Raw genomic sequence first — 60948 nt, forward strand, 5'->3', positions numbered from 1 at the left:
TTGAAGGGACGTGGGTGGCGCTGTGGGTTAAACCACAAAGCCTAGGACATGCCGATCAGAAGGTTGGCGGTTTGAATCCCCATGATGGGGTGAGCTCCCATTGCTCAGTCCCTGCTCCTGCCAACCTAGCAGTTTGAAAGCACGTCAAAGTGCAAGTAGATAAATAGGTACCGCTCCAGTGGGAAGGTAAACGGCATTTCCGTGCGCTGCTCTGGTTTGCCAGAAGCGGCTTAGTCATGCTGGCCACATGACCCGGAAGATGCTCACTCGGCCAATAAAGCGAGATGAGCGTGCAACCCCAGTCGTTCACGACTGGACCTAATGGTCAGGGGTCCCTTTACCTTTTTTATGTAGACTTAAGCAACTTACATCCATTGCTTTCAGTGAGTTTGTTCAGAGTATGTCTTAGTTGGACATCACCCACTGATTTCTCAAAACGTGCCAAGAAAATAACTACTTGAACAGGGAAATGAAGAGAATAACTACTCTTCTTTTCCCTGGGAAAAATTTTTGGTCACTCCATTAACTCGACTTCTTCTCTCTAACGAGGTGGTCCTCTCTTGGACCATCCTGGGTTCCCAAGGAGATGTTGTCATCTCCTGCTGCATGACAAATTCCATCTGCAAAGCTACTGATTCTTAGGAGAATAGCTTAGCACCTCCCTCCTCCCCCCCCCCAAAAAAACCCCGACACATTTTGTATGGAAGTCTCTCAAGCAGAATGTAAAAGGTGTTTCTCAGCCTGGTCTCCATACAGTCAGTACTTGGCTTAGAAGTGCACTTGGAACTGATGGGCTTGTTTAACAATGGTTCTGATCATCTAAAGTGCTGTCTTATATTGGAGGTTATTCATGCTGATGTTGATTTCTTTCCTTTTTAACCATTCCTCTGATGCACGAGGCACAGATGGCTGCAGAGAACAGTCTGCCAGGAAGAATGCATTTGGGTAATGGTTATCAAAATATGAGGCAGCGGTGATGATGTTGGGGAGGTCTTTCAGAGCTGCGGACAGTTGCTAAGGGCAGTGCAAGCCTCTCTCTCGCTGTTCTCCATTGTATGCTTGGGTGGTAACAGGCATGGTGTTCTGATCACAGAGTCGCTGCTGAAAATGGAAATCCAGGGTCAAGTTCACCCATCTTTCCATGTCAGGCAGAATTAATGGACTACAACTCCCATCATCCCTGATTAATTGCCAGGCAGGCTGCTTGGAGCCCAAAAATATCTGGAGGTTCCTCAACCTGATGCAAGGCTGAGTTAAGGAGGTGTGTGATGTGACATATCAGAGATTAGGGCTGCACTTTATATCTAAGGCAACGTTTGCTGCAAGCATACTGCAAAACAACAGAAGAAATGGGCACAAGACCTCACATCAATAGCATCATATTTGTGTTACATCAAATAAGTTCACAATCCAAAACAAAGAACATTAAACATTTAAACAGCAGCAGTTAAAACAATACAGAGCACAAGCAAGCCGATAGGTTAGATAATAGATAATAGACAGATAGCTCTTCAAGGTATGCTTGAAAGCCAGCAAAGTAGAAGCCATACCTACTTCCTTAGAGACAACCACAGAAAGATCCGATCTATAGGCATCTATGTAACTCTGCAGGGAAACCATTCTTATAAGGAAGATGCAGTCCTATACATGTGTACCCAACTGAGTAAGTGTATCTAGGATTGTATTTCCATGCCGGCACAGGTGAGGGGCAAGACCAGTTTAGGATCCATCAGGTTCATGGTCAGCACAGCTCTAATTCTCCGTGGCCACTATGCTTTCTGCAGTAGGGGGGAGGACACTCTGCAGTACAGAATGTCGGCTGGATCCTAACACCACCCCCCTGGGTGCATATATCAAAGATTAGGGTTGTACTTTATATCTAAGGCAACTTTTGCTGCAAGCATACTGTAAAGCAACACCAGAAGTGTTCGTAAAATCCTTCTCCTGTTGTTGCTTCTCATAGCAAGGGGGGAAGGGGGAAGTACAGAGGAAGCCAAGAGTATTCTTGGTATTCTTAGCCCCAGGGAGGGACTAGCAGAGAATAGGACAAGGCTGATGATACACCTTCAGTTTTGGTTCCTCAACCATGGGATTCCACCCTTATTGGAATTATTTTTTTTTATTTTTTTAAAAAAAGGTTATCTGAATTCAGCAAGAAAATGGCACCATCAAGAATATCTGGGGAGACCCGACTTTATTTTAAGTTCTCAAAAGGGGGTAAAACAGCTAGTCTGTGGAACTGTGCATCCAACAATTCATTTGTAATCCCTGCTCCTTGCAGAAACAGCACAGGTGGCATGACCTAAAGCACATTCTCCCTACAAGAATCCCAAGAAATGTCCCTCACAGAGCTGAAATTCCCAGCGACTCTTAACAAACTACATTTCAAGATATGCTTGAAATGTGCTTTAAACTTAGGGTATCTATGCAGCCCTAGCTCCGAAAGCAGAACCACTTGAACTTGCCCTACTTGTATCTGATCTTGCCCTATTTGTATCCTTACACTATTAGCATCCTTACAATGATCTCGTATAGTTCTCATTGATTCCATCAACAGGTCACCGCCCAGCCACTAGCACCCACAAAGAGTCAAGGGAGCTCAGCAGGAGGAAAGAGTTTGCTCTGACTTTCCTTGAGAGTTTGCATGAAATAACTTAGAAGCAGCAGGAGGAAAAGAGACAGAAATCAAAGGATCGGCGCCTCTTGCACACTCCTACCTTGGACAGCTCCTGAAGCAGCACTTGCCCTGTATTGCAAAGTGCAAAACAGTGTTAAGATAGTCAGTGACATCCCTGACATGGTGAATATTTAAAGGGTAAGATGAGAGCAGCAAGAGTCTCAGGTGGTGATGTGGAGCGGGGGTGTTGGGAGGGGGGAGATGGCAACATGACATTATTCCTCCTCGTTTCCAAACTGGGTCACCTGGTTTCTCCTTACCATTTCCAATTAGCAAATGGTTTTAAACAAGAGCATCTGTCAGCAGCAGGCAGTGAACACGCAAGGAGGGAGGTGGCGGCGTGGGGGGAGGTGAAGCCGAGATGGAACAGAGATGGGAAAATAGGGGACAAAAGTCCATGTGGAAGGAAGGAAAAGGGAATATCAAGAAGAGGATAGAGGTCAATGAACTACTGGTGCAGAAGAGGCTGGGACTGGGGCGGGGATGTGGGCCAAAGCAGAGAGTAAGAAGATTCCTCCCCTTGTTCCTAATGTAGATCTTCACTCACCCCTTCTTCCCTGTGGTGGTGTTCAGGGGAACATTATGTTGTTAGCCTCAAGTACCAAAACATATTGGGCTGTACCTGTGCAGATGCAAAGCACCTGTACCTCATCCTTTGCAAATGTAACCCATTGTGACTCGATATCTTGGAGGAAAGTGGAGTCTGCTGATTAAGATAGAAAGATGACGTCATCTTGGCTTTTGTGTTCGCCTTCCCAAATCTCCGTATGCAAATTCGAAATGGTCTTTCAGTTGCTCAGTCAAGGGTTTGACATGCAAGATTTCCCAAGATAGAAATGCTGCGATGATTCACTGTAAAATAAAAATTGCTGCTGAACAGAAAACTTGTTAGCCCGGGATGAGTATTTCATTGGCAATGGAATGCTATGTGACACTGAAAATGGCAGTCACGTCGATGAGCCTCCACAGGGCAGCAAGCACATATAAATCCCTTTCTAAGGTGGATCTGCTAGTCATTATGGTTATTTATTAAATCTGTATACTGTAGATCCGTAGATCTCAGGGCAGTTCACAACATGGAAAGCACCAAGCTGGTGCTGATGCATTACAGAGAAATGCATGGAAGTCCATCTGCACTTGAATACATCCCATGCAACCCTGCCAACAAGGTCCAGTTCAATACATTCTGCCACTTGAGGAGAACCACAAAATGGTGCCCTCACCAGGGAAGAAGGTGAGTGAAGATCTAGATCAGGAACAGGTGGAGAGTGAAGATCTTCATCAGGAACAAGCTGAGGGGAATCAAATCAACCTTACCCGATGGTTGAAGTGGGAATCATGGCAGGGAAATGGCCTGCTGTGAATCAGACTGGGTGTGCTCCAGCAGCAGGCAATGTATCCTTGGAGGCTGGGTCTGCTGCCCCTCTGGATCCTGCTGCCTGAGGCAGTCATCTCACCTCGCCTCATGGGTGGGTCATCCATGCACTCATAGCCACGAGAGGAATTGGAGTGATGGTGTAAAGCAGCCTTCCCCAGCCTGGTGCCCTCCTGTTGTTCTGGGCTATAGCTCTCATCCCCACCCCCGAGCTGGCATGGTCAATGGTCAGGGATGATGGGAGTTGTAGTCCAAAAAATCTTGAAGGCACCAGGTTGGGGAAGGCCGAGGTGAGCCATACTTGTGGAATGCTCAGTTGATGTTTAAACAATTCAAAACTAGAAGGAAACCCAAGCATTGATAACTGTGTATAGACAAAGCTCCATTCTCACCTGTGGGAATATGAAAACTTTATTTCTTACAACACATAGAAGGCTGAAATATTGCAGTCCAAGGAACTCTGATCCAGAGTGGCCTTCATTCTTTTTTTTCCTGTTTATGTCTGACAGTGCATGGCTATTACTTATTACACCATAAAGTCCAGCTTGCTTCCTATGGTTTAGGTTGTACTTTAGAACAACTCTATTCTCGTTTTACAGCGATCTGGTGCTACACAGGCCATGCAGTAAATCCCAGGAGGTTGTTGACACTTTCCATTTGGAATCCATCGCTTTTCAGCATCGGCTCAAGGGGGCGGGTGGGTAAGCAAAATTCTGAAGCTCTGATGACAGCAAATCAGAATCAAGAGCGAGAGTTTAATTTGGTGTTTATGAATCAGGGAATGTTCACCACTGGTCAGTAGGATGCTATCTTTGGATCTCAGCACTAAACCTTATTTAAAATTCTAATCAAGTGGATAGGGGGCTGTAGTGCTGAAATTTTCATGAGTGCCCAAAATTTGACTCCTCTGTATTTTGCATTCATAAAGTGTTGCGATATTTTGCAAGCTCGGCCACATCTGCATTCCTGGCATTTCTCTGCTGTATCAGTGTGAATATCAATTGCCATCTCCTGTTTTTCACACCCCATCTTTTCACTTTTCAGAGTTAGGTTCTAATTTAAAACTGACAGAAATTATAAGCGACTGATCAGGCTTTTGTTTTGTTTTGTTTTGTTTTATAAAAAGAAAAAAAAAGAAAAACCCAAAATGAATTGTGGATGCATAGACTTGTTCCTGAATAGATGATCAGTAGGAAGAAAAGGAATGGGTTTAAATCTGTTTTTAGTCTATTGTTATTTTAATTTCTGTAAACTCTTACATTATTGTCATCACCTTTTCTTACTGATAATTTTATTGTTTCATCTTTTTCATAAAGTGCTTAGAGGGTTTTTTCGATCAAGTGGGGTATAAATTTTTTTAAATGAATAAATGGGTATACATCCTCAAATTTAGGGGAATTTGAAACTGGATGATGGCAAGGAGAAGAGACTGTCTTGCATTTTCCCACTTCCTTTTTAAAGGACTACAGGGGTGCCCCAAATCATTTTGTGCTATGATTTAGGACAAGCATCTTAAAAGGATGATACATGCAAAGGAGTGCTTGCTTACTCAAAAGTAAGCCTCATGGAGTCCAATAGGACTGACTTCCATGTAAGTATAAATCAGATTCCCAATATTCTGCCTTTAGGGAGAGAGCTTGCATGCTGGCATACAATTCCCAGCCTGGCTTGAGCCCAGACACTTGACCTTATAATTTATAAATTAACGAAGAGATTGCTAGTATGAATCACATATTAGGAAACATTAGGAAAGCTAATATTAACAGGCATGGGATGGTATAATCTAAAGCCGCAGTTCTGAAAGCACAGGTGTAATGGAATTCCAATGTAATGGAATTCAGTCACCCAGTCTTCATGTGTCATGTAGATAAATGATGAGAACCCCGTAACTTCAGTATGGCCAGTGGCAACGGGTGAAGGCAGATGTAGACCAACAACGACTGGAGCATCACAACTTTGCCACATTCGAAGCTGAATGTTGACTTTCCTATGATATTCATATAGGATCTGTTCCACAACTGCATCATCTCTGGAAAAGTGCCTATGATTATGTCATGACTAAGGTCTTTGAGGGCAGAAACTGGAAAGTGCTAGAAGATTCTGGAAGCCTATAGCAGGTTGACTTCTGATGCAAATATTGTTCTGACTACCCAAGGACAGATTTAGGTTTGATGAGGCCCTAAGCTACTGAAGCTGTCCTTTGTCAACAACAAATTGTCGCTGTTTTTTGTGTTGAATATATGCTATATGGCAATTTATGGACCTAATAGGTCCATGCACAACACAAAACACTGTTGCTGTATGTAGATTTGATTTTATTTGTTTTTTATCTTATATTTTGGAAATGTAAATCCAGTTTTTTTGTTTTTTCATTTAAATTTTTGGGGTGCCCCCAAGAGAGTGGGGCCCTAAGCTATAGCTTGTTTAGCTTATATGTAAATCTGGCACTGGGAGGGACGCGGGTGGCGCTGTGGGTTAAACCACAGAGCCTAGGACTTGCCGATCAGAAAGTCGGCGGTTCGAATCCCCATGACAGGATGAGCTCCCGTTGCTCAGTCCCTGCTCCTGCCAACCTAGCAGTTCGAAAGCACGTCAAAGTGCAAGTAGATAATTAGGCACCACTCCGGCGGGAAGGTAAATGGCATTTCCGTGCACTGCTCTGGTTCGCCAGAAGCAGCTTAGTCATGCTGGCCACATGACCCAGAAGCTGTACGCCGGCTCCCTCGGCCAATAAAGCGAGATGAGCGCCGCAGCCCCAGAGTTGGCCACAACTGGACCTAATGGTCAGGGGGCCCCTTTACCTGCAAGACACTGTCAGTCAGATTATTCTATCACAGCTGTTCTCTGGGTGTTTCTCTTGTGCCCAGCCATTGGCTGTTAAACTCCGATGTCTACCAGCTTTTTGGTTGAATTATAGCTGAAGAGGTTTGAGTCGCCATCTTTCTCAATCAGTGTGACCAGTGGATGAGAGAGATTTTCAGCATGGGGAAGGCAGAGTGCATGCATTCCCCCACTTACCCCACATTCCTCAAACTGGTGGAGGCTTGGTTTCACCAGGTCAGAGAGTTTCTCTTTGGGAGCAAACACCACATGCAATAGTTGCTTTAAGACATTGACCTACATACTGAAGGGTCTACAAGGAGAGGACATGAGAGGACACCACTTGGTATACGAAATGAGAAATTAATGAATAGAATAGAGACAATTGCTTTGAGCTGTTGCAACTTGAAGGCACTTTTCAACTTTATTGTACTCTCCGGAGACGTCTGTTGTATATGTGTGCGCGCACACACACACATACACACACTGAACCTGCCCCACTGTGAAACTCCTTCTATTTTGTACAATTTTATCCTGTTCTCTTGGGGTCTACAGTGTGGACCAAAGCAGAGAATGTTTCTCCGATAGAAAGAAAACTTTAGAAAGTGGGGGGAAGTGAAGCTGCTAAAAGCTAATGTAAATGTTAATAATTAACAACTGTCTTCCCTCAATTCTATTCAAAAATTCCATTTTCACATATCGTTCACAGTTGTTTTCCCTTGCTCCCCACCCTTGCTAATATTTCCCAGATTTGCATTTTATTTTTTTGAACAAGCTGTTTGTGGGAACAACCAAAAGTACTTCCACACACACAATTTGAAATCAAAACAGTATCAAGTTTGAACTGAAAACTTTTTCAAAAGCTATTTTTTAAAATATATATATATATCCCTAAGTTTATATATTATGGATGTAAGCTGTTCCTGCATGGATAAGCACTTTGGTGCAGATATGCGATAGAAGTGATTGTCCTGTGTCCAGCTGGGATCCAATTCACTTTGCAAGAGTAATATGTGCATTCTGGAGACGAGCTAAAACCACCAAATTCAGCCCAAAGGCTGTTCTTACACAGCAGACGTTGACTCCCATAATGCAGCTGTCTCCTGGGAGGATTATCATATTAAAGTGATAAACTCAGATCGTGCAGCGGCTGTCAATATTCCTAAGAACATACTTTGTCGAAAAATGGAACTATTTGTTTTACTTAAAAACATGTCTGCATTCAAAAGAATATATTTTTTTCAGCAGAAAATTCCAAAGCGGTGTGCAAGATCGATACAAAGCAATTCAGTAAAGCTACAATGAAACAGAACACAGTAGGCAAATACAGCAGGCAGAGAAGTTGCTATCGCTGAGCATCAGCTATCAGAAAATTCCTCGATGAATACATACTTTTTTAGCAGATGGGGAAAGCTCAAAGTAGGTGCCACCATGGAAAAGGCCCTGCTACAGGTTTCCACAAGCTGGAATCTGGCAAGTTGTGGCATATGCAAGCAGGCCTCCTCCCAAAATCTTAGTGAATAGGCAGGTTCATATAGAAAGGAGTTGCTTCAGGGGACTAAGTCCCCCCCCCCTTTTTCCTGCTTTATACACTGTGGTGTTTGCCCTCCTAGGTGCGTGACATCATACTGGGTTCATAAGGAAAGGGTTAACTAAGTGTAAAATGATTAACCAATAGGAACCCAAGGGGAGGAGTTAGAGTTACAGTTGTTAAGAAGTCAGTCAGGAGTTAGAGAAGAAAGAGAGAGGATAAGTCTGTGGGTTGGGCTAGTCTGATGTGAGAGAGTGAGAGAATCTCTTAAGAGGAGTCAGTTAAACAGTTGAGATAATCAGTCAGAACGTATTAGGAAGGTATAGGCTGGTAAAGAAACTAAAGTTAAGAAACTGACAAGACTATTATCTGAGAAACCATAAACTTGTTAACGCATATAAAATAAACTTGCTAATTTGGTTCAATTTTTAAAACTGTCTGGACTCAGTGTGTACCCGAGAGTAACGGGTTGGTGGCAGCGGGGAAGTGAGCACAGTGGTGGCACAGGGATCAGTAGACCGTCAAACGTCCGGGGACCCCGTGTGATCGCCACATACACTGACAGAAGAACCTTAAACTTGGCTAAGTAGCAAATTGACAACCAGCACATTTCCAATTGTTTCTACTTCTTTCATTTCAAAGACCATTTTGGACATCCTTTCTGCCCTCATTATTTCTGTTGCTGTCTAAGAGCTTCGTAAGCCACAGGGAATTTTATTGGCAAGCCGGCAGGATCTTTCTAGCTGCATGGGTAGGCTGAAAGTTAATCTAAATGTTGCCAATACCCCAGTGGCTATGCTGTGTTTTCTATAAACAGCACCCATTGCCCTCAATACCCTGACATCATCTCCGCAGCGGTCTTGGCTTACTCAGCCCACCTGAGATTTCAATTACTCCAATTAAGCAGGAGTGGTCCAAGTATAATGAGACAACCTTCTTCTCTTGGATGCTGTGTTTTTCAATGTAAACCAATGTTCTAAGTACGTAAATAAATAAATGACAACTGTCTCTGGTGCATGAAACCCTTAAAGAGAATATAGTGTTATAAGGATTCCAAGAAGGAGAAAAATGGGGCAAAGAGCAGGGATGTGGACTGTGTGAACCTCCAACCTCTGTGGGCCTGAAAAGGGGCAGATTGGGGCACACTAGGAGAAGGCTAGGACACAGGTGGCACTGTGGGTTAAACCACAGAGCCTAGGACTTGCTGATCAGAAAGTTGGCGGTTCAAATCCCCGCAACGGGATGAGCTCCTGTTGCTCGGTCCCTGCTCCTGCCAACCTAGCACTTCAAAAGCACGTCAAAGTGCAAGTAGATAAATAGGTATCACTCCGGCGGGAAGGTAAACGGCGTTTCCGTGCACTGCTCTGGTTCTCCAGAAGCGGCTTAGTCATGCTGGCCACATGACCCAGAAGCTGTACGCCGGCTCCCTTGGCCAATAAAGCGAGATGAGCATCGCAACCCCAGAGTCGGTCACAACTGGACCTAATGGTCAGGGGTCCCTTTACCTTTACCTTAGGAGAAGGCTTGGATCTGAAGGAGCCAACACTCTTCCAGTTCTCAAACTAGGAAGGTGACTATGCCAGTCTTTGAGCTCCATAGTTTATGTCTCACCCATAGCTTCCACACACCAAAATATCACCAGAGCTCAACAGGGCAGTTTCTCCACCTTTAGTTTTCTCCCTTCTTCGTGGAATTTAGGACTGCAGCCTAAGGAAATGTATGTGAAACACCTTTTATGTAGACTATAAAAATGCTAAGGAATATTATCCTATGAAAATGGCACTGTTCTTTCTTTGCAGGCTGCTTCTGTGAATGGCCAAAAAAAGAGAGGTTAGTATCTCATGACAGCTACAAATGCAAATATATACATAACAGATAAGCACACACAGATGCACTGCATTTACGGCAACATTTTCATTAACTTCAATGGCAGCTTAAAAGAGGCTTCCGGTTTCGGCCTATTATATTATTCTCCCCCAAAATAACACAGCTCACCATGGAAACAATTGCTCATGGTGAAGTCAGCATCCTTCAGGATCCTGCCAGGAATAATACAGGATGCCTTTGTGAGTGCACAACTCAATGTGTGAGTCATTTTCTCAACTGAAATAATGCTTAGGCTGCAACCTAGAGATCTTACAATGGGCAAGCCAAGCTAGCAGACGCCTCTCGCTGGTTCTGGGCAACACATTAAAAGTCAAAGACTGGCAGGTCCAATGCAAAGGTACCTGCCAAGATGCAACTTGGGCTGCCAAGTTTTAATCTACAGATTCACACCGATTCAAAATATTTCATTCATCATTTTCCCTTCCATCCATTCATCTGTTTCTTTCATGCATCGTCACCCTGCTTTTCGTGGTTCTCCAAGCATCATGAATATACAGAGAAAATTCATCAGATACATTTAGGCTGAAATCCTATACACACCTGCTTATGGGTGAACACCACTGTACAGAATTTAGTTCTGGATAGACATGTGTAGGACTGTGTTGTTAAGGTGAAACTAAAATCAACCATAAACTATCAAGAAAGAAATGTTACTTTTGGTAAAGCCTCCCAAGTCATTAAAAAACTAAAAACACCCCCCCAAAAAAGTCTTTACCTCTATCTAAAAAGATAAAAATGAGCTGGGCAGGTGAAAACTCATCGGCAGTGAGTTTTTCAGCAGAGATGCAACAGCTTTTGCATCCATTTTAACCCAACAGGGAATTCTAAGAATGCAGAAGTTCTGAAGGAAGCGAAAGTTATTTTGATAAGACTGGGGAAACTTATGAAGAGGGTCAATTGTCACTAACTTTTTGCCTAATGCAATTCAGAGGTTCCTATTTTGATAAGTTGATGATATGTGGGGAGAGAAAATTGATCTTTTCTGGAGGTTTTGCCTGTTTGTTCATTTTGTTGGTAAAATGTTTGGTCAGCGTGATCAGAGGTAAATCGGGGAATCAACACTATTATAGTCCAGTCCCATGCATTAACCATAAGCCCTATTGAATTAAATGAGTCTTACTCTTATATGCACCCTTAGGCCACAATCCAAATTCTCCCCCCTCCTCCTGCAGGGCTGTGAAGCAGTGGGGCCACAACCACACAAGCAGCCCTGATGCTCATAGCAGCCACCATGGAAGGTGGGGAGGCAGGCTGGTGTAGCAGTTGGCTCCCAATCAGTCTCAATGCATTGGATCTTGGGCTGGCCCAGCCCAACCTCCTTCTCACTCTTGGGACACCATCAGGGCTTCCCATTGGCCCAGGAGTCTGGCTTCCTGACTATTCACACATTCAGCTGCCAGCAGCTGACTCCTTGAGACAGTCAGCTGAGGGGAGGGACATATTTGCCTAATCCAAACTCCCCCCAGCTCCAAATAAGGGGAGGGCATTGGATTGCTATGCCCATATGATGTAAGCTTTTGTGAGATCCACCTCATCAGATGAATCTCTCTCTTCTCTCTCTCTCTCTCTCTCACACACAAACACACATACATGTTGTGTGTTGGGGGTGGTGGAATGGAGGCAAAGGAGTTTTAAACGCATAAAGAACAATGACAAAAGCAAAATAATTCAGTGACAATATATGGGACCATTAAGATACATGTATATATGTTTGTAAGCTGAACATAACATCCAGTTATTTATTTGGACATATAGAGATTGCTGGAAAAACTAATGGTATGCAAACAAAAAGGACACAGGTGGCGCTGTGGTCTAAACCACAGAGCCTAGGGCTTGCCGATCAGAAGGTCAGTGGTTTGAATCCCCACGACGGGGTGAGCTCCTGTTTTTCAGTCCCAGCTCCTGCCAACCTAGCAGTTCGAAAGCACGTCAAGTGCAAGTAGATAAATAGGTACCGCTCCCACGGAAAGGTAAACGGTGTTTCCGTGCACTGCTCTTGTTCACCAGAAGCGAATGACCAGGCCGCATGACCAGGAAAAACTGTCTGTGGACAAACGTCGGCTCCCTCGGCCAGTAAAGCGAGATGAGTGCACAATCCCAGAGTTGTCCACTACTGTACCTAATAGTCAGGGGTACCTTTACCTTTATGCAAACAAAATTCATCACATTATCCTTGCTGTCATCTCTGGAGGTGTATTTGCAACTGTTAGCAGAAATTATCTGTGGTTCTGTGCGTTCTCATTCTCTCTTCTTTCAACTGAGTTTTGCAAAAATATTTCCTTATATGGCCTGCCTTCCCACTCACTTTCTTCCTTCGCTACAGCTGCATCTATGGGCTGCTTCTTGCATGACGTTGCTACTTGGGTGTCAGTTGCCTAGTACAAGCAGGGGGAGGGGACCTCAGCCCTCTAAGGCAAATGTGGCCCTTGAGGCCTCTGCAGATGGCCCTCAAGACTCTGCCTGGGCCGCATCCCCGCACTGGCCCTGCTTTGCATCCTCCTCTAGTGAGTTTACCTGGCTGGAATGTGTCCTTGGATGGTGACCACACGTCTTGCTTGCCTAGATGGAGGATGACATTTTTCTGGCCACACCCACTTTTGCTACACCCACCAATGATATGAAGCCCCTGGAAGGTTGCAATAGATCCCTCTTGGGCCTGAAAAAGGTTTCCCACCTCTGCCTGAGTAGGGTAAATATGCATGCTGGTTTCATCAGATATGAAGGGCACATGTGTAAACAGTACAGGAAACATAAAAATTGTTTTAAAGAGAATTTTTTTAAAAAATGTTTAAATCAGTTGTTTTTTAACTGGAGTGCAAATGTTTTACATTTTTCAATTATAGTTTTAAAGAGGGGGGGGGAACCTGGCTTAAAGGAAATCTGAATTTAATACAAACTTGTTTAATCCCACACACAATTACAAAGACTGAGTTGAAGGTTGCTTCATGAGAAAGTATCTCATGCCCCTGTGGAAAGTATCTGATATTTGAGCTTAAGCATTTAAAATTTCACAGTAAATTCTGCAATATGCTAATAGTTGTAGGCTTCATACAGGACCAAGAGATCATTACAGATGTAGGAATCCCAGAAATGCTTTTTTTTTCTCACCGTGGTCATCCACCGAGTCACTGTGGTTGTTCTTTGAGGTCCTTCAGTTACCCAAGTTCTATAATGTTTTCAGTTCTCAAATTATGAATGTTTATGACTCTACAAATCAAACACCATGCACATTCACTTTCCATCTCCTTGTTGGAAACTTGATAGCCTTCAAGGAAATGATCTTGCTTAGTATCCTTGCATGTGTACCAAGTGCCAAACAAAAATCTGCCTCTTATCTCTAAGCAGGTATCATTATCCAGAGGAAAGGGCACATAAAGATGGCATAGCTAAAAGTTTTGGATTATGCTTCTAAATTGCATATTTTAGGCTCTGTTTAGATGCAAACAAATATGATAATTCTTACAGCAACCATTTAAGTATGCTGATTCAAGAAATATGTGAATTTCAAAGTAGTAAACTTGATATGTTAGTGATTTAAATATTCATTCACCCCCCCATGGGTTTTTTAGATGGTTTGGTTCTTAAGACTGAACGTCGGTGGTTATCTTTCTTCCTTCTCTTCGCCCTTCTCCTCTTCTCAGTTTAATCTTGAATTATATCCAAGAAAAAGCCTTTATATCCCCGTCTTCCCAGTGATACCTCTTTGCCCCATCCCTACTGAAATCTAAGCTGGCACCTTGATTTTCAACCAGTACAATAATCAGTCATCAATACATGCCATTCTTGTTTTACACAACTGCTTTCTTGAGGACTGCTCAATTTAAACGCTGCTTCTGAGCATGCACAGAATCCCATTTCTTCAGTAACCTTAGAAGATTTCACTCATCTGGGATTAGAGTGTTGCATGTCTCCTGAGCTCAGCCTCTCCCTTCTAACCATTATTCTAGGAATAGTAAAACATAGTCATAGAATCGTAGAGTTGTCCAACTCGTCTAGTCCAACCCCCTACAATGCAGGAACATGTAGCTGTTGGGCTATTTCATGTATCGCACAGAAGCCAAGCAAGTTTCACCACCAAGTGCATACTCAAAAGGAAGCCCAGGTTCATACATTCATGGACCCCCTTTGCTGTGTTGGCTTCTGATATGTTATCGGGCCCAAATTGAGGTGTTGACTTCTAACATATGAAGCCCTGAATGACATTGGACCCAGATACATTTTAAAAAAGGGCTTTCTATAAAAACCTTCAGGAGATGCCCTTCTGGGTTTATACCCATATGTGACCTGGGAAAGAGCCTTTTCTGTAGTGGTGCCCTGGCTATGGAGCTCCCTCCTGTAAATCTGATAGATGCCATCACCGGCTATGTTTTGACTTTATTTATTTATTGAATTTATATACCGCCCTATGTCCAGAAGTCCCAGGGCGGTTCACAGAATAATTTAACCTATTTCTGTCCTCCAGGCTTTTATCGGGAGTCAGTTTTGTAAGAGGTGAAGACAGTTGCTCTACCACTGCCAGGGGTGGATGCCATGCTGAGTCATACGTTGTCTGCTATGAAACTGCTGTTTCACTAATTGCGATACTTCAAATATGACAGGCCTATAAAAGCTGCTGCTGCGGCTACCACCCAGGAGGACTCCCCTGCTCAGTGCCTAAGGGCCCCAGTCCTGCCACTCAACACCTGGCCCAGGGCGGGGCCTGATGGGCTCTATAAAGGACTGCTGCTGCTGCCGCTGCTGCTGGGCAGAGAGGGCTCAGTTTTGATTTGTTTTCCATTTGGTTGTGTATCTTTTTGATGTGGTTTATTTATGACTTTTGTAATTATGTAAATCGTGTCATGCTGTAAGCCGCCTTGATCATCGTTTTTTAACTGTGGAAAGGCGGCATACAAATAAAAAATGATGATGATGATCAGTGGCGTAGCGTGGGGGGTGCAGGGGGGGCCGGCCGCACCGGGCGCAACATCTGGGGTTAGGGCAAATCCACGGGTTAGGGGGCGCAAATCCACGGGTTAGGGGGCGCAAATTACTTGCCTTGCCCCGGGTGCTGACAACCCACGCTACGCCACTGATGATGATGATATATTTATGTATATAGAAGTGCCGTGTATGGGATTAGGGGAGGGATTGTACCTCTGGTGATGGACAAGTCATGCTCCTTCTGGGGTGGTTTGTCCACCTTTGGTCCCCACTCTGCACTCAGCTTTCATCTGCGGCTCCTAGAAGCTGTCAGCATGAGACAGCAGACACACCCTGAGAATGGCTTCGACTGGTCGGCTAAACCAGGTGAGGGTAGCCGATGGGTCTCAAGTCCTCTTCGAGTTAGGGACTTCCCCTGCATGCAAAGACAGGCTCTGGCAGATTGAGCGGATGAGACCAATAGTAGGTCCAACAGTTAAGAAAGCAGTTGTAGAGGGAAGTGAGGGGCAGATGGGGCTCATCAACCTGGTAAGGTAGCCCATCTAGAAGAAGGAAACCTCTGATCCTAAACCTCGGCTGTCTTGTGGGACATCTTTGCGAGAAGAGAAGGCTAAGGAGGAAACCCTACACAAATCTGGAGTGGAGTCCCTAAGATGGTTGGACGGCGCCTTGCATGTCTCCTTTTGTCAACTCTTGCAGCCAAGCTGGTGCCAAACATATTGCTCTGATTTCCTTTGGACAACATCATTGAGGCTGAGAAGGGAGTCTTGTTGTCTGGGCAGCCCAGGACCACCATACGCACTGCCCAGGCTTGCATCCCAATCCTAAGGACATTACCAGGATTTCAAAGGTGGAATTGACGTCCGGGGGGAATTTCCAAAAGGTGACCTGATCTTCGGCAAGTCAATCAATAAATTGCCTTTTTTGGCGTTTTTGTAAAAGAAGCTCAACAGTATTGGGGTCTTTCTAAAATCAGCTCAACAACTTTCAGGGTGTCCTTTTTGAAATATGGTAACCCTACAATCCTGATAGTTTCCCCCTACCCCTGAGCATGGAACTTACTCTTTAAGAGGATTATACAAATTCAGGAAGGATAAGGCCAGCAGTGGCTAGCAGCCTCATTGGTTATGTTCTCCTTCTACTACAGGAGGCAATATTTTTTCTGAATAAGAATTGTTGGGGAATCACAAATAGGGAAAGCGCTGCTACTGCCCTTGGCTCCTGCTTGCAACCATCTGGTCTGTCACTGTGAGAACAGTGCTGGAGCACAAGCTTGGTAGGTTACAGTTTCAGCCTCATATTATGATAGAATTGTAGAGTCAGAAGAGACCACGAGAATCATCTAGTCCAAACCCCTGCAATGCCTTTTGCCCAATGTGGGTCTCACACCCACAACCCCGATACTAAGAGTCTCAGGCTCTTCTGACTAAGCTGTTAGGAGGGGCCTCAATGCACAAAAAGCAAAACTCTCACATTATACAGCAAATATATTAAAAATACAGAAATACAGGCATCATTGCTCTGATACAGCAAAAAGATGCTTAAGGCTACTCCATTATTCTTGGCCCCATTTCTAAATCTGTGCAGAAACAGCTATATTTATTGTTGTTGTTGTTGTTCGTATTATTACATGGGTGTAGTCAAGGGGGGAAGGGGCAGCTGCGCCCCAATCAATAAAGATCAATACAAATCTGAAGTTCTGCCCCAACAAAAGCCTGCCACCTTTTAACAAAAATCCTGGTTACGCCCATGTATTAACGCCCCGCCCATCCGGCAATCCAAATTCCCTTAGGCCAGGTGTGCAGCAGCACCTGAGCCTGGTGAGCTCCCTTCTGGCCTCTCCAACTGGACATCCTCGTGTAATCCTGGACCCCGACCTAGCAGGGCCCTTCCCCGCATCCTCCCGGATGGCGCGTTCCGCGTCTCCCGGACGCGTGTGGGCGCCTGTGCGCGCGCGCCGGAGCGGCCACGTGTTCCGTCCGAGGCGTCCCATAGGAGGCGCCCGCCCGCCCACGCCGCGAACGTGTGAAGGGGGCCTTCCTTCGCTCGCTCGCTCGCTCGCGCGTCCCCCCACCCCGGGCGACCTACATTCTCGCGCAGCTGCCTTCAACCCCCGACGCCACCCCACCCTGCCGTCGCCGAGGAGGAGGAGGATGATGATGCTGCGTCGGGGCTTGGCGGCGAAGAGGTTAAGGCGGCCGCCTCCCTGTGCCCGCGCCCCTCCTTCCTCCTCCTCTTCCCGCTCCACCACCATGTAGGCAAGCGGGCCCCCTTCCCCTTTTCGCATGGAGCAGCTTCCTTGACGTCAGACCTATGAATATTGCACGAAGAAGCCGGCTGGCGAGAGCGACGGCTGGCGGCAGCGCTCGATGTAGGCAAGGCGGGCCCTTCGCCGGAGGGGAGTGCGCCGGGCACGAGGAGGCGCTGATCGCCGCCGCCGCTTTGGAGAAGGAGGCCGCCCGGCGCCTGCTGGCCGACAGGGGAGCCAGAGGAGTAGCGGCAGGCCGGCCGGCCAGCGCCGGTGGTGGCTTTGCCGGTGGCGGTGGCGCCGACGGCCAAGCGGGCTTCTTGCTGCTGCTGCCGCCCCGAGAGGAGGAGGTTGTGGGCTGCGCGCTGCTCCCGCACCGGGAGGTGGCCCCGGGGGGATGTGACATCAGCGCCGCCGCCGCCAGGCAGTGGGGCAGGAGAGGGGGACGGTTGCCCGGCAGCGCCGCCGCCGCGGTCGCGCACTCGCTGCCGCCCGCTCCGGCTGCGCGTCTCCTGCCCGCGCCGTCCAGCATGTCTTCGAAAGAGAGGCAGAAAAGCAAAGTGGTCAAGGAGAGCGTCACGCTGTTGCCTTGTTTTTATTTCGTCGAGGTGAGTGGGGCAGACGATGGGGGGGCGCCATCCTCTCTTTTTTTGGTGGGGGTGATGGTGATGGGGAGAGATGATGTAAGGGGGCAGGATCTGTCGCGTGCCCCACCTGGCACGCGCCAGGGTCAGCTTCCCAAAAGCAAAGAGCAGTTGTGCATTAGTGGCATGTGTGTGTGTGTGTGTGTGTGTGTGCAAGGTTGAGGTGGGTTGCCTGTCAACATTTAACATGTATGCTTTACATGGGTGGGGAGAGCCCGCTTGGCATTCCTGCCCAGAAACTGGGTCTCCTCCTGATCTCATCTTTAATCAAGAACTGGTGGGAGGGAAGAGAGGCAATGTATTTCCTTTCCCTTTGGATCACCTTAAAGAACTGTTTCCTGAAAAGCAAAAAAAAGATCAGGATGATGCATCAGGAAACATCGGTCTGTAGGAGTGTAAACCTGGCTTGAAATTGGGGGAGGGGGCGAAACACATACACACAGAGACTTCTTCCGCTGTTTGGGAGAAATCATTCCTTTAAGGATTGAAGGAGGGTTGCAAATGAAGGGGAGATCACTTCACGTGCTCAGGATCATTCCAATAGGAGAGCAAGGTTGGGGGGAGGAAGAGGGTTGTTCTACGTGTACATGTAGCGGGCATGCATTATTTGAGAAAATTAAAATTAAGGTTGGGAACAAACGTTTTTAGATTGCTAAACAATTGGTGTTGCATTATTGTTGGCATGCACTTACATGGTGAATGTTCAGGTACATGGGAGGTGCTTGGATGCTTCCTGTTTCCATACGTGGTCCGAGGTGTGGTGTGTGTGTTCACAGAAGCAAAGCGGTTGTGTGAATGCATTTGCCTGCCCCCCTCCCCCACTGATGGCTTCAGAACTGTTATGGCTGTTCTGTGTTGTACCTTGTTAGTGTTCCACAAGCAGTGGCGTAGCGTGGGTTGTCAGCACCTGGGGCAAGGCAAGTAATTTGCGCCCCCTAATCCGTGGATTTGCGCCCCCTAACCCGTGGATTTGCACCCCCTAACCCCCAGATGTTGCGCCCGGTGCGGCCGGCCCCCCCTGCACCCCCCACGCTACGCCACTGTCCACAAGCACTCATTTTGGTTCTTTTCTGACAGCGTGTTGTATAGGCACTTGTGAACTGCTTCATTTGCAACTGGGGCACAAAAAGGGATTTCATATTTGTACGTTTCGTTGATAGCTCAGGAAATGAGCAAGCATATCCTTGGAAGACCTGAAGATATGCTGAGGAAAGAAGTGTTGGACTGAGTCAGTCTGTGTTTGCTTTAGAAATGATACACAAGACGACTCAGAAAAAGTTGTAGAAGTCAGCCACTTCCCACCAACACCTGGAGAAAAGAAGCTCATCCCATCCCATCTACACTCCCAATGATGGGCTCTGTGTTGACATAATAGGAAGTCTCTGGTCCAGGATAGCCAATAGCTGCTTCACAAAGCCTAGCTGTTGTCTCATTTGCGATAATCAGATGGCATGTAGCAAGGATAGGAAACCTTTGGGCTCGCCAAATATATTATTGGACTCCAAATCCCATTGGCCCCAGCCAATATGGCCAATGGTCAGGAATGTTGAGACTTGTAGTGCTGAGCTAGCTGGACCAATCTAGATGGACCAATAGTCCGACTTGGTATGAGTCTACTTCCTATAGTTCTTTGAAAATACTCCATTGTTGATAGGCGCTCAAAGGATGAGATGCTTAATTTTTGAATTACTACATCACTGCTTCCACTTGGGCCTTCTTTCATCATCCATGGTCTTGGTTCAATCCAAAATGACAAAGTCAAGGGAGTCCAAGACTGGTTGGCTGCTTTGCCAAAGGAAAGTATTCAGAGGTTTCATATTAGTTTTGCTTAGGTAAGTGTAGCTGTTTGCGGATTTCAGAACACAACACCCTCCGAAACAGGCTGCAGAGAGCTGAGCAACATTGATTAGAAGAATCTAATGAACATGTGGGGAAGGTAATGTTATTTATTTCATTGGAGCCACTTCGAGCCTGGCCTTTTCAAAATCAATCGCAAAGCAGGTTACAACAGGGAAAATTCATATTACATGCTCAACAATTAAAAAAGTCTTAAAACACATCAAAAGCCATTACAACAAATCAGAATCAACTCTACTGACCAATTTAGCCAAATGCTTGTGTGAATAAATGTCTCTTTAAAGCAGATTTGGTGGACCTTTGACCCTCCAGGTGTTGCTTGAACTAAAACTTCCATCATCATTGGCTGTTGGTCCTGCTTGTTGGGGCTGATGGGAATTGTAGTTCAGCAACATCTGGAAGGTCAAAGGTCCCCCACCGCTGCTTTCGAAGGTGCCCACAGGCTGTCAGCAACCACAGGTTGTCCAGTCTGTGAATAGAGGGCATTCCATAATCAAGGTGGCACAACTGAGACCATCCTCTCACAGATTTCTACATACCATTCATTGGCACATGTCACATTGTTAAGGGGGTGTCTCCACAATGTCTTAAAGTCTGGGCTGGTGTATAGGGGAGTAACCGGTCCAATGAGTATGTGGGCCCTAAGCCATGGAGGGCTTTAAATGTCAACCCAAGCACCTTTGAACTTGGCTCAGCAGCCGACTGGTAGCAAATGATGTCATTGCACTTCAAGCCCCCCACACATGGCAGCAGGGGAATGGGAAGCACGATGATGTCACGTTAATGCATTTTGTTTCTCTGTCCAGAAGAGGGAGGAGGATATGTGGGCTGGCTCTCTCCCTCTTAAATCAGTGAGTATGTGGAAGCCATCGCTCCAGAAGAACCCACACAGAAACAGTCTAAAAATGGCTTTTAAAAGTCATCACTTCATTTTGTCGCCCAGGGAATAGCTCTCAGAATTGTATACAGTACAGGGAAACCAACCATTAAGACTTCACTGCACTGAACAATGAAAGAAATAAAACACACTGCTGGCTGTTATTTCGCCAAAGCCAGCAGGAGAGGGCAAGGCAGCCCGCGGGTGTGGAGAGTGGGAGGTAAAGAATAAAATGTAAACTTGCGTGGTTTTAGGTAGCCACAGAGCATGAGGGCAACAGTGAAGAGCATGTAATAGAAATATACTTGCATGCAGAGGAGAGAACACTTTCTCAGGTGGGGCATTTGAGAAGGGGAATGTTACTCATTTTGGAATGTGGTGTGTTCAATGAGGATTCTCATGTTTGGATTTCCATGGTCTGGATGGCTCCAGACACGTATCGCCCTCAGAACTGCACTGAGGTGATTTACAGTTCATGAAGTGTACAGTCTATCAGGGTTCTCGCTCATGTGGGTGATCTTTGAGTGCATAGGCCTCCCTCACAATAGCACCAAATGTGAGGTAAGCAGAGGGTGACTATATAGCCTACTTTACAAAGGACTGTTTGATAGTGTCCTCTATTTGAGGGTCATCCAGTCCAGGGTTGCATTCACATTCAGGGTTGCATACATTTAAAGCACTATGATATCACTTCAAACAATCATGGCTTCCACCCAAAGAATTCTTGGGCCTCCATAAATATGGCCTAAGACTGGTTTTAAAATGACCATAGAAAAAGAGAGCAAAAGCTTAGAAGATGCCCATCAACAAGTTTTCATCACTTGATCTGCAAACTAAGCAGGCAGACAAATCACCTCTGGTGTCTTCTCCACTACGGTTAGATGTGTCGCATTTCTGTTTCAGTTATAGTAAGTAGTACCGCATGAGAATCTTATGAAAATTGGTGTCCTCTTTTTGGATCAGGCACACTCTTGAGCCTAAGTCTGTTGCTACCACCCATCTTCACATTCTGTTTCTGAACATACTGATGGATGGGGTTTCCTGAGGACCTGCAGACAGAAAGGATTTAGCAAACCTGAGTTATATGTGGAGCACTTTTTTTTCTAAAGGCAACTTTCAAAACTCATACATGAATATTACATCAAACATAACACATTTAAACATCAGGCAAGGCTTTGTGGATTTGTCAGGGCAAACAAAGAACTGTTAGATGGAGGTAAGATTAATTTAGCAAAGCATAGCATCGTTTCAAGTATGGGAGAAGGAGAGTGACATTTTCTGCTTATCTGCTGGGAATCTTTTTGTACAAAGAAGACATACATACAGTGATATGAGCCCCTCAGGTGGCTACCAGCTCGAGGAGAGCAAGGCCGAAGTTCTGTATGGTAAGCAGGGAAATTAGACTTCTTTTCTTAAAGGTCATTGATTATTCCTAGAAAGCAAAAGCAAGCCAATCGTTCAGCCTGCCAGAGGTTGTTAACAGCCAGCGTCACAGCCAAGCAAGCACTAGAGGTGTTCACATGTGACATTCAACGATCATATTATCTGTGACCCTGTGTACACTATACCTGAGCTGTGCAAAGCAACAGGTGTACACTCTTTCACGCAAACACAGTGTAGAACTGGTGCTGTTCTGGGTGCCAAATAATACCACGTTTGTAAGAAATCCATCTTTTAGTGTGGCAGCACCTATACATTGGAACTTTCTTCCTGTTGACAACCTCAGTGTTTAAACCTTAAATGGAGTTAGGCTTGTGTCCCCAAATCAGATTCAGAGAATCCTTAACCTCCAACAGAAGAGCCGGGCCTTCTGGCCCCAGGGTCAGAAAATTAGGTGCTCTGGCAGAGATGTGAGTTGCTTGGTGAAAGATCCAAATAGGATCTGAGGTTCTTATTCAGAGCAGAGCTGGGGAAACCCAAAGATCTACCTGGACTGATACTTTAAGATACTTACCCTCTGCTAATGTTACAGTAGTACCTCAGGTTAAGAAGTTAATTCATTCTGGAGGTCCATTCTTAACCTGAAACTGTTCTTAACCTGGGGTACCACTTTAGCTAATGGGGCCTCCCACTGCTGCCACGTGATTTCTGTTCTCATCCTGAAGCAAAGTTCTTAACCTGAGGTACTATTTCTGGGTTAGCCAAGTCTGTAACCTGAAGCGTCTGTAACCTGAAGTATCTGTAACCCGAGGTACCACTGTATTTGTAAATCCTACAAGGTATACAACACTTAAGTTGAATCCTGACTCCGTTTAAGGCTTAAACACTGAGGTTGTCCTGGGAAAAGGGAAATAGAACATTAGGAGACTTGCCAGTGCAATTATCCAGTGTCACCACCCACATGGTCTTGACAACAAGGCTCAGAGTAAATTCAAAGGGAAGGCAAAGATAAGGGGGGAGAAGTGTTCGGTTTATAATCATGGACAAAGGATAGCATAAATTGTCTGGAAGACGCAACCCTTTACCTCTGTGTGGCTCTTACAGTTGAGATGGTTTCAGAATTAATACAAAGGCAGACATGTTCGTGACATGAATTTAACTATGGATGGATTCAGCCCACCAGCTTTCACTCATGTTATAATATTCTGAAGCTGCTACATTTGGAAGCTGTTGGGAGCTCACTTTTATAAGTCTGTCAAAAATGCAACCAACCCAAGGACTACCTCATTTTATTTTATTTTAAAGCCCAAGAACATGTGACTGGCTGAAAATGTGGTGCTGGAATCAGTTTGCCAGTACTGGGGAAACTGGTGCCTAGATATACGAATATACCTTCTATTGCTTTAGTATACCCATGAGTCAGTGACTTTTTTCATGGTGTTCCCACGAACCTTGGGGGGGGGAATATATACACCCACAACCACTTGCCAGGTTGCTTGGGAGAAAAGCCCCTGGCCTTCTGCAGAGAGTTTCATAGCTCTAGTGCATCCTTGTTCCCAGAAGCAGCTAGCATATTGGCAGCCACTAGAGACAGGGACTCAAATATGTGGAACATATACATTTGGCCCCAATTCACTTTGAAACAAGATTTGAAAACCCATTTCTTTCAAGCAGCCTTGAGCCAAGGTGTTGCGCTGACTATTTCAAACCATTTACATTGTTGCTGGTTTTAAAGAAATGGTTTTTCATTATTGCTTACGTTGATTTTATATGAGAGTTCTCCTGGTGCATTGTGATGTCCACCACCGAGAAGAGATGATGGCCCATATATCTAAGGATGGATGGATGGCCCTGCACTCTGAAATGGGCTAGAAACAAAAGCAATTTCAGGACCATGTACAAGGACTATAGCATTGGTGCAGGATCATAGCTGGAAGCCGAGCAGCTGAAGTAGATAGAGAAAATTGTCCTGGATCTACTCGCAGAACTTTGTAATCTGGGCTAGGTGGTCAAGATCAAAGATATGAAATGCTGCATCTGGTCAGTCAAAGGCTCAGTGCAATTTTCTGCAGCCATTGACTTCTAGGGAACAGGATTTCAAGTTGCTAAGAGTTCTTTTCAGATCCCCCTGGTAGACTGGGGGTGGATCTCTCTTTTCAGGGCAATGAGAAGATTTCATTTGCAGATCCTTCATTCATGGCCCTGACAAGTATAAATGGCTCATGTGAGACATAATTTGCTGCTGGATTCACTCTGATGTTAGTCATTTTATTATATTGATTTTTGTTCTATTTATATTGTTTGTGTTACGAGGTTTGTAATGATGTATTTTTATGAATTGCCATATACCAACCACCCTGGGAGCCTTCAGGTTTAAGAGTGGGATATTAAGTAATAAATAGACAAATGTTCTAAGTATGAAATAAGAGCATAAGAATAGCCTGCTGGATCAGACCACTGGCTCTTATTTCATACTAAGCACAACATTTGATAGCCCTCTCCTCCATGAATTGGTCTAATCCTTTTTTAAAAAAATGCTGCTGTTTTAATTGTTTAGTTTTACTGAAATGAGATGCTTTAGCTTTTATGTTTTGTTTGCAGAGTTGCCTTGGGAGGGCTTTGCCCTGCATACAAACATACTGGTGACCTATATTACAGAAAGCCGGCCTTTATTTGACATGTCCAAGTCTAATCTAAGGACAGATAATCCTAAAAAGGGCTAGCAGGGACCTTAAATTTGTCCATCAGCGTTTATGAACTGAGGTCACCTGGTCTCAATCTTCCCCCATTATGGTAGTTTGTACTGTGTTTTGTTTTGTTTTGTTTTTCAAATCATAGTAATTATTTCTAAATTTTGGATTTATACTATCAAGCTCTCTCCCACTTGATCCATCCCTATGTTGAGATCATTTGCTCTTTCTGCCTCCGCAGCTGCACTTCTGCCTATGGTGCTGAACCAGCACTATGGTTCTTGTCCATGGTGCTGAACTTGCTTTTGATTGCAGCCTAGGTTCATCTAGACTTCTTCTTGTCCTGCCTCTTTCCACTGGGATAACCCAATATTTACAGCTGAATTGGAGCAAACGTCTATCAGGTTTTCTGTGGATTGATGTTTGCTCCAATTCAACACTAAAGAGCGGATTTTCCCGGGGAAAGCAATGGGGAAAGCGGAAAACCACTCAGACCCGTGCTTTCTAGGCAAGTGAAAGCTGCCTGTTTCAGAGCACTGGGCCTGTTATAATTAGTCATTAAATTTGTATGTCCAGAGATTAACAGAAGTTAGACTATTCCTTTCCCAAATTAGGGGCACAGCTGGGCCACCAGCCAAAAGTGATGGAAGGCAACTCTGCACCACCTGAGCCTCAAGCAACCACAAAGGATCCAGGAGTACCCCCAAGCTACATAACCACCACTTCAGAGGGAGGGTAACCGCCTCAAGAGCAGGCAGCCTCCCATCTGTCCAGTCTAGGGAACCACCCACTAACAATGCCTCAATCTTATCTGGATTTAGCTTCAGTTTATTGGCTCCCATCGAGTCTGTTACCGAGGCAAAACAATGGTCTAACACATCCACTGCCACACCCACAGATGTAAAGTGAACTGTGGGAGGGAAATGATTTTCTGTATCCATTTCATTGGGGGTTTAGGCCCGGTTTTGGCACAGAAACTGCTTGGGTCACCCTATATAAGAGAGAGACATGGGAAACATAACCTTGTTAATTCTCCTCAACCTCTTAGTGGCTTTTGATGCCATTGACCATGGTATCCTTCTGGAGAGGTGTCTGAGTTGGGGGTAGGTTTGTGGTGGCTCCTGTCCTCCTTGGATGGTCTCTCCCAGAGGGTGATGCTTGGGGAGTGCTTTTCGGCCCCATGGAGCCTTCAATGTGGAGTTCTTCAGAGTTCAATTTTATCCCCTATGCTATTTCACATCTACATGAAACCGCTGAGCAGCGTTTGAAACTCCCATTGTTCTAGGTGCGTTTTGCGATGGGGAGTTTCATTAATGCGAGCAGTTTCTGAGCTGTGGGCACAGTACTGAGCCCAAGATTTCAGTTTAAAACTGCCACTGCTGGAAGAAAAGGAAGACCTTTTTCTGCCTCCTCACTTCCATCCACTCTCTGAAGACTGGAGAAGGGACCCTCATAAGAATATTAGGGGGGCAGGCAGGAGAAGTATGGCTTTGTTTTTTGCAGTCTTCAGATGAGGACTAAGTGAAAAACGAACATAAGATTTTTGCTGCAGCTCATTCATTTTCAGCTTTGCATTCTTGTTATAAAAAAGTGCACCTAAACACTCCATAGTGGCGCCCATAACCTCAGTTTAATGTGCCACTCAGCTCCTAGATTTCATATCACAGTTTCTAACACTGCCGCTGAGTGGGGTCATCCGGAGTTTTGAGTATGTTGTCAGCAGTATGCTGATGACACGCAGTTCTGCTTCTCCTGCACACCAGTGTGGACCAATGAAATGTGCTCCCTGAAGGACATGAAGTAACTTTGTTGTGTACATTTTGCAGAAGGAAGGATAGCTTTGTGTGTGTAGCAATGGATTACAGTGGGCCTGCCACTTAAATGAGGGTTCAGGTCCATGTATCCACATGCAAAGGTAAAATTGCATTAAATCAGGAACCCCCAGAGCTGCACACCCGCTTCATAACCGTCCCTACCTGTCTGGAGCTGGGCTTGCTCTCTGCGTTGCTTAGAGTTGGGAAGGAGGAATGATGTAACTGAGCAGAGTGGACATCATCAGGATTCATAGTGAGAAACAGTTGGGCTAAGTGGGTTTAAGGTAATCTCCCATGTTGTGATCATAAAGTGGAAAAACATGTCGCTCATCATAGAACAAGCTAAGCCAAATTGTGGTTGTCAGTACAATAGTATTTTAAACAAACTGGCCTGTCCAACCGTGTATTGTTTAAGAAGCTGCACTAGCACGTTCTGCAATATATTCCTGGAGAATAAAAGCTGCAACGTCTGGAAAAAGTAGTAGCAGGATTTGGGAAACCCTCAACCTCGTGAAACTAGATTAACGTCTCACTTCATGAATTCCAAGGCTGAGTCATGGCAGCGAAAATAAATGTGTCTGGACTTATGCCCAACTCAGGCCATGCCCTGCCGCATCACTCTCTGTCTTGCAAATTGAGCATCCAAGCCAGCTTCATTAAATTTACTGAGAAGATTCCAATGAAATCATTGGGGAGTGAAGTACACCTAGCCTTGTGCAGGATTGTGGCCATTGATTTTATATCCTTGGCCCGGAAACTCTCACTAGAGGGTCATGCAGTGCCTCTTGCCACTCTGATACAGTCTTAGGACATCCCCACACTATAGATCTATATTGGCCAGTTTAATGGACAAGAATTTTGGGGATCCTGGGTTACTCACGAGGCAAAGGATTCTGTACCAGACCCCTGGGACCTTTCAGAGAATGATGGTTCGAAGGGTTCCTTGAGAAAAGGGAAATGCTATTCAACCATAAAGACATAAGAAGATGCCTACTGGATCAGACCAAAGGCTAATCTAGCACAACGTCTTGATGCCCACAATGGGATGTCTCTTGGGAAGACCACAAGCAGGGCATGATGGCAACTGTCCTCTCCTGCTGTGGTTCCACGGGAATTGGGATTCAGAGTCATTCTATCCCTGATAGGATAGCTTAGTTGGCTAGAGCATTGTGCTGATAATGCCAAGGTTGCAGGTTCGATCCCCATATGGGACAGCTGCATATTCCTGCATTGCAGTGGTTTGGACTAGATGATCCTCAGGGTCCCTTCCAACGCTACCATTCTATGATTCTTTGAACCTGGACTAGTACTAGCCCATGGTAGCCTTACACACCTTGCATTTGTCAACCCCCCATTGAAAGCCATCTGACTGAGAGGCTCTCTTCATTAGTCTCTGACATAGTTATGCCCCTGAGAGTACCACCATAACACTTTATACTGACAGGTCTAGAGAAAAATGGCAAATATTGAAACCTATCCAATCATATAAACAAGGCAAACACTTGTATATATGTCGTTGATAAGTACAAGTTTCTTTTTTTCTTGCTTTCACCTCCTGTGCACAGGATCAGAAGTGAAAACCCACTGAATGTCAGGAAACCCATTGAAGTTATAGGAAAGTGCCCCAAGCCTATTAATTATCAGAGTCCCATGGACACCATTTGTAAACTCTTCTATATGCAGTGCCATTTGTCTGCTCCATTGCTTCCTGCAAATAGCAAGTTGTTCCTTTGTTATTGCATTATGTCATATTAGAAAAAGGGGGGGGGAATTATGCAGAAGTCTGGTTTTTTTATCCTCCAGATGGAGTGGGATTTAGTGCTCACATGTTGCAGGGAAAGTTACAAGGACACAGATTATTTGATGAGATACAAAGGGGGAGGTGGAAAGCAAGGAGATAAATTATATAATTAACTCTTGCAGTGCCACTATCACATGTGAGCAGTGTTGCGTTCCTCTACGCTTAACACCATGGGACACAGGGGAATTTCAGAAGCAAATCTGAAGGTTGTGGTTGCTACCATATCTGCATCAACTCTACTTGTGATTTTTAAATTGCTGTGTTTCAAAGCTTCTAAAGCAGTGGACATTTAAAAGCCTATCTAAGCAACATCTTCCTCTTTTAAAAGCTGTATGCTGCAGTCCCCCAAATGCTTGACCAGTGAGTAAGACTGACTGACAGACATGCTGTTTCAGGTGTCTCTGAGCATGCAAAGAGTGCCTTATTCCTGAAACTGGCTTTTCCATAGCATTATATTCATAATAATTTCACTGTGTGCAATTGGTGTGATGGTGGAATTGTGCCTTATTTTTTATTCATTCCTACCTCCACTTTCCTCTCCCTATCTTCCTCTCTTTCTCCTGTGTCAGATGGTAAACTTTAGGGGCTGGCGTCTGCTCTCTTGTACTGTGTAAAGCACTGTGTCACTATATAAGTAATAAATAAGGATGTAGCATAGAAGCCCAAAGATGAGTTCTTACCCATCTATGGAACGCACTTGCTCAGAGACACTTTGCATCTGGAGTTGCTGGTGGAAGAGGCAGGGAACAGACAGGGAACAGGCGACAAGGGAAGGAGGCATCTCTGTAACTGCAGCTTACGGACCTGCCACTGACTGAATTGGATGGGAGCTTCCTGTCAACTGTTAGGTTACATGCTGATTTGACTCATTTCATTTCGTTTAGAGAAGATATGTGTTCAGGAGTGTCACTTAGTGAAGGAAAGGCACTAGCCCTGCCCTTTGCTATTTTCAGAAAAATTCCCTTTATCAGAACAGCACCTGATGGCTGCTGTACAAGATCTGGGCCTAAATTAGCTACATGTTTGGCAGTTATACTCTATTCTTCTAAGTATGTCCAATGTGAGAGAAGCAGCCACCAGGAATTTTAGTTCGTTGAGGCTTCAGTTAGATCCAGAACACACGCAGCACCTACACTCTTTGCTGTTAGACCTTCAATTTTCTCCCCTCCCTCCCTGGGCAGGTTCCCATCCCCCTCTGTTGTTTAGGACAACCCAGCAGCCTTGGATCAGATTAGCAGACCCTCCCTATTTTCCAGGGACAGTTCCGGATTTACACAAGCCGCCCCAGTTTCTGATTTGATCTTGGAATGTCCTGCTTTCCCTTAAAGGTAAAGGTAAAGGGACCCCTGACCATTAGGTTCAGTCGTGACTGACTCTGGGGTTGCGGTGCTCATCTCGCTTTATTGGCCAAGGGAGCTGGCGTACAGCTTCCGGGTCATGTGGCCAGCATGACTAAGCCGCTTCTGGCGAACCAGAGCAGCGCACGTCATTGGAGAAGTGCTGGAGGGTATGGAGTTCTGTGACCTCTGAGTCAAGGAGATAAGTAACTATGCAAACTTTAGAAGACATTTGAAGGCAACCCTATACAGTGGTGCCCCGCAAGAGGAATGCCTCGCAAGACGGAAAACTCGCTAGACGAAAGGGTTTTCCGTTTTTTGAGCTGCTTCGCAAGACAAATTTCCCTATGGGCTTGCTTCGCAAGACGAAAACGTCTTGCAAGTTTGTTTCCTTTTTCTTAACACTGTTAATACAGTTGCGACTTGACTTCGAGGAGCAACTCATAGAACACAGTGTACATAGTAGCCTTTTTTGAGGTTTTTAAAGACTTTGGTGATTTTTGAAGCTTTTCCAAAACTTCTTTTGCAGCCATTTGGTAAGTTAAGCTTTTAAAACTTTTTTGGGGGGTTTTGGATTTTGGGTTGGGGTGTTTGGAATTCAAGGACTTGGTGTTGGGGAAGGGTTTGCAAGAATCTGGAAGCTTGTGTGTTTTTTTCTGCATTTTTATGATTTTCTGTGACCATTGGGCCACTCTGCTGTTTTTTAAAAAAAATTCTGGGTTTGAATTTTGAAATGCTCTTTACAGTATGTGTGACTTCAAAGAGCACTTAATAAACTCTTGTTGTACCAAATTTGGCTTTGTTTGGACTTTTTTTGACCATAGGAACGCATTAATTGATTTTCAATGCATTCCTATGGGATTTCGTGCTTCGCAAGACGAAAAATTCGCTAGACGAAAAAATTCGCGGAATGAATTAATTTCGTCTTGCGAGGCACCACTGTACAGGGAAGTTGTTTAATGCATTTCTGCACGATGTGGTAACCTATCAGAATGATAGATCTGTTTTGAGCATGCTTAGGGCTCCTTCTTTGAAGGCCAGATTTCCTTGTAGCTTTCAGCATGTTCTGATAACCAGAGAAGCAACAGGTAGTGTTTCCTACATCAGAGAGCTTTTGTTTGTTTCTTTTGTATTTCCTTTATGGCCTTCTGAGAGAGAAAAAGAGAGAAACTGGGAGAGAGCACAAGCAAGCAACGCAATACAAACGCATGCAGAGTCAGAAAAAATAAAACAACGATGCAATAGGGAGGAAAACCTGAAAGCAACTGAGAATACAATATAGCACTCAACTAGCTCATATTTAAAAGGGTTGTATTGGTTACACTTGTTACTTTTACTGTATTTTGTATGTATTTATATCGGGGGGGGGAATTATTTTTTAAAAAAGCAATACAGCACAAGTGTGTTTCTGAAATAAATATCTGTTACTTAATCGTTTTGCATGTATTTTTGTCAATCATATTGGGAGGAGAAATGGTGGGTGGCTTGTGTATGTGTAGCAAGAAACTCTGTAGTAACTAGTTTGCTCCACTCACTATTAAGAACTGCAACAGCAGCTGGGTAAGACAGGGCAGGTTGAACAGAACCATGAACAATTCCAGAGTATTTTTCAGGGCACTTCCACAAAAGGTGTGTGTATTCGCTTCCAACAAGTCCTTCCCCTCCTGTAACTTCAGGGTATTAATTATTGCTTACTTTTTTTTGTCAGAGAATTTCTAAAAGTTTGGGCTCTGTGCCTGTTTGGATATCCTAATGCTCACCTCTGCTTCTCCTGCAGCATGGCTGCTAGGAGATCAAGTAAGCACATTTTAGTGTTGCCCCCAAACACTAACCTAAATTATGATTTGTTGAAATAAGGCAGCATCATAAATCATAGTTGGAAGCTGGCTAGTTTAAAATAAACCATAGTTATGCTTAACCACTCCTTCATGGATCACCACCTTATCGTGCTGAAGGGGCTTGAATAACTCAGAGAGCTGGACCATAAAGAAGACTGATCACTGAAGAATTGATGCTTTTGAATTATGGTGCTGGAGGAGACTCTTGAGAGTCCCATGGACTGCAAGAAGATCAAACCTCTCCATTCTGAAGGAAATCAGCCCTGAGTGCTCACTGGAAGGACAAATCCTGAAGCTGAGGCTCCAATACTCTGGCCACCTCATGAGAAGAGAAGACTCCCTGGAAAAGCCCCTGATGTTGGGAAAGATGGAGGGCACAAGGAGAAGGGGACGACAGAGGATGAGATGGTTGGACAGTGCTCTCGAAGCTACCAGCATGAGTTTGACCAAACTGCAGGAGGCAGTGGAAGACAGGAGTGCCTGGAGTGCTCTGGTCCATGGGGTCACGAAGAGTTGGACATGACTAAACAACAACAACCACGCTTAACCACAGTTTGTTGGATTTGAACAATGCAACAAGCTGCATTCAATTAAAAAGCAGAAGCAAATGTTTCTGAAATCCCCGGGCCGGAAGAGGATGGGGGTGGATTTAGGACCTTCATGTGAGGCTACCCTTGTTCCTGTCGTGATAAACCATGGATATGCAAACTAAGGCTTGGGGGCCAGATACAGCCCAATCGCCTTCTAAATCTGGCCCATGGACGGTCCAGGAATCAGAGTGTTTTTACATGAGTAGATGTGTCCTTTTATTTAAGATGCATCTCTGGGTTATTTGTGAGGCATAGGAATTCGTTCATTTCCCCCAAAAAAAATATAGTCTGGCCCCCCACAAGGTCTGAGGGACAGTGGTCTTGGCCTCCTGCTGAAAAAGTTTGTGGACCCCTGTAGATAAACCATAGAAGCAAGTAGAAAGTGTGTGCTCTTGATCACATTTTCTTCTGGCCGAACCACATAAATTGCCAGGTTCACTGCACATCCATGGAGCCTTGAACTGTTGTTTCCACCAGCAGACAGACAGATTGGCCAATGAAAGTCAGAAGCACGCGGTCACAACCCCCCTGGTGACCCCAGGTATGGAATAATCAGATGTGTACTGCTTTAAAACATGGAGCCGTCAATCCTACTTTCAGAACTCACTGCTGTTCAATGACCTGTCCTTGGATTTCTTTAAACCATTTAGAAAGCTACATCTATGTGAGTGGTCATCTTAAATTCCACAGACAAAAGTATGCATTTTGTGAAGTATATCCTCTTTTCAGTCCTCAATCCATTGCCAATCAATTTCATTGTGTTGGGAGAGTGATTAATACCTGGCAGCAGCATCTGAAGAGGTAGTAGAATAATTCCTCATGTTGAATACTTTTGATTTGGTGGTTGTCTTTTCACTAGGCTTTCCTAAGGATTAACATGGCGATGTTTGTCCTTTTTATTATTATGGCACTTGTGTGATACTAAAAAGAACTCAAGCAATTTTGAGGTTAAACAAGCGTATTAATTATACCAATCATCTTCACCTCCTGTTCTCCTGAAATCAAGGGCTACTGTTTCCTGCACAATGCATTTCCAGAAACTTAGGATCCCAAACTTACAGTTTTGTCACTGAATACTTAGAAGCACCTCCCATAAACCCACTGTACTGAAGCTTCACTTATTTTTTCCCCACTGTAAATTTCAAACGGGGGCAAGGGTTAATTGCGGAAGTTGCCAGCTAAAGTTGCCGATATTAGGCCCCTTCTCTCTTTTGTATCTGTTTGCCTTTAAAATTCCAATTTGAGCCCAGAAGTTAAGGCAATGTGCATTATGCCACCTAATTACATCGGACATGCTCAAGGTGTTTGAAGTTAATACCTGTAATTGCAATGCTCCTGCTGTTCAAAGCAGCACACTCAATAAATATTCATAAGTTCAAATAGCCACCTGCAACTTCTCCTTTGAAAACATACATGGTTTTCCCTTGGCTTTTTTCTTCTTAAAAAGTCTATTACATGCAAGTGGTGGCAAAATTCTTTTTGCCTGAGGGCTGAATTCACACTCGGTCAAGCCTCTGAGGCCACGTGGCAGCAGTGAGTGTGGCACATAGGCATTACGCACCTTTAAGCGCCAGGCAAAAACATTTCTTTCTGACCAGGCCTTTGGCTGATTGTCATCCGATGCCCTTTTAAAATGTGATGGGGAGGAGGGGGATAATTGGGTTGTCCTTGTTTTTGTTTTGATTATGTATCTTGTGTTTCTATATTGGGATTTTATGTTGCGAACCTCCCCGAGGCATGCGGGTATAGGATGGTATACAAATGTAATAAATAATCAAAATAAGAATAGGCATGCAGCCGCCACCTTCTACAACTGATCTGTCTTGAAGACCTGGAGGAGGGGGGTTATCACCTGGGCTGTGGAAGGTACCCCCAATTCTGTTTGGGGTCCGGTTTGATGACCCAGATCAGGCCACAGTCCAACCTGGACCAATCAGGACCCAACTCAGGACCCAGACCAAATGGGGAGGGACATATATAGCCCCTATTTAAAAATCAAGGTTTTAAACCCTGATTAAATGTGTCCTGTGGCATCGTTGGGAGACTATACAGGCAGAGACTCTCACCTGCATCATCTCCTCTCTGTCGGAATCTTCAAAGCCTTCAGTCAGAGGAATTTGGCACTCTCCAGGTGCCCGGCTTTGATTCCTTGTTGATCTCCCCCGTCTAGGCTCCCGGCAAGACAAGGCCAGATCTCTATCGGCCGATTCTCCTCAAACGTGAGAAGAACACAACCACTCCTCCCCTCTTCCCTGCCATCCCCAGGGAGGGGAAAGAGACAGACAGAAATGTATTTACATGCCTTTATTTCTGTCTTTCCAGCAGTGCAGAGAAATCATGTCTGCCCTCTCTCACATCAGCAGCAGAGAGAGAATAACTCCACCCATGTACTTCTGGTACAGGGTCATGTGCCACTCTGAGCTAACATCCGGTGCTCAGTGCACAGAATAGACTGTTCCTTGTTCCCACGGTACAGTCCCAAAACATCAACATCCTGTTTGGCTTTCCAGCCACCTGGAGCACTCAGCAGCATTGCTCCTTTTTCGTAACAACCTCCCCCAAAAGAATCAATGCGTGTTGCGGCAAGCAAAGCGTGATCCAGAGAAGAAAACAAACAGTTGTTATACACATAACACTCCCCTGTTGTTTCAGTTCCACCCTTGGAACTACCCGCCACTGGTTTCCCCAGTGTACCTCTCTGGTTGTCTGGCTTCCAAGGAATGAGTGCTTCTGCATTACCTTGGCTAGCAACTCTCTGTTGTGTCTTTGTCTCTGACTTAGACACAGCTCCAACCTGTCCTCGGTTGTGTACAACAGCAACACATGCAACAGCTAAGTTAGCAAACTCTTCTGAGTACCTTTTGGGTGGTTGACCCTTTGTGACTCTCTCAGACCTGCGTATGAGGTGCTGAACCTCTCTGCTCACTGGTTCAGTCTCAGGACTCTTTGGAGAACCAGTTCCAATAGCAAACAGTGGTTCATCCTTCACCTGTGAAGGTCTATCCATTGTGTGAGATTTCCTCTCAATGACTGTGACAACAGAGCTCTCTGAGCTATCACTGTCACTCTCAGAACCACTGTAATCTGTAAAATCATCATCATCATCTGACTCGTCCTCTGTGGGAAATGTGTGAACTATCACTCTCTCCTGTTTGGGAGCACTCTCTAGAAATTTTGTGAGAATCACCTGACCAGATTCAGACAAAATTACTCTGTAGAGACCCTTTTCATATCCCACAAAAATGCCTCTGGCATTCTTTACTCCACCTGGAGCTTCTGTCCTCACATGAGACCCAAAAACCTTGAAATGGGCAACAGAAGGTTTTCTCTGGAACAGTTTCTCAAAAGGAGAACTTCCCAACTCTCTTGAAACCTTTCTCACCCACGCATGACAATACGACATGAGTGACTCCGCCCAGAACTCATGTGGCAGATGTGAACTAAGCAATTGCGCATTCATCCCCTTTTGCAATTCTTTGTTCACCCGTACACAGACACCCCTGTTCCACGCTTCCGCTGAAACAGCAACCTTGTGTCTTATCTCTTTCTTCTGCAGGAACCTCTGGAAATCCTGTAAAAGAAAAATCTGCTTCTCATCTGTCAAAAGACAATCAATGTTAGCATCATGCATCTTTTCAACCTTGTCACAAAACTCCTGAAACCTTTCCAAGGCTTCCTGTGGCTTCTTTAACACATAAATCCAGACAAAGTTAGAGAAATGATCCACACACACAAGATAAAATCTTGCATTGCCTCTAGATGGTTCTAGAGGACCAATCACATCAGCATACACCCGCTGAAACGCTCTGTCGACCCTGGCCACCTTCTTGGCGCTTGTTTTGGTCACACCTGCAAGAGAAATCAAGTTAGACTCAGAATTACATTCCATGTAATCACTTTGGTCAAAAGTCAACAAATACAGTCCATCTTTCTCTCTGGCAGAAAGATACAACTCTCCATCTTTGAAGATCTTGCAGCTCTCAGCATCATAGGACAGTTTCAGTCCTTTCTTTGCAATCTGCGAAACACTCAGCAGATTGAACTTCAATTCAGGAACCAAGTAAACATTGTGTATAGTCAGGTTCAGACTCCTGAGATACACAGTTCCAATCCCGGTCGCTTCCAGCTTCTGACCGTTGGCTTGTTCCACAGCGAAGCTTTGCTTCTTAAACGTTGAAAAGAGCGCCTTGTGTGGGGACATATGAAAATTACAGCCCGTATCGATCACAAACAAGTGTCCAACATCTGGCGTGGTTCCTTTCGCCATCAGGGCCTTTGCAGGTTTCACCGAAGACTTGGTAGGACCTTTGCCTGCTGCCTCAGGCTTTGCTGAGCGGCCCTTCGCTCCTGTTGGCTGGCGTGGCTTCTTGCAGCTCCGCTGAAGATGCCCAGCCTGTCCACAATTGTAAACTCAGACAACGTTCAAAGCTACAGCATTCTCTCCAGTAGCAACATCAGTGGGGGAATTAGAACCCCGTTCTTCCCTCCCCCTGTCCTTGGCATCCATTTTGAATCCAAGTCTCAGCTCTTCACCCTCGAGCTAGTAAAATCCAAAAGCTCTTTTGAGCTGTTTTTCTGCCTCTCTCAGGCAGGCAATCTCCAAGCTGTCTCACAGTCCTTGCAAAGAAGCGAAGTCAAAACAACATTCGCTTTCCCATTGCTCTGACTGAGCCAGCCCCACGTGTCAGTAACTTTCCAAGCCGACTGACCGTCGTTGCTTAGCAACTGTGCATACTTCTCATCCTTATCTCGCCACAAGAATTTCTGGTATGCAAGCCTAGCTCTCAGAGCTGTTTTTCCAAACGCAGCTCTCCTGTGAACCAGAGAATCAATCTGCATTCACACTTTTAGCCCGATATTCAGCATACCTTTTCGGGGCTCCGATGCTTGGAAAACACCCCCTCTTGGTGTCCAGCCGTCTGTTCAGCTTCTGGCTGCAATGCAGACGTTATCTTCTTTCCTTGGTGCAGAGGATGGCACACGATCCATCAACCTCTCACCTCTCATGCTGATTCCCATGGATCAGATAACCAGCGGCGTCTGCTACCATATGTCGGAATCTTCAAAGCCTTCAGTCAGAGGAATTTGGCACTCTCCAGGTGCCCGGCTTTGATTCCTTGTTGATCTCCCCCGTCTAGGCTCCCGGCAAGACAAGGCCAGATCTCTATCGGCCGATTCTCCTCAAACGTGAGAAGAACACAACCACTCCTCCCCTCTTCCCTGCCATCCCCAGGGAGGGGAAAGAGACAGACAGAAATGTATTTACATGCCTTTATTTCTGTCTTTCCAGCAGTGCAGAGAAATCATGTCTGCCCTCTCTCACATCAGCAGCAGAGAGAGAATAACTCCACCCATGTACTTCTGGTACAGGGTCATGTGCCACTCTGAGCTAACATCCGGTGCTCAGTGCACAGAATAGACTGTTCCTTGTTCCCACGGTACAGTCCCAAAACATCAACATCCTGTTTGGCTTTCCAGCCACCTGGAGCACTCAGCAGCATTGCTCCTTTTTCGTAACACTCTCTCCCCCTTCTGACCACATTGAATCAGTGCTTTAAACTCTAATTTAAGATGTGGTTGGTGGCGAGGAGAGAAAGGAAGAAAGAGATGGTGCAGGCAACATCTCTGCCTGTATTGTCTCCTCTTCACTACCTGACTGACCACCACCACCCTCCACCTTTTGACAGCCCCAGATCACTGCAGGTGGACCTGAACTGCCTCAGAGTGATCTAGTGCTGCTTCAACCCACTCTGGGCCAATCTCAGAGTGACCCATATCGGTCTGATTTGGTTTGGGATCTGAGATTTGTATGGACTGGATGCAGAGACTTAAGTTATCAGCCTCTTCCCAGGCATCAAATGGACGGCCTGATGAGCAGAGAGGGAGCAAATTGCATCTCTACCAGGGCACTGAGCTGAGAGGTGAAGGTGAAACCTCTCTGACCACCTCAGTGCTGTGTTTACTGGAGAGCTTGGAGGGTTGATCTGACCCGAGGTCTAGGGGATAGCTGCTCCAGATAGTACTAAGAAGAAGGTGTGAAAAAAGCAATCAGGGTGCTACATCGCAGATTAGTGCAAGAGAGAGTCTGCGTGAACTTCCCCACTTCCTTCTCCTCCCCATACTGCAGCCTCTCCTCAGGAAAAGGCACGTGATGTGGCCCTGGGGCTCCAGTAGCAGCAGCTAGGCCTCTGCTTGGCTGCTGTGAGTGTAGATACAATCAGACACGTTTAAGAGATGTTAACTGATATATGATCAGGTTTCTGTGCTTTTAAAAAAATTGTTATTGCTGTTTAGTTGTTTAGTCGTGTCCGACTCTTCGTGACCCCATGGACCAGAGCACGCCAGGCACTTCTGTCTTCCACTGCCTCCCGCAGTTTGGTCAAACTCATGCTGGTAGCTTCAAGAACACTGTCCAACCATCTCATCCTCTGTTGTCCCCTTCTCCTTGTGCCCTCCATCTTTCCCAACATCAGCGTCTTCTCTTCTCATGAGATGGTCAAAGTATTGGAGCCTCAGCTTCAGGATCTGTCCTTCCAGTGAGCACTCAGGGCTAATTTCCTTCAGAATACATAGGTTTGATCTTCTTGCAGTCCATGGGACTCTCAAGAGTCTCCTCCAGCACCATAATTCAAAAGCATCAATTCTTCAGTGATCAGCCTTCTTTATGGTCCAGCTCTCACTTCCATTTAAAAATAATAATAAAGGTGCTTAAATTATCGTTTATACTAATCGCAAACTCAGTCTCTGAGTGGCAGTGCTTTTACGTTTCAGAAGTACACAAATATCGTGGAAGCAAACTCTGAGGGAGTTGTTTGCCCCTTGGATGCTTTTGCTGCTAAATATTATGTTTCTGCTGACCTTGGGGTTTCACCAAGTGTGCTGCTAAGTCCACTCACCTTCACCGGTGGGCGGTGTTGTGACCAGGCATCCGGGATCCTTAGTGATCCGGCCAGAGGGTAGAGGGATGCCGCCTGTGTCATGCTGGTGCCCGGCTGTGTCACACCCCCAGGTGGCCAATCATTGGAGCTGGGGGCGTGGCCGCTGGCCGTTGAAGAAGAAGAAGAAGAAGAAGAAGAAGAGTTTGGATTTGATATCCTACTTTATCACTACCTGAAGGAGTCTCAAAGCGGCTAACATTCTCCATTCCCTTCCTCCCCCACAACACTCTGTGAGGTGAGTGGGGCTGAGAGACTTCAGAGAACTGTGACTGGCCCAAGGTCACCCAGCAGCTGCATGTGGAGGAGCGGGGAAGCGAACCCAGTTCACCAGATTACGAGTCCACCGCTCTTAACCACTATACCACACTGGCTCAATTGTGATGCAGCCGGGGGGCAATAAGGGTATCCTGTTAAAGGGATCAGGGGGTGTGGATCCTGTCCAAAGCCTGGATGTGGGCTTGCTTTTAACTTGCTTTTAACAAGTATTCCTCCTCCTTCCTTCCCAGTTGCCCATACTGGCCTCCTCTGTGGTTAGCCTCTACTTCCTTGAGCTGACGGATGTCTTCAAGCCGGTTCACTCTGGATTCAGTTGCTATGACAGGAGTCTCAGTATGCCATACATCGAACCTTCACAAGAGGCTGTTCCTTTCCTGATGTTGCTCAGTTTGGCTTTTGCGGCACCTGCCATTACGGTGAGTTGCAGAACATCCCACTTACCCCTCTTAACACCCTTTCAAACTACTGTTGGCACATCAGCAGAAGAGCAGAGTTCACGTTTTCATCAGGGAATGCTTGAATAAATCAGCAAATGTTTGAGTCGCACAGTTATATCTGCACACAAGAGTGATGTAGTGGTGGTTATTTTGTTTTTGTATTTATTATGTGTTTTGTGTTGTATTTTTATGCTGTGAATTGCCCTGAGATCTATGGGTGAAGAGTGGTATAATAATGTGAAGGAGAAGGAGAAGGAGAAGGAGAAGAGGAAGAAAGATGATAGATGATAGATAGATAGATAGATAGATAGATAGATAGATAGATAGATGATAGATAGATAGATAGATAGATAGATAGATAGATAGATGATAGATAGATAGATAGATAGATAGATGATAGATAGATAGATAGATAGATAGATAGATAGATAGATAGATGAAACTGTTCCCCTCTTTCTTCAGGAAGAGTGCAACCCCATCCAGATTAGGTGATCCACCTAATTTGAGGAGCAGCATGGTGCAGTAGTTATAGTGTCAGACTAGGACCTGTGAGACCAGGGTTCAAATCCCCACTGGGTGATCTTGATCCAGTCACTCACTCTCAGCTTCACCTACCTCACAGACTTGTTGTGGGAATTAAATGAGGAGGACCATGCAAGCCACCTTGAGCCCCATGAAGAAAAAGGGAGGATATAAATGCAATCAATAACGGCTAAATAATTCAGAAACTACTCCCCCAGGGCTTATCCACACTTGCTTTTTGCCTCACTCTTTCCAGTCAGAGGACTGCACTTTAATGTTCTGTGTCTGAGTGTGGTGGTTTGTCTGTTTGTTGCCCCCAGCTTTCCCTGTAAAAACCCACTCTTTAAACCAGAATCGGAGCAAACATCAGAGTGGGTGTCCTGCAGATTGCCATTTGCTCTGATGGAGCTTTAGAGAGCAATGTTAAACAAAACGGAAATTTAAGAATCCCCATCAGTTGCTCTTGGTCGAAGTGACACCTTCATAATGGCTGTGTGGAGACAGATCATGTTTTCGGAAGCTGTTTTTGACAGTAGCTCTCAGTTTATAGAATCCCCTAGGTCCCTTTCGCCATCTACATTCTTGAGGAATTATACAACCTCCGCTGCCCTTATTTTGCTGTAGGGGAAATAAGAAAAGCCCATTAAGATACACAGTGCAGCAGGGAGAAGGTTATTGGGCTAGCAACAACATTAGACCACTGAACTCTCCGCTCACCACGCAGCAGGAAGTCTGCTGCATCAGCAGTCATGGGTTTCCACAGCTTTTAATTAAAGCTTCAACATGAAATAAATAAATAACACCTCGCCCGCGTTGCTTCATGGGGGTCACCCTGATTATTGGTAATTAGAATCCATTTCCTTATAGTTATACCTCCTCCCACAACCGAAGAGTGAGCATTAAATGTATATTCATGCATGTACGTTCCTTGACAACAGGCAAGTAAACGTGTGGAAAGGTTTTGCATTTTGAATGCCATCATGTGTCTGCGCTGCTAAATCTCTGATAGCTCAATTTACACCTTAGATGAATTTGCTTTCATCAAGGGTTGAACAGGCAAATGTGTACCAACCCTAAGGTTGTGGGTTTGTGAGTGGTTGTTGTTTTTAACAGTCCATGAAGAACTGAAGAGAACTATTACGTTCCAATAGGTGCAAGAGAGATTAAGAACGAACATAGGTTTCTGTGCATTGATCTTGTGGTCATTTCGGGCTTTGGGTAGGATATAATCTAAATAAAAGAGCACTACTGAGTTCTTTCCTCAGTGCATGAACAACTTGTTGCAATTTTTGTTTAACAGGGACAACTGTAGAGTGTTGTTGATTTTTATACTCACAAGCCATTCAGTCAGCTTAAAGCAGGCATGGCCAAACTCGGCCCTCCAGATGTTTCAGGACTACAACTCCCATCATCCCTAGCTAACAGGACCAGTGGTCAAGGATGATGGGAACTGTAGTCCCAAAACAGCTGGAGGGCCAAGTTTGGCCATGCCTGGTTTAAAGGATGTTAAATCTAGGATGGCCCCGAAACCATGCCTTCTATTGCCAGTGTTTATGTGAGTGGTGTTGCTTATATAGATAAAATGGTGCCCCACACACAGCCCCAGTGCTGGGGATAGGGCCAATGCAGGGCTATTTAGGCCTGCCCTAGCCTGCCTTCAACCTTTTCATTCTACCCACCCTCCCATCCCGCCCATTGTTGGTCACCATTTAGGGCCAAATTGGGAGGGGAGTCAACAGTTGATTGGCCTTGGTGGTTTTATTTTTCACTATTCTGTAACTGATTTGCTGGCAGATGTAATGAACAAAGAGTAACCAATAAATAGGTTAAACTGGCGGTTAAATAGGTTAAACATTGGCAGGTAGGTCTGCAGAGGTTATCAGGCAGTTAAGGTTGTAGTTCTGAGACTCACCTTCAGGGCTGTGGGACTCACTGGCATGGTAAGGGGCACCTTGGGGGACAACGTGTAACATCAACCTATAATTCTGGGGGCTTCTTTATTCACCTGAAAGGTGGGGCTTAAGGGACGGCTCAGATGAAGTGGTACCCCTCACCTTTGGAAGGGTGGCTCGCCCGCAGTTTGTTATGAGTAGGGAGTATGTCTCACCATTGTTCCCCTCTGCAGGTTGGTTGCGTTAAAATAACTGTGGCCCAATTCACCCAGCCTTGTGTTTTTGTCTCCTTCCTTCCATGTTTGGTCACTGAGCAGGGCAAGTTATTACAGCTCAGCCCTGATGGCAGTGTCAAAACAAGGCATTTCAAAATGTGAATTCTCCACCCAGCAATGAGTTTAATTTAGTGTCCTTGGGCATCGCATTGTATCTTAGTATCTTAAGCTAACTACCTGGGAGGGTTGTTGTGAAACAAAAATACTGATCTAAGGGCTCTTTTGAGGAGGACGGTGTGGGTGCAGATGTTCTAATTGTGTTTATTAATATAGTCATATAATCAATCCAAGAAGCCCCAAAGCATGCCATTGTTAGAGAGGTGGAACAGATCCAAGGTCAACCACTGTCCCTATCCCAACAGATCAAAACATCTCCCTTGCAAAACAGTGAGTTTTCAAGACAGTGAAAATGCATTACATCTAACCTTGCCATGTTCTTGGAACAATGTTAACAGGCACAAATGAAGTTTGGTCTCTTATGACTCTATATGAGTCCTTCTAAACAAATCATGCTCTGGTTACATAACTGCTAGCGTTGCCTTGAACCCTTCCTTTGTCATAACAGATCATGGTGGGTGAAGGAATTCTCTACTGCTGCCTTTCAAAACGTCGGAATGGCATAGGAGCCGAGGCCAATATCAATGCGGGAGGCTGCAACTTCAACTCTTTCCTTAGGAGAGCTGTCCGATTTGTTGGTGGGTTTTGGCTCATGCCTTTGTTGAAGAATTTCTGGTTTTTGATTTGTAAGAATCTTGCTGCTTTTAGTCTCTTTAAAAAAATAAATTGAAGGACATGTCAGATTTCAGATCTACAAGAATGTAACATGTGGGCTGGGTCAAACATCTTCATAAGTGATATACAGAGATGAAAAGAGAGCACCAACACGCTCACAATCTAATAGGCATGACACAAAAGGGAGAAAGGGAAGAGAAGGGAAGAGGAAAGTAAGATGTTATTTCTGAAGTTGTATAGTCTTATCAGTACAGTGGTACCTCAGGTTAAGTACTTAATTCGTTCTGGAGGTCTGTACTTAACCTGAAACTGATCTTAACGTGAAGCACCACTTTAGCTAATGGGGCCTCCTGCTGCCGCCGCGCCGCCAGAGCACGATTTCTGTTCTCATCCTGAAGCAAAGTTCTTAACCTGAAGCACTATTTCTGGGTTAGCGGAGTCGGTAACCTGAAGCGTATGTAACCCGAGGTACCACTGTATCATCCAATGTAGACAGGTGGGAATCCCTGCCTTTGCTTATGTTCAAAAATGTAAATATTTTTGCAGTATAAAATAGTACAGTCTAGGAAGGATATCTGAATTGACCCTGACATCTGGAAATGTTAGCCTAAAAATAAATAAACCAGGAGGTTGCTTGATGGCCAGTAAATACATCATAAGGAAAAGTCAACATTTTCCTTGATTGTAAAGAAAAAAAGGAGGGACATGGGTGGCGCTGTGGGTTAAACCACAGAGCCTAGGACTTGCCGATCAGTAGGTTGGCGGTTTGAATCCCCGTGACGGGGTGAGCTCCCGTTGCTCGGTCCCTGTTCCTGCCAACCTAGCAGTTCAAAAGCACGTCAAAGTGCAAGTAGATAAATAGGTGCTGCTCCGGCGGGAAGGTAAACGGCGTTTCCATGTGCTGCCAGAAGCAGCTTAGTCATGCTGGCCACATGACCTGGAAGCTGTACGCTCCCTCGGTAAATAAAGCGAGATGAGTGCCGCGACCCCAGAGTCGGTCACGACTGGACCTAATGGTCAGGGGTCCCTTTACCTTTACCTTTAAAGAAAAGAAGACTTATTATAGATCCCCCTTTACAAGAGAAAATGAGAAATAAATACACAGCTGCCAGTGATATTCATTTGGCATGGCTCTGTTTGAAATAAAGAATGAAAGTCTATAGCTAAAATCATTTGGAGGGGGGGACCCATACACATTGTGCAATTTCTTAGCTTCACACGACAAAGTTCTCAGTATCCATTTTCCACAGTCTCTAATGTGTTCCTTTTCATTATAATATTGAACTATTGCACAGTCCATTTACAAAGCACCCACCCACTTTTCTCAGCACAGCTCATCCCACTGCTGCTTAAATCAGTGTGGTGTAACAGCAAGAGCATAGACCTAGACATGTAGAGCTCCAGGTTCAAATCCCCACTCAGCCAAGAAGCTCGTTTGATGACAAACATCATCTCTCAACCTTACCCTCCTCACAGGGTTCTTGTGGAGAAAGGTGGGGGGGGGAGCACCATGTATGCTGCTGTAAGATGGTTGAAGAGATGTAAATGTACTTTATTTATTTTTTAAAAAACCCAGCTAATTATGATACAACATCAGTCATGCTATCCTGGGTATATGACTTTTATTACCAATAAAAATATAATACATTCAAAAACAACAAATAGAAAGTAAAAGTAATACTTGGTGGAAGCAAGTCTTGTTAAAATCATTGCAGTTTGCAACTAAATTACATGTTTAGAATTAGTTGAGCTACAAGGCCAGAACTTTGGGGAGAAGTCCAGACTAAGCAGAAGATCCCCCAAACGCAGCAGATCTTGCTAATCACATTTCGAAGTAAGTGAAATACTACACATGCCAGCCTGGTTTGCATACTGCACTAAACCATGGTTTACTGAACTGTGGCTTAGCTTGTATATGTGAACCCCACTCAGCAGCTGCACTGTGGTTTGCTTACTACCAACAAACCACAGTCTGAAGCCATGCTTTTTGTTGACTTAAGAACCTTGCTTTGTTTTCATTATAATAAAACAATGAACAAGGTGGTGATACAGTGACTACAAGATAATACCACGAAGGCAACTATCTGTAAAGAAACAATAAACATCCATAAAAATGACAAAAATAGTTTCTTTCCCAAATAGGTTTTATATTAAACAGTTGTAAGTGCTGTAAAGAAAGAGTCCGCTTGTGATATACCAGCGGTTCAGCTCAAACGTCATTCCAGTAATCAGACGTTTTGTCGCTAAAGAGTTCAGTCACCAGCCTTCTTTAGGTTTAACAAACTGAAAGACACCGTCCCCTTTCTATGCTCCTCCCAATGGAAACATGCAGATGGGGACAGATATATCTCTGCTTTAAGTCGTTTACATACTGTCTTCTCTTGTATATTATTTACTACAAAACTTGATGACTAAGCTCTTCAGCAACAAAACGTCTGATTACTGGAATGATGTCCAAGCACTGAACCACTGTTATATCAGAAGTGGACTCTTTCTTTACTGTGTCTGCTGTTGTTTAAGATAAAACCTATTTGGGAAGGAAACTACTTTTGCCATTTTTATGGATGTTTATTGTTTGTTTACAGATAGTTGTCTTGGTGATATTATATTGTTTTCATTATGGCTTGGTGTGAATCCAGCACCTTTCATTGCTCATGGTTTGTATGACACTCACCTGACTACAAAGGTGTTAATCAAGAGTCATGGGAAAGCAAACCAGACTTTGGAGAAACAAGCCACGGCTTGTTGGATCATCTGTGGCACAACTTGTGGCTAGCCCATGGTTTGTTAAACAAACCATGCCTTAAACAAACCATGGTGTGAACCAGGCCACTCTCTAAAGAAGGAAGGCTCCCTTAAAACCATTAAATCCCTTAAAACCATTACAGAATTACCTAACTGCACCAATGACCTTATCCATTTTTCACTGTTAATTGGGCATAGTTCTATTGATTCCAAGGGAGGCAAAGCACTCTATTATCCAGATTATGATCCCAAGGCTAGAAGCATGTTTTATTACACAAGCAAACTCCAACTGGGAAGCAAGTCTTAATGATGAAGCATCATTTAACTATGAGAACTTTACAATTGTGGAGTGTGCATGTGAGGATATAGCTGAGCTGTTATATACTAAATCTAAAGAGAGGTTTAGCTTTAAGCCATGACACGTTGCTGTCTGTGAAAACACATATTGATTAAAATACGATAACCAAATGAAATTGTTCGATGGAGCCAGATTTGGGCCACAGGCCACCAGTTTGCCATCCCTTGACCTAGGATGAAGTGCTGTATCTATTTGGCCAAAGATGTTAAGGCTTCTCCCGCTTCACTTCTAGGTGTCCACATCTTTGGCCTTTGTGCCACAGCTCTCATCACTGACATCATACAGCTGTCAACCGGGTATCAAACGCCATATTTCCTGACTGTATGCAAACCTAACTATACATCACTCAATGTATCCTGCTCAGAAAATTCTTACATCGTGGAGGATATTTGCTCAGGAACCGATCCCATCATCATCAACGATGGAAGGTTAGACACAAAAAGATGGGGGAGGGGGAAAATATGGTCTTTCATTGTTTATTATGTCTTGGGGAGGGGTTTGGGGGGTAGCTCAGTGGTAGAACATATGTCTTGCGTACAGAAGGTCCCAAATTCAACCCCGGCATCTCCAGGGAGGGCTGAAAGAGATCCATGCCTGAAACTCTGGAGAGCCAGTGTAGGTAAACAATCCTGAGCTAGATGGATTAATGGTCTGGCTCAGTTTAAGGCCACTTACTAAATCCCAGTCAAAAATGTGCTGCCATCTATTTTCATCCATAACTGTGGACCAAAATCTGCTGATAATATCTGCAAGCTTTTCTAAGACCTGGGCATGCATACATGCATTTCACTCTCATGATTTAGATATATCATACCCAACTCCATTATGCATTAATATAGCCAAGAAGCAGCATTCAAGGGGGGAGGAGCAAGATGAAGGGGCGGAGCTTTGCAGATAAGAGCAGACTCTGTTTTCGTTGGCTCTCATGAAGCCATATGGCACAGATGGCAAGATGGCTGGGGGGAGGAGCAAGATCTGCTCCTCCAATCAAAGCTAGCATCACATTGACCAAGAAACGAGATATGGCTACTTTGTTATTTCCTTCACGATCCCTGATTCACATCCAGAGCTGCCAGTGGTTGCACACATTGTAGTTATTTGAGAGAAAAAACAAAAAAATTTTTTTTTTTCTTTCCAGTAGCACCTTAAAGACCAACTAAGTTAGTTCTTGGTATGAGCTTTCGTGTGCATGCACACTTCGTCAGATAGTTGTGCATCTGGGATTTGCAAAGGAGATGTGGGCACCTCTCTGCATTGTTTATTAGAAACTTCAAGGGGGACGATGGCCACATAAAAACATAATGACTAATAATAATAATAATTTATTTATATCCTGCCCTCCCCAGCCAAAGCCGGGCTCAGAGCAGCTAATAACAGTAAAAATAGCACAGTTTACATAAAATCACAGACAATTAATTGAAATACATTCTAAAATCAGTTCAGAATCAAATTAATGGCAACCATTGGGCTAGAGTTCTATGAAGATTACAGAAGGAGAGAGAGGGTCAGACTGTGCCTTGGCCAAAGGCCTGGTGGAACAGCTCTGACTTGCAGGCCCTGCGGAAAGATGTCAAGTCCCACAGGGCCCTAGCCTCTTGTGACAGAGCGTTCCACCAGATCAGGGCCACAGCCAAAAAAGCCCTGGCTCTGGTTGAGGCCAGCCTAACCTCCCTGTGGCCCGGGATCTCCAAGATGTTTTTATTTGAAGACTGTAAAGTCCTCCCTGGGACATACCAGGAGAGGCGGTCCCATAGGTACAAGGGTCCTAGGCCATATAGGGCTTTAAAGGTTAAAACCAGCACCTTAAACCTGATTCTGTACTCCACCGGGAGCGAGTGCAGCTGGTATAGCACCAGGTGAATGTGATCCTGTGGCAAGGACCCCGTAAGGAGTCTCACCGCGGCATTCTGCACCCTCTGGAGTTTCTGGGTCAGTCTCAAGGGCAGCCCCACATAGAGTGAGTTACAACACACATACGTAGGAGAGAACTGAAATTTGGGCCAGGGATTGCATGAATTATTCAGAGAAGACGAACACAGAAAGGTTTAGCATCAAATATGTGGCTTGACTTTGGATTCTGAAAATCTTCAAAACCTCTTCACTCCCCAGAGCCTCCCCAATAATGCAGGAAACCAGTGCAGGGAAGAGTGTTCTTGCATCCAGGTGCTACTTGTGGGTTTTCTGATTGGCCACTGTGAGAACAGGGTGCTGGACTAGATAGGCCATTGCCTTGCCTTACTTCCTCATGTGCTTAACAGTGACTTCCCATCACTTTGGCATACAAAGCTGCAGTGGCGTAGCGTGGGGGGTGCAGGGGGGGCTGGCCGCACCGGGCGCAAGATCTGGGGGTTAGGGTTAGGGGGCGCAAATCCACGGCTTAGGGGGCGCAAATCCACGGCTTAGGGGGCGCAAATTACTTGCCTTGCCCCGGGTGCTGACAACCCACGCTACGCCACTGCAAAGCTGGCCCAGGCATTAGGCAGGGTGAGGCTGCTGCCTCAGGCAGCAGAAGCCCACACATTGGCACCCCTAAACACATCCCTCCTGCCCTGCCACTTCCAGCGCAGTGGCGGCAGCAGGTATGCTGGTGGCAGCAAAAGCAGCAGGGCAAGGCAGCACTTCCTGTTTTGCCTATTGTTATGTACTGAGTTGAATAGGATCCAAAATGCAGCAGTCTGATTGGTCCACAGGAGCCACCCAATCCAGCTCCAGGTGGAAGTGAATCCGCAACCTGATTGGCCTACAGGAGAATCCCGAAATTAGCCAATCATGTGGGGCCCATTGTGTAAATAATGTATATAAAGCAGACATTCTGAGGGAACATCCATTCCTCCTCACTACTATGAGCTGAATAAAGAGCATGAAATCCACTCTCGATTCTGAGTATATTTCCCCTATAGTGCCTCCCCTGGACACATCACATACCATGTGTTGCCATCTATTTATATTCCCCAAGTGCAAATAGTCAGTACAAATTCTGCCGCTTTTCCACATGCCAATCATAGTAGTACCATTTTTCTTTACAGAGTTGTTGTACATTTTTTTGGCAGAAGTTCTTAAAACCTGCCCATGGCGGGGGATCTTTATAACAATTGCCTTTTTCCCCCCTTCTTTTTTTTTTTGCATGCTTTTAAGAGGAAGCAGGTGTTAAAACGTGGCTTCAAGAGACAAAAGTTCAAAAAAAAAGTGATGTTAAGCATCATTCCCAGCCACTTGCTCCCTAAAATTTTCCTGCCTCACTTTGCAGTTGTTTTATCACCCAAAGCAGTTCTGTGCTTCAGAACATTTAGTGCAAAATGCACATAAAAATGTATGCATTTGTGAAAATATACAAAAATGTGCTCTTTGATGAAAAAATGTTTTGCAAAATGGGACTATTGGGGAAAATTGCATATATATACACACACACACACACACACACATATATATATATATATATATATATATATATATATATATGCAAATAGATGTGCAAATGTGGAGAATTGAACTTAAGACTGGAAAACTGAAATAGCGAAAGAAGCTGAAATCGGCAGATCCGCCTATATCTATGTTCAAATGATAAGCATCAATATCATTTAATTATGCGGTTCCGATCACATGATAAAGATCAAGTGATGCCTTGCATGTGTGAAAGGGCCATTACAGCTCCGACAGACAAGACATTCATTTTTATTCACATCATGCTTCTCAATGGCAACAATTTAGCTGCAAATCATCCCATACGGAGCAATGAAGGATAGAGAAATCAAGTGATACCATGTATGTATCAGCCTGGCCTTAAGTGGGGAGAGAGATCTCTCCACTGTTGAAATGGATTTCACCCAACATTAATTATACTCAGAGTAGGTCCATTTGAAATAATGGGGATGCCTAACTTAAATCCATTATATATATATATATATATATATATATATATATATATATATATATATATAAATTGTCCAGTAGCACCTTAGGGACCTAATAAATTTGTTCTTTTGTGCGCATGCACACTTCTTCAGATACTTAAGATTCATGCACACGAAAGCTTATACCCAGAACAAACTTAGTTGGTCTCTAAGGTGCTGCTGGACATTATATATATATATATATAAATTCGAGTGCGTCAGACCAACACGGCTACCTACCTGAATTAAGTCCATTAATTCAAGAAGTCTATTCTGAGCAGAATTTGGATGCAACCCAATGACTATAATTATTCAACCTTTTTTCCCTAGATTGTTGTGCATTACAGATTCTTCTGTGTAATTGTAGAATCTGTCCATTGCAATACATAAACCAAAACCACATTATTTGAGACCAGAAGTTTACTCTGTTAATGGTGCCTAAATTCCACATTCTCTCCAGTACACTGAATGGGTTTTTTTTTTTTTAAAGCCCTATAGTGTGATGATATTACAGCTTGTAAGTTAAATATGATTACAATACTGGACCACCCAGTGCTTTGGTTATTTTAAAATCAGCCCTTGCGGAATGTATTTTTAAGTGAGAAATTTAATTTGGGTGTCCTTCCTTTGCAGAAAGTCATTCCCTTCGCAACACGCCACCCTGGCAGCATTTGCAGCTGTGTACGTTTCGGTGAGTAATTAAGCCTCTTTGCAATAACATGGACAAAAGGGTAAAGTCAGAATGTCATTTCATGTCTTGTTTAAAGCAGGAAGGTTGAGACTGCAGATGCCACGCGTCCCCCCACCCCCCAAAAAAGAGGAAAAACTTTTCCCTGCTCCCCCCCCCCATTTATTTATTTATTTATTTAGGGAGGCCTGAAATAGAAAAATCGGAAATCAGGGCTGAAATTAGAGGGTAAAATTTTATGAAATTGGTTTTTTATTTCAGAATAAGTCAAGTACTTCTTAAAATGCCACCAATTCACATTATTGCAGATCAGATGCCTCCAACCTCCGCATCAAATGAATGAAATTGAAAAGAGTTGAGAAGTTTGTGTTAATTTCTACAAACTTTCCATGTTCTGAGTTCAAAGCGAAAGCTCAGGATGAGAAGCTATGGACCTTTCAGGCTTAAGGAGAGGCACATTACTAGCTCATTAAGGAAACAAGAAAGCAAACCATCCCACCTGGGAGATTTAACTAAATTGCTTTTTTTAATGTTTTGTTTTAAAGATGTACTTCAATTCCACGTTAACCGACTCCTCTAAACTTCTGAAACCGCTTCTAGTATTCGCATTTATCATCTGTGGGATTATATGTGGACTGACTCGCATCACCCAGTACAAAAACCACCCAGTTGATGTTTACTGTGGCTTTTTAATTGGAGGTGGAATTGCCCTGTATTTGGTAAGTAGACTGGAATTGTGCAGAGATGCCTGCGTTTTGGTAGCTAAATGCCCTACAAATAAGAAATATTTTGTTTCACTTTTATTTGTAATAGATTCTGTTCTGCGCGATACTGTAGAACGGAGGTTTTCAACCTTTTTGAGTCCATGGCTCCCTTGACCAACTGCATTCTTTTTTGCAGCTGTGGGGCATTGTGCTCTAAGCCTTAGAAGCCCAGTTATGTCAGCCTTGTCAGTGTGGTGTAGTGGTTAAGGGCGGTGGACTCATAATCTGGTGAACCGGGTTCGCTTCCCCGCTCCTCCACATGCAGCTGCTGGGTGACCTTGGACTAGTCACATTTCTCTGAAGTCTCTCAGCCTCACCTCACAGAGTGTTTGTTGTCGAGGAGGAAGGGAAAAGGAGATTGTTAGCCGCATTGAGACTCCTTAGGGTAGTGATAAATTGGGAAATCAAATCCAAACTCCTCCTCCTCCTCCTCCTCCTCTTCTTCTTCTTCTTCTTCACCGCAAAGCCGGCAGCCCATTACCCTTTTCAAACAGCCTCCCTTGTGGAATGTTCTCTCAACCTCCTCTCCCCTCTCCATGGGAGTCCTCCAGGCAGCCACCCCGGTCTCTGAGCCACACACACCCGCCTCCAAGAGAGGTGCCTCCTCACATCGCCCCACAGGGGCCTGGGAAGAGGATGCCCCCAGCATTAGCGGCCCGACAGAGACTGGCCAAAGGTGAATGTGAGGCCAGCACCTTACCTTGGGAGGCAGCAGCCGGTGCCGCTGGGCCTGCATGGCGGAAAGGCTCACCTTCGGCACTGGACACTCTGCACCCAGGCAGGCATTGCACACAGCAAGTACAATAAAAGCCAGCATGGTGCCTGCCTATCTGCCCAGCCTCCCACTTGTCCATTCCCAACAGCAAGGGCTGGCAGACTGACCAGCTAAGCTCCCTCACCCTCTTGCTTGCTGACTCCGAAGCTCCTGGCAGATATGTTGGGTGGAACTTGGTGCCTCTAGTCTCTGGCATGTAGATGCATTCAGACATTTTCTCAACTCTTATGAGTCCTAGACCGCACGCTTGCATTGACTGAGGCGGATGGAAGTTGTAGTCCAAACCCTCTTGAATAAATAAATAAATTTTATTTATTCCCTGGCCAGAGCGGGCTCAGGGCGGCTAATACCATTAAATCACAGTAAAAACATAATAGGGGGGAAAGAGAGGGAGGGAACCAATTTAAAATACAGGTTAAAATGCAATTTAAAATGCAGCCTCATTTTAAAGTAGCTGATAAATCAAGTCCATCAGGGGAGGGAAACATAAGGGTCAGACCAAGTCCAAACCAAAGGCCAGGCGGAACAGCTCTGTCTTGCAGGCCCTGTAGAAAGATGTCAAGTCCCACAGGGCCCTAGTCTCTTGTGACAGAGCGATCCACCAAGTCGGGGCCAGTACTGAAAAGGCCCTGGCCCTAGTTGAGACCAATCTAACCTCCTTGAGGCTCGGGAGCTCCAAAGTGTTGTTATTTGTGGACCTTAAGGTCCTCCGCGGGGCATACCAGGAGAGGCGGTATGAAGGCACCAAGTTGGGGAAAGTCAGCCTAAAACCACCACCCAGCACGCATTGAGACAAGTGCCTGAACACTGATACCATTAAAATGGATAAGGCCAGCTGTAGCAGCCTTATATCATTTATAAAGCCCATTTGGAGTACACATATGATGAACTTGGCATTCTTCAAACTTGAGACTTGTTTTTGTCCTTAGAGAGTGCAATGCATTTTCTTTTTAATGGACCACTGAATGTGTAAATAGAGTGAAGCTCAAGCGCCTGCTGAGGTTCTGCACAAATTGATTTGAAACTGATGAATTTGTCTCTCGCCAAGATATTGCATTACATGGCTATTAAGCAACAGAAAGGGCATAACCTTTGAGCAGAAAACTAATCAGGTTGAGGCCACGATCGGTAAATCAGGCTGGTGTGACTGTAAAATTGAGTGTGAGGGACAAGAGTTATCCCAAAGCTGAAAATGAATATGAAATAGCAGTATTTACATTAAGAAAAATAATCTTTTGAGAATTCTTTGAAATTTATGTTCAGCAACGCTGATAACTTGCCTCGGATTGATTTTTGTCCTAACTCATTTACTGGTGAATTATGATGAGAAATCATCACCTTTTCTCAAACTTAAATGGTAAATGATAGCATTTCTAGTAGGTTATTGCTTTTATTTCCATTCTTCTTCATTTTAAGCCACATTGTTTAGTAAATGATGCACGCAAAATGGTTTTTGATTTGGAGGTAAGCTCTGTTGAAATATCAATGGCTGCTTCCCACAGTGGTCAGGATCCAGAGAACTGTTTGGCTGATGTTTCTTGCCCAGAAGCAGCCCATCTGGCAAGCAACTTTTGAAATTTAAATTATGGGATGTTTCAAAACAATTGGTGAAGCCTGTTGTTTAGAGCAGGGCGGGGAACAGAATCCCACTGGGCATGCCCAAGATATTAAAATATGTCAAGGCGACATTTCCAGAAATGTCCTGCAATTTGCTGGCCTGTCTGTGTTGGTCTCTCGAGACATATTAGAACCAAGACTTCATAAAGTGGATTCTCATTCTAGCTTCTGCACACACTGAATGTCAATAACGTCCAAATATTTATTTTTCATAATGGGATCCTGTGTTTTGTTTTCTTCTCCCAACGCCAGGGCCTGTATGCTGTGGGGAACTTCCTGCCGAGCGAAGACAATATGTTCAACCAGAACCCGCACAGAGAACCGTTAAGGTCTTTGACTGACCTGAGCCAAGATCCCAGTCGAATTTTACCAGGGAAAAACGGAAGCGGCAACGACGTAATCCCCCCTCACCATGCCGAGAGTATGTTAAACAGGAACCACAGGGACACTGGCTCCCTGACCAACCTCAAAAGGGCAAATGCCGACGTAGAAATTATAACGCCGCGAAGTCCAATGGGGAAGGAGAACATGGTGACTTTCAGCAACACACTGCCGAGAGCCAACACGCCTGCGATGGAAGAGTCAGCTCGTCGGAACGCAACCATCCATGCATCTATGGATTCTGCCCGCTCCAAACAGCTTCTGTCCCAGTGGAAGAACAAGAATGAAAGCCGGAAGTTGTCCCTGCAGGTGATAGAGACGGATTCTGGGCAGTCGCCACCTCGAGCAATTGAAATGAGGTCTAGCTCTGAGCCATCCAGGGTTGGCGTTAATGGCGATCACCATGGGCCTCCCAGTCAGTACCTGAAAATCCAGCCCGGCAGCATGCCAGGCTGCAATAGCGTTGGCCTTTCTGGTGGGCCAAGAGTTTCTATTCAGTCCCGGCCGGGTTCTTCACAGCTTGTCCACATCCCCGAAGAGACACAGGAGAATGTGAACACGTCTCCCAAAACGAGCTCTGCCCGAGCTAAGTGGTTGAAAGCCGCCGAGAAGACTGTCGGGTGCAGAAGCAACAGCCAGCCGAGGATCATGCAGGTCATCGCCATGTCAAAGCAGCAAGGCGTCCTTCAGGGCAGCCCAAAGAGCTCTGACGGCAGCACGGTCACCTGCACGGGCTCCATCCGATACAAAACCTTGACGGACCACGAGCCGAGCAGCATCGTGCGAGTCGAAGCCCACCCCGAAAACAACAGGCCCATCATTCAGATGCCGTCGGAAGGTGAAGGAAGTGGCTCGTGGAAATGGAAAGCTCCCGAGAAAGGAAGCCTTCGCCAGACGTACGAGCTCAATGATCTCAACAGAGACTCGGAGAGCTGCGAATCTTTGAAAGACAGTTATGGATCTGGGGACAGAAAAAGAAGTAACATCGACAACAGCGAGCACCACCATCACGGGATGACGACGATCAGGGTCACGCCAGTGGAAGGCAGCGAGATTGGCTCAGAGACCCTGTCCGTTTCCTCCAGCCGTGATTCTACGCTTCGAAGGAAAGGTAATATCATTTTGATTCCTGAAAGAGGAAGCAGCCCGGAGAATACCAGGAACATCTTCTACAAGGGAACATCCCCCACAAGAGCTTACAAAGAATGAGGCTCGGTGCTTCCGCCCAGCCATGCCACTGACAATCGACACCGTTTGGTACTAGCTTTGTGCTCTCTCTACTTTTGAGCTGATGCCGAAATATTCTTGATGTGCCAAAATATCGACCATCAGCCTGACCATTTTTGGATGTTGCTGATGTGTAGTGATTGTGCATGAATTTGTGGGTTTCATGTTGCAGTGGAGGGGGAGGGGGAAGCGCAAATGCAAGAACCTATCGAACGAGATGTTTCCTAACAGGTTTTTCTTTTCCCCCAGACTCAAAATGTTTTTCCAATGGGAACAATGTCAACAAAAACAGCAATCTTAAATACAGACACCTTATTTCCTGAATGTGCCAACTTTTTGATTTATATATGTCTAAGGACAATGGGCAAAAGGTGTACTGTCAGTGTTGTACTTCACCTTTGCGGGTTTTGCACCAAAATTTAATACAAGTCGGTGCTGATTCTAACTTTACTTTTACTTTTACTTTTTTAGTAAACTTACATACCTGTTCATTGCTACAGACACATGACGTTTTGATGTGTAATTCCTTTCCAAGTGATATTGCTGAAAATATGATGCTGGCTGCATTCATTTAGAGTAGAAAAATATTGACAGCTTTGTTATAGTGGGTATTTCACATTAAAAGATTGCAAAGGTTTTGTGTAGTTCTTTGAAATGTTTACTGGAACAAAAAAAAACGATGTGAATGATACTCCATGAAAATGGAAACATTTTCTCTTCTGGTTAATTTTTCTGTTTCTTTTCAAAATTTGTTTAGTTTCAGGTGCTACAAAGAGGTCACTTCTCAGTGAGCTAATCTGGGACTAGTTGAAATAGCATGGGATTTTTTAAAAACAAACAGGGATCTCTTAGAGCACTGATTAACACTTCATTTTTAACAGTTTCTCGATTTGTCTCATTGCTTATCTTTCCTAATTTTTATTCATTATTGACTATCTAGTGCTTCACTCTGATAATTGCTACTATGTTGTAAAGATGGGGGGACTTATAATTCAGGCTTCCGAATCAATTAGCTGGATTGGCCATAGGTATCGGGGCTTCCTAAACAAGATTTGGGCCTGTTTGTACCCTCCTCCAGAACCTGAGCCACATTCTCTGCCTTCGGAGATGACCTGAACTTAATTAAGAATGCCAAGCAATCCTAATGCACTTACCTTAACCTCCTTTTAGCTAGTAAAACCGTCAAGGGGTTGACCTGAAACAGCATCAGTGAAATTACTGGGTGTTTAAGTTGCGAGGTCCTATCCCAGATGGGTTTTTGCCATCATAAAGACTCAAAGTAAGGCAACATTAAGCAGGTACAGTATTTTATCCTGTATCCCTGCACCACTGTGGCAGTTTAGCCTTCCTCTGAGTTATTTAAGATCCCATAAGGCAAACCTGATGAGGGTAGTGTCAGGGAACGAGACATCTGGTAATCTCTCTGGGCGTAATACCATAGACAGAAGTCCTAATCCAATGGATGGGCTAACCCTGTCATTTGTGGGAAACTGCTGATGAAACACGTATTTGAGCTCACGCCAAGACATTGTTCCATCACTTGTTTGGCTTGGCACATAATGCCCATTAAGCTACTCCTAGAATGTTCATTTGGGTTGTCGTTATTTTGAGATTTGGAATGGCCCGCAACAGCCAAATTAATACACAAGTGCTGTATTGTACCATAGATTAGATTCAGTGGATATTCTCATTAAACATACTTTTCAGTTAGGGATTTGAAAAGCCTTTCCTTGCTGTGAACTCATCCTGAGGAGATCAGATGCTGCCGAGATTATTTTCTAAGGAGAAAATTGACTGGTTTGGAATTGGGATGACAATCGCAGCCTGCTTGGCTGATGATCAGGGATGATGGCAGTTGTAAACTGAAGTGTTGCCCTAAGTCATACAGAATGTAGCTAATGGAGATATCGAGGGATAGACAAACCACACTATTTTTTATCTGAGACATTTTATTTTTCACTCCGTCCCTTCCATGTTTCTACATTAGTTTGCTATTTCTTTTATAAAAATCTGACACGAAAATTCACATTTAAATGTGACTTTTAAAACCTATTTCTCTCAAAATATGATTTTTTTAAAAGAAAAGATATAAAAGCATATTTTAAAACACATTTTTAAACATACAGTATTTTGATACTTTCTGTTTTGCCAAGAACTGCATCAGAATATTCAAGAAGTGCAAAATCTGTAATGAAACAAAATTCCAATCTCCATATTAATCTGGAGACATGGATAAAATCAATTCATATCAGAAACTCGCAAAGATCAAATTCTGTGAATGCCTGTTGCAGTAGTCAGCTAGAAATGTTGAAAGTCACAGGAGCATCTACCATTTGGAAAACCTGCAGACCTATCCAGAATCCAATGACCTCAAAATACGTGGAGTTGTACCCAACTATGTCCTGCTCAGAGTGGATTGATTGAAAATAATGGCCCTAAATGAGTTGTGTCCATTATTTTCAGTGAGTCTATTCCAAGCAAAACTAGCACTGGATACAACCTTTGGATGCTAATGATTTTCCTCCTCCTTACTTTTTTATTTTGTTTAAAATATTTGTAGGCCACCTTTCTGAGTAAAACCCACTCAGTGCTATAAAATAGCAGACAAAAATACAGTGGGTATAAAGATACAAAGTTAATCTGATTATGCAATCACATACATGTGTTCTTGGAAGTACAAACCTCACTGGGCTCAGTGGGACTTATTCCCAGGTATCTGTGTATAGGATTGCAGCTGTTTCCCTTGCCAAGGAGCCCAGTGGTATTTCCCCCTCACCACAGCTGTGAAGTAAATTAGACGGGAGATATCAATTTGCCCAAGATCACCCAGTTTCACAGCTGAGCTATGCATTCACACCTTGCCCCCATCGAAAGCTAGTCTCTGGGGTCCTAAAACAGAGGTCATTCCCAGTTTTCCTACCTGAGAGCCTTTCACACTTGCCCGGACAGTGACAGAACTGAGGTTTCATACCTGCAAAACGCGCTCTCCTGCGCTATCTTCAGATAACGGCTCAAAAACCCCATGTCGGTCCCATGCAACAGTATTTAGCAGGCAATGACTTGTGCGGAAACAAAAGCCCCATGTGCAGTGACTTCAGAGAGCAGGTTAGGTTTAGCATTTCTCATCTGGATTAGATTCAAAGGCACCATTAATCTTCATACCATTTTGCACCAGTGAGTGCGCCACGCTGAGAACTGGGGTGGATATCCAGTTGTATCTCCACATCCCATTTCAACAGACCCTGTGTCGGTTGCCATCCATGCAAATTCCCAATCCAGCTCAGGAACCAAGCATGCCGCCCTGATCGCTGGATGCAGGCATCCGGCCAGCAGATTTTCATATCCAGCACTTTCTTGCACCCAAAGATCCCAACGTTTTGTGTAGGAAATCTGCTTACAGATCTACCTAGCTGGGTTGGGGGTGACTGTTTTCCATATACAGTATTTATAAGCATTTTTAAAAAACTGTAAAACTACCCAAGCAGATCTGCTTGGTATTGACCTTTCCCTCCCACTTTTTTTTTACAAAAAATATTGCAAACACTTGGCTTGATGAGGGATTGTAGCTTAGTTTAGATACACCAAGTAGGGAGACCTTGAAAAGTGATAGGATGCAATCACGGCTGACCTAGAAATATAGTGAGAGAACACAGAGTTGTTAATAACTTGATAATCTAAGAAGGGGAAATGACAATTTAAGCAACTGCAATAATACAAGGACTAGAAAATAGCCCTTCTGGGAAAGCAGCTTATTCTGTCAACAATAGGTGAGTGGAGTGAGCTTTAGTGGGAGCAATGGTTTATAGTTTGCTTTGTTTTAGTTAGTTTACCATAGATAAAGGCATCACAAGTTGCTTTTAAGTCTCTGAAATTCACTGCATCCTTTCAAGTGCAGTGTGCTATTTTTCCTACCTAAACTTTTCCTACTTAATAGCAGACAATTTTAAAAGCACTTGCAGAATCATTGTAATTGCATTCTTTACTTAAAATATTGAAAATACTCTTTTTTTACTCAGAAGTGCCAAAGGCTACTCTTTTTAATACTGGCTTCTCAGAAACATAATTACATTAAAGAACAAAATAATAATAATAAGATATACATTGGAACTCTTGACTCCGGCATGTATATCATTTATGGAGCCTTTTATAAAATTAACCTTTGTTTACATTCCACTGATACCTTAATTTCAATCAAATCAGATAAATTGACAGGTGGCATCTTCTAGTTTTTTCTTACTCGCCAAAACGGGCACCAATTTCTTTGTTAGGCTGTGCTTTACTAAGAAAAACAAATAAATTGGGTAAAATACAAGATATGTTTTTAAACGAGAATTCTATATAAAGTATTGTGTTCTAATAAAATGTTATGCACTGTTTTAAAATGAAAACAAAAAAAACTATTTGTAAATTGCTATAAATGTATTTTGTTAAATAATTACAGAATCAATGCTACTGTGTGAGTTTATTGTGCTAATATCATTAAAATAAATATGAAATTCCTCATTGAAGCAGAGGTATCTCGTCTATGTCCTGCAAGAGTTACAGTTGTCAATTTGTCGTCTGGTTGGTTCTGTGTAATAGAATAAGCATGTACATTTCTGAAGATTAAGGGTGTGACTCTATTGTCTCTGAGAGGGCATCTCAAGGACTATAGAATGCTATGGACCATGCTGTCTTTGGATGGAGGAGGTGATCCACAGTGGAGGTCTTCCCTTGGCCAGCACTGGATAACTCTGCCTGCAGATCTGGGAGGGAGGCCTCTGAGCTTCATTCCTTAGTCATCCCCCCAGAACAGGAAAATTAATTGCATAAAGATGTATTTGCAGGCATTTATCAACAAAGTGTATGCTACTCCCATTTGTTCAGGATTCAAGGCCAGCTGTAGACCAAGGTCCCAATGGTGAGAAGCCAGATTGTGCTATAATGATTAAACAACAAAACTATACAGAGCTATTCATGCACAATTCATGAGCTGAGAACATTTCAAAGCATTAACAAAGATTCACATGCCGAACAAGGTCAGGGGGGACAGCCCTGTTCATGTGTTGCAGCAAAAGCAACCAAGATCCCGTAGGTCTTTCAAGACTCACAAATTTATTATGGCACAAGCTTTGAAGGGACACAGTCTGCTTCATCAGTTTCCTG

General features: G+C 44.4%; 1 protein-coding gene across 1 annotated transcript; it reads left to right on the forward strand.

Moving 5' to 3' along the window:
* Positions 1–17282: 17282 nt before the first annotated feature.
* Positions 17283–60314, forward strand: PLPPR4 (phospholipid phosphatase related 4). Its single transcript, XM_083620613.1, has 7 exons — positions 17283–18066; positions 39731–39916; positions 43192–43321; positions 46694–46889; positions 50985–51042; positions 51585–51758; positions 54448–60314. Exons 1-7 carry the CDS (start codon positions 17524–17526, stop codon positions 55783–55785), a joined length of 2625 nt encoding a protein of 874 aa, XP_083476739.1. The 5' UTR covers positions 17283–17523; the 3' UTR covers positions 55786–60314.
* Positions 60315–60948: the final 634 nt, after the last annotated feature.

Source organism: Podarcis filfolensis (assembly GCF_964270895.1).
Source record: "Podarcis filfolensis genome assembly, chromosome: 6".
Classification (NCBI taxonomy): Eukaryota; Metazoa; Chordata; class Lepidosauria; order Squamata; family Lacertidae; genus Podarcis; species Podarcis filfolensis.

Coding starts and splice junctions, on each gene's coding strand:
- PLPPR4 (XM_083620613.1), top strand. CDS start 17,524: ATGAATATTGCACGAAGAAGCCGGCTGGCGAGAGCGACGGCTGGCGGC. Junction 46,890..50,984: donor ATCATCATCAACGATGGAAG/GTTAGACACAAA, acceptor CTTCCTTTGCAG/AAAGTCATTCCCTTCGCAAC. Junction 51,759..54,447: donor GTGGAATTGCCCTGTATTTG/GTAAGTAGACTG, acceptor TCCCAACGCCAG/GGCCTGTATGCTGTGGGGAA.